General features: G+C 41.3%; 2 protein-coding genes across 3 annotated transcripts; both read left to right on the top strand.

The window, feature by feature from the left end:
* Window positions 1-10,991: 10,991 nt before the first annotated feature.
* Window positions 10,992-20,669, top strand: LOC134578121 (cysteine-rich motor neuron 1 protein-like). The gene is made up of 4 exons (XM_063437117.1): window positions 10,992-11,334; window positions 12,301-12,480; window positions 16,792-16,950; window positions 20,152-20,669. The coding sequence occupies exons 1-4, from the start codon at window positions 11,052-11,054 to the stop codon at window positions 20,391-20,393; spliced, it is 864 nt and encodes a 287-aa protein (XP_063293187.1). The 5' UTR covers window positions 10,992-11,051; the 3' UTR covers window positions 20,394-20,669.
* Window positions 20,670-48,109: 27,440 nt separating this feature from the next.
* LOC134578131 (cysteine-rich motor neuron 1 protein-like) lies at window positions 48,110-71,665 on the top strand. 2 transcript variants are annotated; one of them, XM_063437127.1, is made up of 4 exons: window positions 48,110-48,487; window positions 59,119-59,292; window positions 61,938-62,084; window positions 71,380-71,665. In XM_063437127.1, exons 1-4 carry the CDS (start codon window positions 48,205-48,207, stop codon window positions 71,619-71,621), a joined length of 846 nt encoding a protein of 281 aa, XP_063293197.1. In that variant the 5' UTR covers window positions 48,110-48,204; the 3' UTR covers window positions 71,622-71,665. The 2 variants fall into 2 exon arrangements, with proteins under 2 accessions (XP_063293197.1, XP_063293198.1); XM_063437128.1 differs by lacking the exon at window positions 48,110-48,487 and adding an exon at window positions 58,023-58,133.
* Window positions 71,666-72,089: the final 424 nt, after the last annotated feature.

Here is a 72,089-nt window from a genome sequence, read left to right as displayed (position 1 = left end):
CCCCCTCCCTCCCTGTTTCTTTATCCCCCCCCTCCTTGTTTCTTTCTTCCCCCCTCCCCTACCTGTGTTGTAGCGTGGCTGAGCTGTGTACTGTCCGCGGGTACAGGGAGCTTTTGTTTCCTGTATCCGGCGGACTAACAGGAAGTGCACACTCAGTGTTCACTTCCTGTTAGTCCGGCCGGGTACAGGAGACAGATTCTCCCTGTACCGGCGGACTATACAGGGCTCGGCCACGCTACATTGAGGGAGTGACAGGAGGGAGCGCTGAGCGCTTCCCTCCTGTCAGCCCCTCTCCTCTGGCTGCGCCCGGGCGGTGCGCCCTCATGGACGCACCAGCCCGGGCAGAGCTGCAGCCGCCTGAGGCTCTCTGCAGAGCGCTCGGGCGGCTGCAGCAAAAGGGAGGCCGGCGGAGCTGGGGGGGATTTCCCCATTACCTGTCCCCCCCGCATGATTTTCTGGGGGGGATGCGTCCCCCCCATCCCCCCCGGTTCCTACGCCCATGGTTAAACATACTCTGTTTACTTGAGTAAAGATAACATTAGCAATATGGTCATTGATATCTTGGGTTCAGAATGACAAAATAGCCTGAAAGGAGCCAGATTATTTATTATTTACAAAACAAAAAGGAAAGGAAAGAAAACTATGAGTATTTCTCAAGGAGTTAGATATATATAAAGTAGTACTTATTCCCAAATAGTTAAAACTTAACCTTTAATAAATACCAATAAAATCGACAATGAAATAAAACCAAATTAAGATATGAAAACTGTAACATGTATTACCCAAACTTAATTACAATAATTCAAGTATAAAGACTATATTAGTAGATAATATAGACTAAATTATAAATATCTAGAGGCTTAAATAGCTTAAATAGCATTGGAGTATGGAGAGGGCTAAGGATATTACATCTATCTAAATATTACACACAACATTATGAGCACACTACATTAAAGGTAGTAGTTTTATAAATAGATATACAATACGATAAATTGTTTACAAAAAACTGTAACAACTGTAAAATATCAATATTTCACACAACAATATGAGCACACGCCATTGAAGGTAGTAATTTTCCTAGGTTGATATACAGTGTGATAAATTGTTACCAAAGAACTGTTTGAACGGTTTGATGACAATACTACCACTTTTTTCCAATTTTTTTAATTGCTTCAAGTTCCAAATAACTAACCTGTAAAAAAAAAATTAAACTTACCATTTGACGTCTTCTTTTTTCTAAAATCTTCATTTTTCAGCCCCAAAAAAGGCCAAATAAAAAGCCATCATACCCGACGAACTTAAAATAAAATAAAAAACCCGAGCGCAAATAAAAAAAAAATGCAGAAAAAGAAAAAACCCGAGCGCAAAAAAATAATCTATCTTCACCCATGGAGGGCTCCGCGCAGACTGAGTTACGCAGGGTGGGGGAAGGCTTATAAAGCCTTGCCCTGCCCTGCAATTAGGCTAAGAACACTCTGATTGGTGGGTTTAAGCCAATCAGAGTGCTCTTTGTCATTTTACACAGCGTGGGAAAGTTCTTTTGAATTTTCCCACGCTGTGTAAAATGACAAAGAGCACTCTGATTGGTGGGCTTGAAATCCATCCAATCTCAGTGCTCTGTGTAATTTTACACAGCGTGGGAAAGTTCTTTGGAATTTTCCCACGCTGTGTAAAATGACAAAGAGCACTCTGATTGGCTTAAACCAGCCATTGTATAACAATTGTATAACAATGTTTGGTATTTAGTGAATATTCCCCTATATAACAATGTTTGGAATTTAGTGAATATTCCCCTATGTAACAATGTTTGGAATTTAGTGAATATTCCCCTATATAACAATGTTTGTCATTTAGTGAATATTCCCCTATATAACAATGTTTGTCATTTAGTGAATATTCCCCTTTATAACAATGTTTGTCATTTAGTGAATATTCCCCTTTATAACAATGTTTGTCATTTAGTGAATATTCCCCTATATAACAATGTTTGGTATTTAGTGAATATTCCCCTGTATAACAATGTTTGGCATTTAGTGAATATTCCCCTATATAAAAATGTTTGGTATTTAGTGAATATTCCCCTGTATAACAATGTTTGGCATTTAGTGAATATTCCCCTATATAACAATGTTTGGTATTCAGTGAATATTCCCCTGTATAACAATGTTTGGTATTTAGTGAATATTCCTCTATATAACAATGTTTGGCATTTAGTGAATATTCCCCTGTATAACAATGTTTGGTATTAAGTGAATATTCCCCTGTATAGCAATGTTTGGCATTTAGTGAATATTCCCCTATATAACAATGTTTGGCATTTAGTGAATATTCCCCTATATAACAATGTTTGGCATTTAGTGAATATTCCCCTGTATAACAATGTTTGGTATTTAGTGAATATTCCCCTGTATAACAATGTTTGGCATTTAGTGAATATTCCCCTGTATAACAATGTTTGGCATTTAGTTAATATTCCCCTGTAAAACAATGTTTGGCATTTAGTGAATATTCCCCTGTATAACAATGTTTGGCATTTAGTGAATATTCCCCTGTATAACAATGTTTGGCATTTAGTGAATATTCCCCTGTATAACAATGTTTGGCATTTAGTGAATATTCCCCTGTATAACAATGTTTGTCATTTAGTGAATATTCCCCTATATAACAATGTTTGGCATTTAGTGAATATTCCCCTATATAACAATGTTTGGCATTTAGTGAATATTCCCCTGTATAACAATGTTTGGTATTAAGTGAATATTCCCCTATATAACAATGTTTGGCATTTAGTGAATATTCCCCTATATAACAATGTTTGGCATTTAGTGAATATTCCCCTATATAACAATGTTTGGCATTTAGTGAATATTCCCCTGTATAACAATGTTTGGTATTTAGTGAATATTCCCCTATATAACAATGTTTGGTATTTAGTGAATATTCCCCTGTATAACAATGTTTGGTATTTAGTGAATATTCCCCTGTATAACAATGTTTAGCATTTAGTGAATATTACCCTGTATAACAATGTTTGGCATTTAGTTAATATTCCCCTGTAAAACAATGTTTGGCATTTAGTGAATATTCCCCTGTATAACAATGTTTGGCATTTAGTGAATATTCCCCTGTATAACAATGTTGGCATTTAGTGAATATTCCCCTGTATAACAATGTTTGGCATTTAGTGAATATTCCCCTGTATAACAATGTTTGGCATTTAGTGAATATTCCCCTGTATAACAATGTTTGGCATTTAGTGAATATTCCCCTATATAACAATGTTTGGCATTTAGTGAATATTCCCCTATATAACAATGTTTGGCATTTAGTGAATATTCCCCTATATAACAATGTTTGGCATTTAGTGAATATTCCCCTGTATAACAATGTTTGGTATTTAGTGAATATTCCCCTATATAACAATGATTGGCATTTAGTGAATATTCCCCTATATAACAATGTTTGGCATTTAGTGAATATTCCCCTATATAACAATGTTTGGCATTTAGTGAATATTCCCCTATATAACAATGTTTGGCATTTAGTGAATATTCCCCTGTATAACAAAGTTTGGTATTTAGTGAATATTCCCCTATATAACAATGTTTGGCATTTAGTGAATATTCCCCTGTATAACAATGTTTGGTATTTAGTGAATATTCCCCTATATAACAATGTTTGGCATTTAGTGAATATTCCCCTGTATAACAATGTTTGGTATTTAGTGAATATTCCCCTGTATAACAATGTTTGCCATTTAGTGAATATTCCCCTGTATAACAATGTTTGGCATTTAGTGAATATTCCCCTGTATAACAATGTTTGGTATTTAGTGAATATTCCCCTGTATAAAAATGTTTGGTATTTAGTGAATATTCCCCTATATAACAATGTTTGGTATTTAGTGGATATTCCCCTGTATAACAATGTTTGGTGTTTAGTGAATATTCCCCTATTTAACAATGTTTGCCATTTAGTGAATATTCCCCTGTATATCAATGTTTGGTATTTAGTGAATATTCCCCTGTATAACAAAGTTTGGCATTTAGTGAATATTCCTCTATATAACAATGTTTGGCATTTAGTGAATATTCCCCTGTATAACAATGTTTGGTATTTAGTGAATATTCCCCTATATAACAATGTTTGGTATTTAGTGAATATTCCCCTGTATAACAATGTTTGGTATTTAGTGAATATTCCCCTGTATAACAATGTTTGGTATTTAGTGAATATTCCCCTATATAACAATGTTTGGTATTTAGTGGATATTCCCCTGTATAACAATGTTTGGTGTTTAGTGAATATTCCCCTATTTAACAATGTTTGCCATTTAGTGAATATTCCCCTGTATATCAATGTTTGGTATTTAGTGAATATTCCCCTGTATAACAAAGTTTGGCATTTAGTGAATATTCCTCTATATAACAATGTTTGGCATTTAGTGAATATTCCCCTGTATAACAATGTTTGGCATTTAGTGAATATTCCCCTATATAACAATGTTTGGCATTTAGTGAATATTCCCCTATATAACAATGTTTGGCATTTAGTGAATATTCCCCTATATAACAATGTTTGGCATTTAGTGAATATTCCCCTGTATAACAATGTTTGGTATTTAGTGAATATTCCCCTATATAACAATGTTTGGCATTTAGTGAATATTCCCTTTTTTAACAATGTTTGGCATTTAGTGAATATTCCCCTATATAACAATGTTTGGCATTTAGTGAATATTCCCCTATATAACAATGTTTGGCATTTAGTGAATATTCCCCTATATATTCCCCTGTATAACAATGTTTGGCATTTAGTGAATATTCCCCTGTATAGCAATGTTTGGCATTTAGTGAATATTCCCCTGTATAGCAATGTTTGGCATTTAGTGAATATTCCCCTATATAACAATGTTTGGTATTTAGTGGATATTCCCCTGTATAACAATGTTTGGTGTTTAGTGAATATTCCCCTATATAACAATGTTTGCCATTTAGTGAATATTCCCCTGTATATCAATGTTTGGTATTTAGTGAATATTCCCCTGTATAACAATGTTTGGCATTTAGTGAATATTCCCCTGTATAACAATGTTTGGTATTTAGTGAATATTCCCCTGTATAACAATGTTTGGTATTTAGTGAATATTCCCCTGTATAACAAAGTTTGGCATTTAGTGAATATTCCTCTATATAACAATGTTTGGCATTTAGTGAATATTCCCCTATATAACAATGTTTGGTATTTAGTGAATATTCCCCTATATAACAATGTTTGGCATTTAGTGAATATTCCCCTGAATAACAATGTTTGGTATTTAGTGAATATTCCCCTGTATAACAATGTTTGGCATTTAGTGAATATTCCCCTGAATAACAATGTTTGGTATTTAGTGAATATTCCCCTGTATAACAATGTTTGGTATTTAGTGAATATTCCCCTATATAACAATGTTTGGTATTTAGTGAATATTCCTCTATATAACAATGTTTGGCATTTAGTGAATATTCCCCTGTATAACAATGTTTGGTACTTAGTGAATATTCCCCCCCTTTTTTTTTTTTATTGCGTCGGTTATTATGGATATTTATTTGGCCTTTTTTGGGGAATTTTAGAAGAAAGAAATCATTGAATGGTAAGTTATTTTTTTTTTTACAGGATCTTAGTTAAATGTCCCCCCCCCCATTATTTTTAGGGTGAGGGGGATAGGTAGGGGGGACATTTTTTTAGGGCCCCACCCGCTATTCAGGGGTGGGGGCCGGGGGGAGGACAATAGGTCCCCCCCATTGGTATTTAGGGTCCAGACCCGCCGCTCAGGGGTGGAGGCCGGGTGGGAGGACAATAGCTCCCCCCCTATTGGTATTTAGGGCCCCCACCCGCCGCTCAGGGGTGGTGGCCGGGGGGAGGACAATAGGTCTCCCCCTATTGGTATTTAGAGCCCCCACCCGCCGCTCAGGGGTGGGTCCGGGGGGAGGACAATAGGTCCTACCTATTGGTATTTAGGGCCCCCACCCGCCGCTCAGGGGTGGGGGCCGGGGGGGAGGACAATAGGTCCCCCCTATTGGTATTTAGGGCCCCCACTCGCCACTCAGGGGTGGGGCCCGGGGGAAGCACAATAGGTCCCCCTTATACTGGCGAAACGCGTTTGGATATTTTTACTGTTTTTATATACTGTTAATAAAATAGATTTTGGTCCTTTTTACGTCTAAACCATCATGTTTTATTACTGCCTGGCCTTTATATATATTTTATACCGTATACGTCTTTTATTTTTTATTTCCTGGAGATAATACTCCAAAGAATCCCAGGTGGGGATTATACCACCTACGCTGTTACATAGAGCAGTTAGTCTGCCCTATATATTGTGAGTATATTTTATTATTTTATTTTATCACCAAAGATTTTATTGAGAGCACTATCGCTGTTTTATCTTCTCTCCGAGCTATTGATATTCGCGTCAAGATCACTCATCCTATATCCTGCAAGCGGGGATTATACCGCTGCACGCCTAACAACCTAGAGCTAGCGGAAGCTCTACCGAATGTGAGTGTATCTATTATATTTTATATCTTTTATCGCATGTGTGGAACATACTGCACCATTATTGTTTCCATTTTTATTTCCAACTTGGTTACCTGCCACTACATAGAAGAGGACACTTGCCGTATATCCTGCAAGCGGGGATAATACCGCTATAAGCCATTCACACCAGAGCTGGATTAAGCTCTGCCAACTGTAAGTAAGAATTCTTCTATTTTTTATACAATTGGACTATCCTCCATGTCATTGACATCTTCTGGATATCGTATAAAGTAGAACTTTGGACACAACGATACAGATTCCATTGGACTTAATATTATTATCTGTTGTATACAGTGGCGCAGACCCATCCCCCATTCTCTTGTTTTAGCTGAAATCAGCCTATTCAATTCTCTGCGATTTAGTCTTGCAGTCAGAGCTTCCTCCAATGTTGCGCTCCCTGCTCACCTCCCTGTCAGCTCAATAACGTCCTTTGAAAAAAAATTAGTCTCCTTCCCCACACCCTTCCTCCTCTCGCTGGCTGAGGTAGCGTGAATGCGCTCTGAGCCAGCGAAAAGGTTGAATCACAGGCTTCTCTAAGAGAAGCCTGTGATTGGACCCCATGAGACACTTGGGTAATATTGGGTGGAGGAATGGAAGGAGGCATTGATGAATGCCTGGATTTCAGGAAGGTAAAAACCTTTTTTGGAGGTTTACTGCAAAATGTAGGATGGGGCCTCATTAGTCCAATACGGCATTTTACATTTAAAAAATGTGCCTCACCCAAAAAGGGTTGGAGTGACTCTTTAATGAAACTGCAAAGTTTCTTTGGTACAACAATTTTATTTTCTTCTTTGGGTTAGTAACAGAGTGTCTAACCCAATTTTTGATCATGCTACATATATCTGTACAGGGGCGGACTGAGAGCCTTTGGGGCCCCCGGGCAAAATTAGGTCCCAGGCCCTTTGAATGCACAAATATATGTGCATTAAATAAATGTTTAAGGATCACTATAGTGTTAGGAAAACAAAGCGGTTTTCCTGACACTATAGTGCCCTAAGGGTGCCCCCACCCTCAGGGTCCCCCTCCCGTTGCGCTGAAGGGGTTAAAACCCCTTCAGCTGCTTACCTTTATCCAGCACCGGGCTCCCTCGGCGCTGGTGACCTCTCCTCCCCGCCGACGTTAGCTCCCGAGTGGAGCGAAATGCGCATGCATTCAAACAAGCGCGCATTCAAACAGTCCATAGGAAAGCATTTCTCAATGCTTTCCTATAGACATTCTGTACGTCAGGATGACACTCACTAGAGGTTTGATTAACCCTGCTAAGTAAAAATAGCAGTTTCTCTGAAACTGCTATGTTTACATCTGAAGGGTTAAAACCTGAGGGACCTGGCACCCAGACCACTTCATTGAGTTGAAGTGGTCTGGGTGACTATAGTGCCCCTTTAAATATAACTCACATATAATACAGCATTCCTTTGGATGTGTATATTGTGAAGACCTGTGTATCAATGCATGTTTGTATTTGAGTCCGTGTGAATGCACTTGTGCATGTCTGGATGACTACATGTGCTTTTTTGTATATAGTGACAGTGTGAATGCATATGTGACAGGTGACAGAATGTGTGAGGGAGAGGGTGACAGGTGGAAGAGTGTGGGAGGTGGTTACAGGTGGCAGAGTCAGGGAGGGAGGGGGTGACTATTGACAGAGTGAGGGAGGGGGTGACTAGTGACAGAGTAAGGGAGGGAAGGGGTGACTAGAGTGAGGGGGTGACTAGTGACAGAGTGAGGGAGGGTGACCAGTGACAGAGGGAGGGTGACTAGTGACAGAGGGAGGGTGACCAGTGACAGAGGGGGGGTGACCAGTGACAGAGGGAGGGGGGTAAGTAGTGCCTACCTTTCTTTCTGCTCCCTCTGGTCTCTCCCAGGCTGCTGCTCCTTCCCCTGCTGATCGCTCTGTGTGAGAGGAGAGTACAGGAAGTGATGTCACTTCCTGGCTCCGCCTCTCCCATCACACAGAGCGCCGCGTGGGAAGGAGGAGACCTGGCAGAAAGGAGGTGAAGCTGCCAGGTCTCGGGTGAGGGTGAGAGGGGGGTGATTTACAAAGTGGTAGGTTGCTGGGGCCCTGCGCTGCATCATGGGGCCCCAGCAACCTAATAAAGGAAAATATATATTTTTTTCGTTACAGTTGGAGAGATCTCTGATCTCTCCAGCTGGAGCATGGCTGTGCAGCCGGGCCCCTGACTGTCTCGGGCCCTCGGTCCATGACCGATATGCCCGAGTGGTCAGTCCGCCCCTGTATCTGTATTACCATATGTTAAATGTAGAATTCTAGATAACTATGTGCTCTTATGGTCTATAGACCCTATACACCGTTTACTAATTTATTTCCATAATTTTTCAAGTTAAGAAGATTTGCATTAATGTTACCTGTCCAGAAGTAGAACAACTGAAATGCCCTGCTGACTCTGTGGCTAGCAAGCCCCATACACCCCCTGGAGAATGCTGTCCCAGCATACCTAGCTTCTGCACCTGTGATTTTGAGAAGTGCAACCATACGTGTCCAATGAGAAAAAGGAAAGTACTGACACAACCAACAAATGGAGTCCCAGGAAATTGTTGTGACAAGTTCTTGTGTTTACATTGAAAAGCCCTGATTTTCCAATATTTTTTTAAATGATTTTGTTGTTTTACAATAATAGATATCAAAAAACAGATAGTGATATTTGCCACTCATTGAATTATTCACCTCTTCGTTCGTTATTTTTGTTAAATCTTTTTAACTTTTATAAAGTATCACTGCATCTAATATAAAAACTGTAAACAAATTCTGTGTAATAACATTAAACTGAGGCAGAAGCGTATCAGTCAATCTGAAAAAGAATACAAACATAAGTGGGTGGTGAGAGCACATATAAGTATAAAAGTCCTCTGGACACAAAAAAAACTCAATGCGTTTCGGCCGATGGCCTTTCTCAAGAGTTCTGTTCTCATCTTCAAAATCGTTCTTTTAAATGCAGTCTTTTGGCGCTCTTTTTCCTAATTACTTCCTGATTCCGGTTGCCGTTTACAATTTCAGGTCGCATCCTTCCGTGTCTCATAATTATGACGTCACAACGTTCTCTTCGTGCTGACGTCGTGGCGTACGTATTGGGGGCGGGACCTACTAACTATATAGCAAAAATATATAGCACCATTTGTTGTATTGTTAGAAAACCGTAACATAAAGTCCTAAGTTACTGAACCTGTGTCTGAATTTGAAATGGGTAAAAACATAATTAAAAAAGGAATTGTCACATCTCTGTCATTTACTCAATTTAATAAACTATTGAACAAACACAAGATAACACACAATTATGATTCAACACTTAAGTCAAATGATGACAGTCCAAATGGCAACTCTAGCACCAAATATAGAGTCTTTCTCTTCCGATCAAAAGCTGGATGGAAAACCGGAGGAAGATGCACTGCCTAAATAGTCCTTGTTAGGGTATATGTAATGAAATAAAAAAACAAAGGGACACAATAGTGTAGTATTTAAAACTAGAAATAATATAAGTTTTATATAAAAATATAAAACGCATGATTAAGGCTCTGTTGAGCGAAAACATTGCACAATTTTTCTTGTGAGGTGGTGAACCCACAAATACACCTACCTTCATTATTCTGGAGTGTGGCCTGTGTTTCAACTTTTGAGGGTGTGTGCATTTGTCAGTGTGTATGTATGTGTGAATCTTTGTGTCAGAGTGTCATCTGTGTGTGCACTCCACTTACCACTTTAGTCCAATGTGAACAAAATTCCTTTTACAACTACTCTCTGCACTCTACCTTCAAGCCAGTGTTCTCTCCAACAACATGAATTTTCATCTAAACCAACTGATTTATTTATAATTGTAACATTTTGTGTAGAAATGTTTCAAATGCCTTAACAAAATCCAAGTATATCGCATCCACTGGAACAGCCCGGATCTATATTTCTACTATAGTCTTTATTAGCGAAGGTGTGTCTAACCTTGTAAAAAAAGGTCAATAACAATAAAAAAGTTTTACTTCATTTCCGAAATCCTAATCTTTAAATAAATACAACAGACAGGAAAATAAAACCTCTGACCCATTACTAGACTAATAAATATATTAAAAAACAAAACAAAAAACAACTATCTCAAAAGATAAAAATGACCCTTTGGAGTACATATTTTGTTCCGACAACGTTATCCTCTGACTCAGTCCTTTTACTTATATTTATTATCTTCCCCATTTAAATATTTCATTTCATGAAAGAAATAATATCTTGGAACTATTACCTAAAAATAGTTATGTCATTTGTTTCAGTCTAAAGGAAACATGGAATTTATTTAAAAAGTAAATCATTGTCAGAACAAATCCTTTTATCTGCCACAGGTTTATTGATCTTTTCATCCCACTTACCCCTTGTGTGTGTGACTTTTTCATCATAAACTTTTTGAAGCAAGTGGTTACCTGATTACCTCTCTGAAAGATCCAATACTGTTTATGTTTTATTTTTTCACACAATGAAAATGTTGTATATTTTGTTTATTACTTTTTCTTGGATGATACACGGACAGTATGCTACTAACGACACTACATGTGGAACAACTTGTCTCAGTGGACCACTTGGTTGTTCTGGAAGAGTAGCAATCAATCCTTCTTGTTCCTGTAGTCATTGTGCAAAGTCAATTTGGCAACCCTGCGGAGGAAAAAACTGGGAACTTGGGTACTGTGAGAAAGAGCAAAAATGTGCAAATATCACTGGAGAGGTTCTGGTTGAAATTCCAATGATTGGAATTTGCAAATGTAAGTACTTCTACATACGTATACATCAGGGCTTAAAATGACAGTTACTAGTAAGTGCTAAGGAAAATAAAGGCACCATAATTTTGCTATTTACGAACAGTGGTGCCAGTTTTAAGTTTGCATATAAAGCCACAAAGCCAGTTCAACTTACTAGTTGATTATTTAAGCTTGGTAGTGATATTTTGTATAGTATATCTTATGGACCTAGAGTGCCATCTACCATCACCATATTTTTATTCTACATGTTTCTCTAGTGAATATGTCCACCCAATAAGTAACTTTGCAGGATAAAGATTTTAGCAGTAATGGTCATAAAAAGAAAAACGGTGAGTCAAAATTTACAGGAATCTTAGGTTTAGCTGAACATCAGGGGATATTAATTAACAAAACTCAGTAATGCCAAGGTTAGCGATTATTGTTATAAACCAGGAGGTGCCCAAAAGGTAGATCTTCAGAGGTTGTAGAACTACACCCCCCATGATGCTTTTCTAGCCTTTAAAATCATCTGTATTCTTTTAAATCATTTAGAATGACAAAGCACCATGGGAGTTGTGGTTTTAGTATCTGGGGATCTATCTCAACCTTGTTCTAAATTGTATTACACACTGGTTCAAAGTACTCACCGCTTTGCACATATGAAATCGCACTCGTATTTATCCTTTTGTTTAAACAATTCACAGGGCACATGTGTGAAGAAGATGGAGATTAATAATCTAGAAGTTTAACCTAATAAATACATGAGACAGAAATAGAGGTGATACATGCACAAAAAATACAGGTATGAGAATTGTTAAAAAAGGAACACTGTACCTGAAAGAGTTAAAAGAAAGCAAATGTAAAAATCACATTGGAGATTGGGTATTATCATTACTTACATTTTGCAGAACTTTCATGATGTAATCCAACTAAGCAGAAAAGATGATAAAGTACAATTAGTGATGAGGATTTTACTCTTGCATTAAACAGATATGAGACATTATACCGCCTATAAAGAATTTTGGGAAGATGAAGATGAACAATGTCCGGAACAATCAGGATGTGAAATGCACACGGGTGTTTGTGACTGTATCACAATAAGGACATGCTTTCCAGAATTTAGCTACAGCTCTTATGAAACATGCAAACCATATCAGGCTCATTTGATAGGTATAGTAGAAAATATGCTATGTATGATATTAAATATCTATTTTTTCTGTGCTTTCTTGACTTCGTAGGGCAATCTTTTAGTAATGCCGTGCCAAAACAAAAAAAACTCTTTAAGTCCCTCGGCCAGGGCCGTCTATAATATGAATAGGACCCTGGGCAAAGCATTTTCTTGGCCCCCCTGGGCCCTGTCACTGCACACCCCCTCCCCATTACGCTCAACCCGCAATCACACTGACAGACATACTGACACATGAACAAACAGACAGACATATTAAAACATTCGCAGATACATACTGACACACACATACACTGACAAAAAATTTATACTGGCAAACATATTGACACACATTCAGACATACTGATACACACACAGACACATACATAATCACAGACACATACACTGACAGGCGTATTGACATACACAGACATACACACACACACACACTGATACACACTGAGACATACTGACATACACACACAGACATATACACACACAGTATGTCTGTGTGTGTTAGTATGTCTGTGTGTGTGTATGTCAGTATGTCTGTGTATGTCAGTATGTCTGTGTATGTCAGCATGTCTGTGTGTATGTCAGTATGTCTGTGTGTGTCTATGTCAGTGTGTGTGTGTGTCAGTATGTCTGTGTCTGTGTATGTATGTCAGTGTGTCTGTGTGTGACATACTAACACACACAAACATACATACTGACACACACACACATACTAACACACACATACTAACATAGACACACACAGACATACTGACATACATACACAGACATACTGACATACACAGACATACTGACATACACAGACATACTGACATACACACACAGACATACTAACACACACACACACACACAGACATACTAACACACACAGACATACTGACATACACACACACACACATACTAACACACACACACACAGACATACTAATACACACACACACACACACACACACAGACATACATTTAGCCACCCTCCAGGTTCTTACATTTTTATGGAGGGTGGTTTCCCTGGGGTCCAGTGGCAGGCTGAGGCAGTTGGGAGTTATCTTGAAGAACTCCCCTCCTCCCTGCCTTCCTCCTCCCACGCGGCTATTATCTCCGGTGGGAGGAAGTGACACGCGGTTCTCACTTCCTCCCAGCCGGTACAGGAAGGGGCCCGGTCGCGCTGTTTAAGCGTCACAGCGCGCGACCGGGCCCTTACTGCCACATGGACACCGGGTGGCCCTTAGTGCATGGGCCACCCGGGGGGCCTCCTTAGTTGGCGGGCCGTTGCGGCTGCACCGCCGGGTACATGGGGGCTGCTGAAATCGCGGGGCCCATGGGGCAGCTGCTCTGGGGCCCCCCAGGAGCAACTGGGCCCGGGGCAGCTGCCCCGTTTGCCCCGCGCTAAAGACGGCCCTGCCCTCGGCGTGCTGGTCCTCATTTTTTAAAATTGAGGTGTGTATGTTGCCTTTAATCTTCTTGTGTTATTTATGGGTGCTGCAGTTGCTTTGTAGTGTAGTGTGCATCTGTGGAATGTTATATTGTATATGTTCATGAGTAGATTATGGTATTGTGTTTGATACCTATGAATATAGGATGCTTGTGGAATTGTGTGTCACAGGCTGCTTGTTGGGGTTGTGTGCGTATATGTGGGTTGTCAGTGGTGTTGTGTTTATGGAGATTGTGCATGGGTGTGTTTGGGCTGCTTGTATTATTTGTATGAGGGGTAAGCTTATTCTGCAGCTCTGTGTATATATAGCAGTGTGGGTGACTTCACTGGGGTCCAGTGGGGACCAGGCTTGCCAGGTACTGGTGAAAGGCAGGAACTGTGATAGCTGCAAGCTGCTCTACTCCAGTGTAAATTCCCGTTCATAAGCGCTTGGAGGAAGTGATCTGAGGTCACTTTCTCTATGTCCTGCAATATGTAAATTTAAGATTGTCCCTCACCATCTGCAATAACAACTTGGTTTGCACTAGCAAATATCCAAAGTCCGACTGGGACTAATGATGGCTTGTTTGATTCTGGCACCCTGAGTGCCATGCATGGCAAACGTGTCACATGTTGCTGACCCCTGTCCTAGGGTTTATTGAAATCAGATAACCATTTAAAAAAAAAAAAACTGATTTTTAATTTGATGTACATTGTAGCCTGAATGTTTTTTAATTTATTTTTTGTTTAATTGACCATCAATCGTAAATGGTTACATACTTATGAACATGGACAGAGTATTTGGATATTTAATAGCATTTCTGTTAAATGTGCTCCAGAAATCCTATTGCATACTTGCTTAAAAAAAACAAAAAAAAAACTAGAGAGTGATCACATCCACTGCTAAGTGGATGTGATCACATTTAATGCAAAAGCTGTGGATGGTGGGGACAAAAACAGTAAAACGACAAATGTCACGTCACCAGTATTAAATCCCATGGTCATTCAAGTCTGAAAAGTAACATATAAATTGCACTGCAGAAATATTAATCTTCATTGCAACTTCCTATATACTAAGTGAACTTACTCCCATGACATTGGGCATTGTGATTTAGGAAAGTTCTTCCTATAGAGAGGAATATATACATGTCCCCCCAATGTAATATAAGGAAGCATGTTCGTGTTCTCTTCAGCCAAGAGGATGTGGAGGCCATTATGCAAAATATTTATTCTTCTTACACATTCAACTCATCTGTGATGCTTAAAAGCACATTATGAGTGTGAAGACAGGAAATGTTGACTTTACTCATGACTTCGATAGCCATATTATACTCAAATGTTTTAGATAAGTGCAAAAAATTAAACCAGTCAACAATTTTCATTTTTTACACCACTTTTCAAACCCAGACTACTATCAAATCAATTAGAAATAGACAGAATACTGAAAGGACCACTATAGTCACCCAGACCACTTCAGTTTAATGAAGTGGTCTAGGTGACAGGTCCCCCAGGTCTAACCCTGCAGCTGTAAACATAGCTGTACACATTGCAGGGTTAATCCAGCCTCTAGAGGCGCTTCTATGATGCTCAATGCGAAAATCGCATTGAGCATGCAGAATGTCCATAGGAAAGCATTGGGAAATGCTTTCCTATCGGCATTTTTAATGCACGCGCGGCTCTGGCATCTCATGCACATTCGGCTCTGGCCGCGCATGCACATTCGGCTCCACTCAGGAGCTGACGTCGGCGGGGGAGGAGAGGTCACCAGCATCGAGGGAGCCCGGCGCTGGATAAAGGTAAGTGGCTGAAGAGGTTTTAACCCCTTCAGCCAAGCAGGAGGGTGGCCATGAGGGTGGGGGGACCCTAAGGATTATATAGTGTCAGAAAAACAAGTTTGTTTTCCTTACACTATAGAGATCCTCGAACATCAAATTTAAAATTTAGTTGCAACGTTTTTTTGTTTATATCTAGTTTATCCTAAATAATCAAGTGATATAAAAGTATCACTTGAACTTTAAAGAATATAATATTGCCAATGTGGGAATCTTTAAAATGATTAGCAACTTAGAGTTTCTTCAGCACCTACAAATATATTAGCAGAAATCAGTTTAAAAAAAATAGTGTATGTAAATCGATATTGTTCTAATTTCACAATCTGTAGTAAAAGGTTTGACTGCAATTACATCTTGACAATCAGTCAGTGATTCAGCCAGGAGGCAATCATCTTTCAATTGTATCACAATTTTCAAACCCAATAGTGACAATTACTGATGAGAAATACTAAATACTAAAGAGAACATGTGATGTCAGTCGCATGCTCCCAACAGTCTCAGAACTGTCCTGAAATGAGGGTCCTGTCTTGCACTTCTGCATTGGTTCCTCATGTCCCATCTGGGTTTTTGTTACCTGCAAAGTGCAGTTTATAATCCATAGTGAGCAACCATGTCTAAATTGTTTGAGGGGTGGGGAGGTGAAAGGGAATTTGAGAGTTATGAGAGTTACATAAATATATATCTGTCCTGGCAAGTGCGTTGAGCATTTCCAATAATTATTGCTACTTTACTGGCTAAAAAGTGCATCATACAATGGAATTTAACAATGAAATATGTATCTGATTGAGGGTTCCAGTTTGTGACTGCTGAATGCAATTTGGAGTGGTCTTGCTCAAAACAGAGGCTTGTGCACTTTGCAAACTACATCTAATTTATTTTTCCTCTAAAATGCGATGAATTGTCATTGAAATGAATGAAACTGAAATTATAAACATTTTTCTGAATATATGCAGATTCAAAGTAAATCCTTAGCGATTAAAGTTGATTGAAGCTTGGACAACTTGCAACAGGGAAACCTAGTTATAAAATTAAACTAATTCCCATTATTTTTCCTAAAGATTATTATTATGCTGAAGGTTATACTTACGAACATCCCAAGCCTGTCTGCTATAGCCACGGATGTGACATTATAGATGACAAGTGTATATGTGAAACAAATGGACCATGCGGACGTAAATATGAATTTGAAAATCGAAACAAATGCAATACAGCACTAGGTAAGATTATATAACATGATTAGAATAATGTAGGCAATATTATTCCAGCTGGTGTAGTAATTTTTGCTGCTTTAGGCAAAAATCTAATTTGGTGTTTGTGGTCTTTCACATACCTCTTTCTATGAGCTTTCTATTGCCCTCTCTAAAGTCCTCTCTTTCAACCAACTTAATACTAAGTAAAAAAAAAAATACATAGTATTAGTAAATAAAGGAGGTTAAAATCTCCTCCTGTCCTTACTTGCTGAGTGAAGCTGCACGTCTTTTAAATAGTGAGCAGTCAGTTGCTCACTGTTGTAAAAAAGGTCATCCCCAAAATCCAGTAAAGGAGGACCTGGCACAGGTGGGGCGCCTATTAAAATATTTAACAGGGAAGACATAGTGTACCCCTCCAGCCCCCACCCATGCTCCACGAGTCGGGGGCAATTAAACTTAAGAGAGGACCTAGTGTCCACCCCCAGCCTCCACCCACTAGTGGTGTGTGGAGGCCCTAAATGATAATGGAGGTCCCCCGTAGTCCCCACTGATTAGTACCAGTGGGGGCCCTAGGTGATAAGGGGGAAGCCTGCTGTCTCCCCAGTCCCCGCCTATTAGTGGTGGGTGGGGGCTTAAATATGATCCTTAATACCTTATGCTTCAAATGAAACAATGGATGGCGCATCCAAGTGTCACTCCAGTCTCCACCCATGCAGTGAGTGATTTCTAGTGATAATAAATGCTTACAGGTGGGGGACACCTGTGCCAGACCCCCCATGTATTTAATAGCTTCTCAGTTTTTTTATTATAGGGAGCAGCCACTGGCTGCTCACTGTTAAGAAGAAATACCTCCAGCCATGGCATTGCAGGTTGAGGGGCATAAGGGAGGAATGAAACTTATCTTATACTAATGTGTGAGTCACATTTAACCCATATTTGCCCGTCGGATGTTAGTGCAGCCTGTATATAAATAGTAAAATGAGCATTTATCAACAACTATTATAGTGTTTTGTACTAAAGTGAGAATTCAAAGCTAATTTAAAATTTAAAATGAAAATAGCTGTTTGGCTACCGGTTTGGCTACTCTGGTCTTAAATCTGAAATCACTTTTAAATCTCCCTTTAGTAAATAATCCTGCCTGTTGTCAAACCGATGAGGCCACATAACTGTCAGTATGTGCCCAATAAATGGAATTAAATCACCTTATCTGATATTTTCAGTATAAAGCATAGGTATTGATTTTTGAAATTCAATCTGCTGGGGAGCCTCTAACAGTGGTAATTTAGAAGATAAGAAGCAGAAAATGGCTTATCTGAAACTGATATACTACTGATAAACATGATTGAATCTAATTAAATCAAGACCTATATTTAATGCAGTCTCTTTTCCATACACCTTCTCAGGTCAGTGAATATTGAGGTAAAGAACAAAGAGAGAAAGAGAGAAAGCTGTTATAGAATGTATGGAATCTATCTCTAATACACGCAGCTATATGGGTTTAATCATACTTCCTCAAAGAGTATCAGAGTTTACTCTGCTCTTCTCCCAACTGTTTTGAAACCTTACCACTAGGGGTGGCACATATATAAACCCTCTGCTTGCAACAATAGAGACACAAGACAAGCTAAAAGTGAATGAAGTGCTAACACGCTAATTGCGCCCAACAGCTCTTTCTCTTATTGAACTCTTCCTCATTCCATTTTCACTGATCTCTTCTTATTTTCTCTTTTTGCTTTAATATATCGCAAGCGGTCAAGTGTTAGCAATATACACGATATGACCATAGAGCGGAATTGAATTTCCATATTTGTTTGCTGAGATAGGTGAATTTAAGTAGCCTTATAACATTTACTGTAATTTTATGTGTATCCATAATCCGTATACTGTATACATTTTTGGTTGAATAACATCTAGTTTGAAGTTATAAGATAGATTCATTACATTTATGTGTATACTATCAACTTTAGGACCCTTAACAACTGAAATTTAATTCACTGTTTGTTAAACAGACACCATAGTCACCAAAACAACTTTAGCTTAATGAATCAGTTTTTTGTGTATAGTCACTGAAGTCTTCCTGTTCAATTATCTGCCATTTACGAGTTTAATCGCTTTTGTTTTTATGTAGCCCTAGACACACCTCCCCTGGCTGCGTCTCACACAGCCTTAAAAAAATGGTTTAGTTTTCAATCAGATGTTACTAACTTTAGAAGTTTTCATCTCCTACTCTTTAAATTGAACTTTAATCACACACAGGAGGCTCCTGCAGGGTCTAGCAAGCTATTCACAGTTAAACAGAATGTGCAATAAAAGAAATGTAAACATTAGATCTCACTTTCCATGGAATGTTTAGGAAGGAAATGCATTTTCCATGTATGTGTTTGTGACTAGAGCTGCATAAACAGTGATTTAGCAGTGAGACAAGTGAGCAGTGAGACAGGGGTGTGGTCTATACACCAAAACTGCTTCATTAAGCTACAGTTGTTTTGGTGACTATAGTGTCCCTTTAAGTAATTGTATTACATTTATTTATCTAAAGAGACAATACTGAATAAATCCTAGGAAAGGGTATCTCTGAGGCAAAAGTATAAACAGTGAACTTGAGACATTTTGGCCCAAGCTAATTATTGTATATGTAAAGTAAAAAGTAAATAAAGGAAACTCTATCCATAAATACAACAGTCATCGGCACGCACAGCACACTGACAATGGCAGATTCTTGAGGCTGAATCTGAGTGCTGTGCACCTTTTCCGCCTCACTTCCAACTCTCTCCCTCCTCTTGCTGAGATTGCGCACATGTGCTCTAAGCCTTAAAGTGCTTAAAGCGGTCCAATCTTCCTTGGGGGAAGCCTGTGATTGGACCCCATGAGGTACTTAGGTGATTGGTTGAAAGCATGGAAGGTAATGCCCCGGGGGCCTGGATTCCAGGTAGATAAAAACCTTTTCTTTTTTTTTTAGGTGTACTGCAAAGTGTAGGAGGGGGGGCAAATTAGTAGTGCCCAAATCAAGAGAATGTGTGAATGTGTGAAATCGTAAAGTTTATTTTGTAGTGCAGCTACACAGCTTCTTAACAGAAAGTCAGCTACTATTATTATTTTTTTTATTGTGCTACATGTATCTGTATGACAATGTAAAATGTTAGATGTAGGATTTCAGGTAAACCTGTGTTCTTATGGTCTATATACCCCTATACATCGTTTACTAACTTATTTCCATTATTTTACAAGTTGAGAAGATTTGTAGCAATGTTACCTGTCCGGAAGTAGAACAACTGACATGCCCTGCTGACTCTGTGGCTAGCAAGCCCCATACACCCCCTGGAGAATGCTGTCCCAGCATACCTAGCTTCTGCACCTGTAATTTTGAGAAGTGCAACAATACGTGTCCAAGGAGAAAAAGGAAAATAATGATACAACCAACAAATGGAGTCCCAGGAAACTGCTGTGACAAGTTCTTGTGTTTACATTGAAAATCAATAATCTTCCAATCATTTTTTAAAATATTTTTTTTGTTTTACAATAATTGTAAATCTAAAAACAGATAATTGCCTCTCATTTTAGTATGTCTCTTTATTCATTCTTTTCTCTAACTCTTTTTAAATATGAATCCATCTACTTATCAAAATTCTAAACAAATTCTGAGTAAAAACATTAAACTGATGCAGAAGTGTATCAGCCAATCTGAAAAAGCAATAACAAATTAAATTAAAGGTATTTGAGGTGTAAAAGAGATTTCGGATAATCCTGCATGTTTTTTTTTTTTTTATTCAAAATTCTATTTGATATTAGACTGGAACTTCATAAATATATAAATAATAAACCAACAACACATTATACATGTCATTCTTTCTAGGGATTAACCCCTTAACGCCGTTACGGTGTTCTATGCCGTCGCGGCTTTAAAGGGCTTTAAAGCCGTTGCGGCGGCATAGGATGCTGTAACGGTTTGCAGCCCCTGGAGGACCGCGGTACTCACCGCCGCCGCGGTACTCCGCCGCGATCCTCTTCTGGAGGGCTGCCTGACAGCCCAGGCAGCCCTCCTCTGGCAAGTGAGGCCCCCGGGGACCATGTGATCGCTCTCAAAGAGCAATCACATGGCCCTCTATAGCTGGCTGTGGATCTGCCAGCAGGGGGACTGTCTAAAATATCAGACATTCCCCTGCTGGTAGGTAGTGTAAAAGAAAAATATTAAACATGTTATAAATAAATTAAATGCATTTTTATATATATAATATATGTATATATATTATACATAAAATATATATACATATTATATATATGTAACGTCATACGTATGTATTTTAATATTAATATTAGTATATATATTAGTATTAAAATACACTTAATGACGTTACATATATATAATATGTATATATATATATATATATATATAATAGATATATACACATATATTATATATATATATATATACGTAAAATTGCAATAATAAATAAATTAAATAATTAAATAAATAAATAAAATATTGAAACAAAATTTTAAATAAATTATATATTCATATGTAATTTCATTCTAACTGTATTTTGTTATTAATATATATATATATTGGTAACAAAATACACTTAGAATGACATTCTATATATATCTATCTTTATATAAAATACAAATAACCGCAAATATATATATAGAGATAAATACATATAATTACATGAACGATTACATTAGTATACACGTAGAATTTAAATACCTATAAATGCATATATATTAAAATTCTACGTGTATATTTAAGTAATTTTTTAACATAATTATGTCATTTGATTAATTAAAATTTGATTGACATGCCTGACAACACAGGGAGAAAGTGCAGAGAATTTAATTTGCAAGCACTATATTTGACCCTGTAACTCTCCAAGACACCATAAAACCTGTACATAGGGGGTACTGTTTTACTCGGGAGACTTCGCTGAACTCAAATATTAGTTTTTAAAACTGGTAAATTGTATTACAACGATGATATTTTAAGTAAAAGTGAAGTTTTTTGCATTTTTTACAAACAAACGGCACTTTTATGGACTATATTATTGTTGTAATATGTTTTACTGTTTTAAAACACTAATATTTGTGTTTAGTGAAGTCTCCCGAGAATAACAGTACCCCCCATGTACATGTTTTATGGCGTTTTGGAAAGTTAGAGAGTCACATATAAGGCTTGCATTTAAAGGGAAACTCCAGTGCCAGGAAAACAATCTGTTTTCCTGGCACTGCAGGTTCACTCTCCCTCCCACCCCCCAATCCCCGGTTGCTGAAGAGGTGAAAACCCCTTCAGTGACTTACCTGAATCAGCGACATGTCCCTCGTCGCTGCTTCCTCCTCCGCGCCGCTCCTCCCTCTGACTCCGTCGGCCGGTGGGTGAGACTTATCCCGCCCACTGGCCGGGGAGACCTAATGCGCATGCGCGGCAATGCCACGCATGCGCATTAGCGCTCCCCATAGCTCCCCATAGGAAAGCATTGAAAATGCATTACAATGCTTTCCTATGGGGAAATGAGTGATGCTGGAGGTCCTCACACAGCGTGAGGACGTCCAGCGACGCTCTAGCACAGGTTTCCTGTGCTAGGAACCAGGAAGGGCCCTCTAGTGGCTGTCTAGTAGACCGTAGAGGTGGAGTTAACCCTGCAAGGTAATTATTGCAGTTTATAAAAAAACTGCAATAATTACACTTGCAGGGTTAAGAGTAGTGGGAGTTGGCACCCAGACCACTCCAATGGGCAGAAGTGGTCTGGGTGCCTGGAGTGTCCCTTTAATTTTTTTGACATTGAAATTTGCCAGATTAGTTATGTTGCCTTTGAGACCGTATGGTAGCCCAGAAATAAGAATTACCCCCATGATGGCATACCATTTGCAAAAGTAGACAACCCAAGGTATTGCAAATGGGGTATGTCCAGTCATTTTTAGTAGCCACTTAGTCACAAACACTGACCAAATATTAGTTTTTTGCTTTTTTCACACAAAAACAAACGCTAACTTTGGCCAGTGTTTGTGACTAAGTGGCTACTAAAAAAGACTAAACATACCCCACGTTCAATACCTTGGGTTGTCTACTTTTTCAAATGGTATGCCATTATAGGGGTAATTCTCATTCCTGGGCTACCACACTGTCTCAAAGGTAACATTACTAATCTGGCAAATTTCAATTTGAAAATTGAACGTTCTATATTTGACCCTGTAACTTTCCAAAACACCATAAAACCTGTTAATGGGGGTACTGTTGTACTCGTGAGACATCGCTGATTACAAATATGTGCATTTTTTTGCAGTAAAACCTAACAGTATTATGACATTTACAGCTAAAATGTGAGGCGGAACTACAAATTTTAAGTTTTTTTTTAATTTTCACGTTTTTTTCAATTTTATTCATAATGAATTATGTTTCATATATAAATATTTGATATGAAATGAAAGCCCTGTTTCTCCTGAACAAAATGATATATAATAAGTGTGGGTGCATTTAATATGAAAGAGGTGAATTACGGTTGAACAGACATATAGCGCAAATTCCAGTTTTTGTTTACGTTTTGTTTTGATCAGAACGTGTACTATTGACTCCATCACCCTTTGTAACGTATCAATGAAAGAAAATTGTCAGGGGAGAAAAATTTATAAAATCATTTGTAATATTTTAATGATAAATTTACATGAAATTCTAAGTTTCTGAATCTGTGTCTGAAATGGTTAAAAACAATAAAAAAGGGAATTTTCACATCTCTGTAATTTACTCAGTTTAATAAACAATTGAAAATCACTTAGAACTTGTGTTAACCTTTTTTCCATGAGATGCCCTATTTTCTTTAAAATGTATATTAATGGGACACTATGGTCACCAGAACTCCAGCTTAATGTAGTTGTGCTGGTGTCTATATTCAGTCCCTGCAGGAATTTTATATGTAAACACAGCCTTTTCAGAAAAAAAGGCAATGTTTACATTGCTGCCTAGGAACACATCCAGTGGCAGTTACTCAGATGGCTACTAGAGGTGCTTTTGGGGGGCACTGAACTTTCCCTATGAGGAGATGCTAAGTGGCCAGCGCTGCATTTGACTCCCCAACCGTAACTGCCTCCTTGGCTGAGATCATCGGATTTGACAATCTAAGCCAATCCAAAGCTTTCCTATGTTCAGACTGTAACATTACTGGAACCTAATGTCACTTAGACTTAAGCAGATGGGATGTTCAGATTCCGATCTAAGTTGGAATTGGTTTGGACAAAAGAGGTACGTATCTTCACCATTAGTGGAAGTGTCCATCGATTACACAATTATGGCTTACATTATCGCAATTGACCTCTAGACTTTTACAAACAGACTTATCTATGAACCTCTGGATCTGTTTGCTATCCAAACCACACAGAGATATCACTAGAGCCCAAAACAAACTAGCCCCAAAATTGCATTAGCCACAAAAAGAGCAATAGCAGAGCAATGGGGCAAAGCTAATATACCGTCGATGGAGGCTGTGGTACTCAGGTTTAAGGCTACAGTGAAGATGGACAAACTCTCAGCCCTGACACATGACACTACCAAACTTTTCTACAAAACCTGGAACCCTTGGCTTTTGGGATATCCAGCCCATATCTAGGGTGACGAAATATCAAGAGTACACCCCACTCCCCAACACTCATTGTCCTCCCCCTTTTTTAAAACTCCTTTTGTCTCTTCCTCTTATCTCTCTTCTCTTGCTCTCTCTTTATCTGTCATCTCATTTGAGAGACCACCACTGGTTTTAACTTCAAGTTAAATGTTAAGGTCCCTACTTACTGTCACGACTAGTAATGTGGTCCAGCACGCAGAAACTATGTAAACATATACATAGGTAAGAAAAGGAAAATAACAGGATAGAGCGTAAACCGGACCTTAGAATGGCCGGACTAATACGCTAGAGACAGAGAATGGTCAAAGGGAAAGCCGAGGTCAAGGAAGCCAGAAAATACTCAATACCGATAAAACAAGCCAAGTCAGGGAAACCAGAGATCAGAATAACCAGGGAAACGCCAAGGATCAGGATACCAGGAAATCAGAATCACGGAAATAGCACTCTCAGGAAATCAGGAAACTGAAACCACGACATGGCAAAGTAATGGGGAAAGCTAGGGGTTTAAATACCCCTCTCTAGGCTATGATTGGTCAGAGGGCGACCTCTGACCCCAAAACGTGCGTGTGCGTTGACGTCGTGACGTCACGCACACGTTGGTATAATTTTCGGGGGCGGAGCTACTCTTAGGCGCGACCACGTGGTCGGCGCCATGTTTGATTCGGGCGTGATGCCCGGAAGAACGGAAGGAGCGGTTCCCGGCTCGCCGACGAGCAGGTAAGCTCGTGTTGTCGGCGTGGCCGTGCCGGTCAGGCACGGCCGTGAGGCTCGGCGGGCCGGTGACCGCAACAGTACCCCCCACTCGAAGACCGCGCACCGGGCGGGAAGGACCCGGCTTAAGAGGAAAGCGGTTGGGAAATGACCGGATAAGACGGGGCGCATGGACCCGGTCAGCAGGAACCCAACAACGTTCCTCGGGACCATAACCCTTCCAGTCAACGAGATATGACAAGACACCTCTGGATAATTTGGAGTCCATGATAGAACGGACTTCGTATTCTTCTTGATCACCCACTACCAAGGGCGGAGGAGGAGTGGATAACCTGGTGTAGCGATTGCAAGTAAGGGGCTTGAGCAGAGACACATGGAAAGTATTTGCAATTCTCATATGAGCCGGAAGTGCCAAAGAATAGGTCACTGGATTAATACGTTGGGTAACTCGAAAGGGACCTATGTACCGAGGGGCAAATTTCATGGACGGGACCTTAAGCTGTTTTGTGGAGAGCCACACCCTGTCACCTGGAAGATATACAGGATTAGTGCCCCGTTTTTTGTCAGCTTGGGCCTTTGCTCGTAATGAAGCTTTCTGCAGAGCTGAATGGACGGAATCCCAGGTATCATGAATTGATTCCAAACGGGTGTTCAAGGCAGGAATTTCCGTGTCTGAGAATTCAGAAGGAAAAACAGCGGGGTGATAACCCTGATTTACAAAGAATGGGCTATGATTAGAAGATTCATGAGTGGCGTTGTTCCTGGCGAACTCAGCCATGGGTAAGAGCTCACACCAGTTAGACTGATTGGCATTTATAAAGCAACGTAAATAGGCTTCTAGAGACTGATTCGCCCTCTCTGCTGCTCCATTAGTTTGAGGGTGATATGCCAACGAAAAGGAGAGTTCAATGCCTAATTGCTTACAAAAGGAACGCCAAAACCTAGAAACAAACTGGGTACCTCTGTCAGATACTATGCTTTTAGGTACACCGTGCAACCGAAAGATCTCTCTCAAGAATATTTGAACAAGATCTTGAGCAGATGGTAATTTTTTAAGGGGGACAAAATGTGCCATCTTTGTGAACCTATCGATAACCATAAGGACTGTATTAAACCCGTTTGAACTGGGTAGATCCACAATGAAATCCATGGCTAAGTGGGTCCAAGGAGCACTGGGTATGGGCAGTGGTTGTAAGAGTCCAGGAGGCGATCTAGGAGGAACTTTAGAAACGGCACATATTTGACATGCCCCAACATATTCTTTGATATCGTTTCTAAGAGCAGGCCACCAAAACCTCCGGGAGATGGCAGAGAGGGTTTTGTGAACTCCAGGATGGCCTGCTGTGAGGTTGTCATGGAACAAATCTAGTACCTTCTTTCTAAACTGAGGTGACACATACAGTTTGTCCGGAGGTTTTCCCACAGGTGCCTGAGTTTGATCTGCTATTATGGCACAGAAGAGTGGAGAAGACACTTCGGTAACTGTAGTGGCAATGAGGCATTCAGGAGGTATAATAGGATATATCACCTGTTCCGGAGCTTCATCTGTCTCAAACTGCCTAGAAAGTGCATCTGCCTTGGTGTTTTTAGTACCAGGCCTGTACGTAATTATGAAATTGAATCGGGAGAGGAACAATGACCATCTAGCCTGACGAGAGGATAGTCTCTTAGCGTCCCCAATATAAGCCAAATTCTTATGATCAGTAAAGATCAAAAGTGGCTCTTTGGAACCTTCCAAGAGATGCCTCCATTCCTTAAGGGCAAGTACAATGGCCAAAAGTTCCCTATTCCCTATGTCATAATTCTTCTCTGCAGGTGTGAGTTTGCGAGAGTAAAATCCACAAGGATGTAAAGGTGTATCAGGACTTTCTCTTTGAGACAGAATGGCTCCAACTCCTGTCTCTGATGCATCCACCTCTAGGATAAATGGTTTGGTTGGATCAGGATGGGTCAGGACAGGTGCTGAGGAAAATAAAGATTTTAACAGTTCAAATGCCTCTCTTGCTTCTTTGGGCCAAGATGTACAATTTGCTCCTTTTTTGGTTAAATTGGTTATAGGGGAAATCACGGAGGAAAAACCCTTTATGAATTTGCGGTAGTAATTCGCAAAACCTATAAAGCGTTGAGTGGCTTTAAGGCCCTTGGGTAATGGCCACTGTAAGACTGCCTCCAGTTTACGGGGATCCATCTGGAAACCAGACGGAGATATAACGTATCCAAGGAATTGTATCTCCGTTTGGTCAAACTGGCATTTTTCCAGTTTACAGTAAAGGCCGTTCTGTAACAGGGTTTTTAGTACAATTCTCACATGTTCGTGATGTGTCTCTAGGTCTGGGGAATAGATGAGAATGTCGTCCAAGTACACTAGAACGAACATGTGAAGGTACTCTCTTAGGACATCGTTAATAAAATCCTGGAATACCGCTGGAGCGTTACATAATCCAAACGGCATAACCAGGTATTCGTAATGTCCCATTCTGGTGTTAAATGCAGTCATCCATTCGTGACCGTCCTTAATCCTGACTAGATTGTATGCGCTTCGGAGACCGAGCTTGGTAAAGACTCGAGCTCCCCTCAATCTGTCAAACAGCTCTGATATAAGGGGAATAGGGTAGGCATTTTTTATGGTAATCCTATTCAAACCCCTATAATCAATACAAGGGCGTAGGTCTCCTTTTTTTTTAGAGACAAAGAAGAATCCAGCCCTGGCTGGTGAGGAGGACCTACGGATATGACCCTTTCTGAGAGCATCTTTAATATATTCCTCCAAACAAAGATTTTCCTGGGGGGACAAGGCATAGACTCCTCCCTTGGGAGGCATAGTCCCTGGTAATAAGTTTATGGTACAGTCATAAGGTCTATGAGGAGGTAACCCTTCTGACTGGACCTTGTTAAATACCTCTTTCAAATCCATATACTGCGGTGGAATTTGTGTGGTCAAGGGAGGTGCAACAGGAACATTAATGGTACCAATAGGTTGTGGGATTTGCTTAAAGCAAACACCTTTGCATCTCTCACCCCAACTCACAATCTCTCCTTCAATCCAATCCAAACGTGGATTGTGTTTCAGGAGCCAAGGGAAACCGAGTATTATCGGAACTGTAGGTGAAGATATGATTTGAAAGGTCATTTCTTCAGAGTGGAGAATACCCACTGAAACAGTGATTGGCAGAGTTTCGTGTGTGATGAAAGGCTGGGTAAGAGGCCTTCCATCAATGGCCTCGACTGCTATCGGTTTCTCTTTATGTCTTAAGGGCAGGAGATGTTTTGCAGAGAACTCCTTGTCTAGGAAATTCTCCGCTGCCCCAGAGTCAATCATAGCCTCACACTGAACAGTAGTGTTCTTGAAAGATAAGGTTACTTTGACAAGGAAACGGTTCTTAGTCAATTTAGGGGACATATACATCACACCTAAGGTCGGTCCCCGTACGTGCCTTAGGTGTGCAAGTTTTCCGGCCGAACCGGGCATGACGATCTTAGATGTCCCTTCTTGCCACAATACATACATAACCCCTCGTTACGTCTGTGTTGTCTCTCTGCCTCAGTGAGTTTAGCGCTACCCAATTGCATGGGTTCAGGTTCTGGAAGAGGCGTTTGGCTACTCACCACTGGGTTAGAGAAACGAGGAGCAATGGACAAATTAGAACGTCTGTTACGTTGTTTGTTTTTCTCTCTCTCTCTGAGCCGGTTATCAATGTCTATCATGTAGGCAATAAACTCATTAAGATTAACCGGTAGGTCTCTAGCTGCAGTCTCATCTTGTATACTCTCAGCTAGACCTTCAGAGAAAGCAGCCACCAGACCACTATTGGTCCAATCAACCTCAGACGCTAATGTCCTGAACTCTATTGCATAATCGGCTACAGAACGACTGCCTTGCTTGATTCTCATAAGGGCTTTGGCAGCGTTCTTCTCCCTGCCTTTAGGTTCAAACGTAGCCTTAAAGGCCGTAAGAAAAGTATTGTAATCACGGGCTACTGCGTCACCACTTTCCCATAAGGGGTTAGCCCAGGTCAAGGCTTTTCCAGTTAATTGGTTCATCAGATAGCCTATTTTTGATCTATCTGTTGGGAATGAACCTGGGGAGGCCTCAAAGTGGTATTCAATTTGGTTTAAAAAACTCTGAATTCCTTAGAATCACCTCCATAGCGAGGGGGCGGTGACAAGGTTATGGACGGTGGTTTATGTGGTACGGGAACCACTACAGGTGGCGGAACCACAGGTGGTACCGGAGGGACCTCTAAATAGGCAGTCCTCTGGAGCAAGGTCTGAAATGCCTGGGCAAATTGGTCTAACCTGTGGTCCATATCCTCCACCCTACTCTCACATGCGATCATATGCTTGCATAGTTCTGCAGGATCCATGGCCATGTCGTAATGTCACGACTAGTAATGTGGTCCAGCACGCAGAAACTATGTAAACATATACATAGGTAAGAAAAGGAAAATAACAGGATAGAGCGTAAACCGGACCTTAGAATGGCCGGACTAATACGCTAGAGACAGAGAATGGTCAAAGGGAAAGCCGAGGTCAAGGAAGCCAGAAAATACTCAATACCGATAAAACAAGCCAAGTCATGGAAACCAGAGATCAGAATAACCAGGGAAACGCCAAGGATCAGGATACCAGGAAATCAGAATCACGGAAATAGCACTCTCAGGAAATCAGGAAACTGAAACCACGACATGGCAAAGTAATGGGGAAATACCCCTCTCTAGGCTATGATTGGTCAGAGGGCGACCTCTGACCCCAAAACGTGCGTGTGCGTTGACGTCGTGACGTCACGCACACGTTGGTATAATTTTCGGGGGCGGAGCTACTCTTAGGCGCGACCACGTGGTCGGCGCCATGTTTGATTCGGGCGTGATGCCCGGAAGAACGGAAGGAGCGGTTCCCGGCTCGCCGACGAGCAGGTAAGCTCGTGTTGTCGGCGTAGCCGTGCCGGTCAGGCACGGCCGTGAGGCTCGGCGGGCCGGTGACCGCATGTCAGGGATCTTACCTGGAGTGGGAGTCCGGCAGGCAGAGTTAAGGCACCCTTTGCAATTCGGCACAGACCGAGGGGACTCAGGACAGAAATCCCCAAGGGTGTGACACAGTGCACTGGGGCTGAAATAACCAGTGCTTCCTGGAACGCAGTACAGACAAGGGAAATCCAGAAGAATAGTCGGTAACAGAATCAGAAGTCAGGACGGGCAGCAATCAGGCGAAAACAGTAGACGAGCAGGAGATCAAAACCAGGAGTCAGATAAACAGCAGTGAAACCAAGCGGAACAGGAAACACAATCTGACAACGAGGACCAGACTTGCGGGGTTTAAATAGGAAGACAGACAATAATCATGGAACCAGGAACAGGTGTGCAAATCCCAGGCAAACAGGCTCAGACTACAGGATATCACGAACATGTAGAAACAGTCCAAGATGCGTGGAGCCCAATGTAAGGATCCTGACTGGGATGCAGGCAACTCAGGTTCGATCCCAGCCAGACCCAAATACACAATATTGTGTAAAACCAAATGCTGATCCTGACATTACCCCCCCCTCAAAGACGCCGTAGGCGAGAAGAGGAAGGCAAGTACGACCCAGGAGGTTACTTTTTAGTTTTCTTGGTTTTAGTAGTACCTGTAGGAGTGGAGGTCATAGCTCTTAGGGCTTTTTCAAAAACTTGCAAGTCCTCCTTCCGGACTAGAGTCCCATTAGAGGCATAGGTACAGCCAGCAGGAGGGACTTCCTTGATAGGACTTGCAGTGGTTGTGGTGCTTGCCTTCCTAGAAGCAGACTCCTTAGTGGAAATAGCGATCTCAGGTTCTTTCGTAACTGATTCCAGCACATCCTCAGGAGCAACAACTGTAGAAGACGGAGGATTGTTCAAAGTGGTCAAGCACGGACAGGCAGCATGTTGGCAGACAGGTCTCATAGGATATGCCGGAGTAGTACCCAGACGGAGAACCCGAGGCCTAGAAGGACGAATGGGACAAAAAGAGATTAAATGCCCTCTCTCCCCACAGTAAAAACACAGTCCATGCGCCACCCTTCTTGCCCTTTCTTGAGATGACTGACGACACCTAACCAGTCCAATCTCCATGGGTTCTTCCGCCTCGCTGTCAGATGTTTCAGGCATTTCAGGAGACTTGGGAGTGATAGGGTTAGTAGTAACATCAGTCCGAGTGTAAGGAGTAGTGTAAACCATTTCCAGTCCGGGTTGCAATATATGGGAAGCAACAGTAGGTGTTCTCTGTACATAGGATTTTTGTGTCTTGTTGCATTGTAGCCCCAAGGACCGAATAAAGGACTCCCAGGAATCCAGGACTGGGCTTTTGGTGAGTAACAATTGGTGGGCCCAAATCTTAAGGTGCCCCGACAATAAGGTAATTGCTGTCCTCACTTTAATGGCATCTGTGGCATAGGTAAGTGGTCTCAAGGAGAACAGGATCTCGCAGTCAACCTTGAAGGTGTCAAACTTAGACCGGATCCCAGAAAATTTCTCAGGTAGAGCAACCAGCGGTTCAGATAGTCCAGAGTCATAGGTTACTCTCCCTTTAAGGGAAGCCAGCTCCTGCTGTAAGCCCTGCAAAGCCTGGGTGAGCTGGGAAACTTGCTGGGTCAAGGCTGCAACGGTACTCCTCAACTCTGCAGACTCCATTTGGTCAGATCGTACTGTCAGGGATCTTACCTGGAGTGGGAGTCCGGCAGGCAGAGTTAAGGCACCCTTTGCAATTCGGCACAGACCGAGGGGACTCAGGACAGAAATCCCCAAGGGTGTGACACAGTGCACTGGGGCTGAAATAACCAGTGCTTCCTGGAACGCAGTACAGACAAGGGAAATCCAGAAGAATAGTCGGTAACAGAATCAGAAGTCAGGACGGGCAGCAATCAGGCGAAAACAGTAGACGAGCAGGAGATCAAAACCAGGAGTCAGATAAACAGCAGTGAAACCAAGCGGAACAGGAAACACGATCTGACAACGAGGACCAGACTTGCGGGGTTTAAATAGGAAGACAGACAATAATCATGGAACCAGGAACAGGTGTGCAAATCCCAGGCAAACAGGCTCAGACTACAGGATATCACGAACATGTAGAAACAGTCCAAGATGCGTGGAGCCCAATGTAAGGATCCTGACTGGGATGCAGGCAACTCAGGTTCGATCCCAGCCAGACCCAAATACACAATATTGTGTAAAACCAAATGCTGATCCTGACACCGCAACACTTACACAATCACAGACCACAGACCACGCCTGCACATCAAATTATTCTCTCTTAACCAAATTGTCACATTGCAACTGTCCAATCATGCTATCTTTTGTGTTCATTAGCTGCAAAATGCATAACAGTTTGTGATCTTGCAAGCATGCCTTATTTATCAATGTGCCCCAACGTAGAAGCGCATGACTGATCGCACCATCCAACAACGCAAGGTGCTATATTCGAAGGAATACCACCCCTATACAACAGTGCATTTGTCTGACCGGGTGATGTCCACCATAATTTTGATATGCACCGTACTTTTGTATTTATTTCTATATTATTGTTTTACTTTTTACTTTCTGATTACATTGATCTCATAAGTTATCTTTCAATATTTTGTATAGTACTACATCCTCGTAATGTATCTAATTTCATACACAATATACATTGTCCAATGTAAAATACTCTGAAAAAAATAAAAATCTCAACATTAAAGAATTAAAAAAAAAACAAATAGAAAAAGCAGGAAAATAAAACCTTCTAACCATCCAAAAACAATCTTAAAAACAAACAAACAAAAACTAAACAGATAATTTCTAATTTCCCTTTGGGGTACATTTTTTGTTCAGACAACTTTATGCCCTGACTCACTCCTTTTACTCATTATATACATTATGTTTCACATTTAAATGTTTAATTTTGTTCCAGAAATAATATCTTGGAACCATGACCTGCAAATATTTTTTGTGATTTTTTTCAGAGTTTAGAGGGCATGGCATTTATTTCAATGTGAATCATTGTCAGAACAAATGCTTATCTGCCACAGTTTTATTGATCTTTTTATCCAGGTTTACCCCCTGCTTGTGTGTCTTTCATCATAAGAGGTTACCCGACTAAGTCCCTAAAAGATTCAATATTGTTTTTGTGTTTTTTTTTTTTTTCACACAATGAAAATTTGGTATATTTTGTTTATTATTTTTTCTTGGATGATATAAGGACAGTATGCTACTAACAACATTACATGTTCAACAAGTTGACTCAGTGGACCTCTTGGTTGTTGTGGAAGCAATCAATCCTTATTGTTCCTGTAGACAATTTGCATTCCATGAAATGAAATAAATTGACATGAATTAAACTGAAACTATACTTTTTTTCCCCCGGAATATGTGGATCTTCAAATTAAACCCTTAGTGATTCCGTTTTATTGAGACTAGGACAACTCGCGACAGGAAAATCTAGTAAAGATTACGAACCTCCCAAGCCTGTCTGCTATAGCCCAGGATGTGACGTTATAGATGACAAGTGTATATGTGAAAACATATACACCGTGTGGACGTAAATATGATTTTGAAAATCTAAACAAGTGCAATAAAGCACTAGGTAAGATTATGTAATAGGAACTTAATAATGTAGGCAATATTTATCTCACTGGTGGTGGATTTTTTTGCTGCTTTGTTTTTAGCTCATGGTATTTCCCTTCCCTCTCTGTGAGCTCTCTATTGCCCTCTCTAAACTAGACTTTCTTTCCTCTCTTTACACCAGTATCTCATCCTAAACTTTCCTTCCTTCATATTCTCAATTATGGCCTTAGTTTCTTGACTTTGGCAGATTTTTACTCATATTTCATCTGGATTTAATGCCAACTGAACTCTATAAATAACTGTCTAATTCAAATAAAAAAAGGTAATTGTTTTATGACTTTTTAATGACTAACACTGTTAGTCAGTACATAAGTAAATAAATAAATAAATAAAAAGCCTATGGGGGTTCACATATTAGTATAAGAGAGGTTTAATAGCTTATGCTTAAAATTAAACAATGGAGGGTACATCCAAGTGTCATTCCAGCCCTCACCCATGGAGGGTGAGGGAGGTCTACCCGCAACAAATATCTACATACATGTATTTAATAACTTATCTAGTTTTTAATTAGTGCCAGTAGCTACTGGCTGCTTACTGTTAAGTAGACATTCCTCCAGCTGCGGTATTGCAGGTATATGGTAATAAGCAGGGCGGGCCCAAGACATTGTGCTGCCTGGGACCAAGTATGAAATGCTGCCTCTCCCCCCCCCCAAAAAAACAAAAACATACATGCTTTTGCAATGGTAGTGTCTCTAAGTGGGTGTGCTGGGGATGAAGTGTGTGTCTGTGTGTGTGCTGAGAGGGAAGTGTGTGTCTGTGTGTGTACTGGGGATGTAGTGTGCGTATGTGTGTGTTCTGGGGATGTAGTGTGTCTGTTTGTGTGCTGGGGATGTAGTATATGTATGCGTGTGCTGTGGATGTAGCGTGTGTCTGTGTGCATGCTGGGGATGTAGCTTGTGTCTGTGTGTGCACTGCAGCCAATACACTTACCTATAAATTGTGCATGTGTATCAGTGTGTCTGTTCAACTGTATGTGTGTCTGTGCATCTGCATGTGTGTCAGTATTTGTATCAAAAACTGACACACATGTAGATACTGACACACATACAGATGTACAGACACACTGATACACCTGCAGATACACAGACATACACACAGACACATACAGTCACTGACACATAGAGATACACACAGTGACACATACAGATGCACACACTGCCACACATGCAGATACATGGACATTCAGATACACACACTACACACACAGATACACATTACACACATACAGTATACATAAGATACACACACTACACCCACACACACAGATACTCACACACAATACACACACATTCACACACTACATATACACAGAGACACACATACAAACACACAGATACACACACACAGACATTACACACATACAAACACACAGATACCCACACACAGATACACATATTACACACATACAGATACACACACACTACACACAGATACACACACTACACATACAAACACACAGATACACACACATTACACACATACAAACAGATAAACACACTACATACAGATATACACACTACACAAACAAATACACGCAGCTACACACACATACAAACACACATTACAAAAATTAAGCCACCTAGCTTCTGCTGGCTGTGGCTGGTGGGAGTTGGGGGCCTGCTTTTCATATCCAGCCCCATCCTCTTGACTCCCTCCTCCTCAAAAATAGCAGTAAAAACAGTCCACAACGCGTTTCATCCAGAATGGGCTTTCTCAAGTGGTAATCAGTGGTAATTTTCTCTTTTTATTTATTTTTGCTGTGCATGCGATTACATACAGACTTGCGATGCCACAACAGTATTAGCAAGCAATTCAAGTAACGAACAAGGTATAACTATGACATGGTATATGAAGAAACTGCAAAAAATGTAAGTAAAATCAAGCTACAAGATAGCATCACTATTTTTATGGTGTAATAGATTCAGGCTAGGTGTAAATGTCTAAAACATTGGCTTAAACTAGGCGGGTAGACTATAGGATTAGGTAAATGTATCTACGAAGTTAGAAAATGCTTGGAAAACATGCTGTATATGTGTCAGAAATGCTAGTTAGACAATTAGGATGAACTAGACACATAGTTATGTAGATACAATAAAACATACTTATAGAGTAAACAAAAGTTAATGTATGTTGCTTGTTAACAACTAAGCTTGCTGTAGGCAATGAAAATTACCACCGTAACTGCACTCAGAAGCAATGTGGCTCACTAAACAATATATGAGAAAAGGTAGTGGAGTAACATAAACATAATATAATAAAACAAAAACAATACGATGTATGCAACGGTGGTAATTTTCTCTTTTATAAATGTTCTTGGATCCTGAACATCTTGGTGGTTTACAGACCTGTTACTATTAAGACTTTATTTCGGACTCCTGTTTTTACCATTAGGCACCCTACTATTTTAGATTTCTAAGTGGATGTCCCCTACCTCCTTCAATGTTGTGTCACTACACCACCTCCGTCAGTTCAATAATGCACGTTTTTGTGCGGGTTTTTTAATGTTTTTTCCCACCCACTTTCCTTCCCTCCCTCATTACCATATGTTAAATGTAGGTTTCCAAATTAATCTGTGCTCTTATGGTCTATAGACCTTTACATCATATTTCACAGATTTATTTCCTTTATTTTTCAAGTTGAGAAGATTTGTATCAATGTTACCTGTCCGGAAGTAGGACAACTGAAATGCCCTGCTGACTCTGTGGCTAGCAAGCCCCATACACCCCCTGGAGAATGCTGTCCCAGCATACCTAGCTTCTGCACCTGTGATTCTGAGAAGTGCAACAATACGTGTCCAAGGAGAAAAAGGAAAATAATGGATACAACCAACAAATGGAGTCCCAGGAAACTGCTGTGACAAGTTCTTGTGTTTACATTGAAAATCAATAATTTTCCAAATCATTTTATTCTATTTTATTCTTATTTTTTTTTACAATAATTGATATCTAAAAACAGATAATTGCCTCTCATTTTAGTATGTCTCTTCATTCATTCTTTTCTCCAACTCTTTTTTGTTTTAATTCTTTATTTTATTGAGGTATGTGATTATGGTGGTACAGAATAACAAGAGGGAGACTTGCAAGAATTATACAGGTAGGGGGTCATCATAACATATCACAACATCTCCTAGGATTATCAACCTCATTTTATAATATATAAACAAGCTTAAACCATTGAGTTGTGAAAACAGGTGTGCTGTAATGTGTTCCTTAGTTAACAAGCTTAAGTAGTGTAACTTTAATGTGTCAATTCAAGTGTGAGTGTATCCTGCAAGCCCTCCTGTCTCACCCGTCGACCAGGTCAGCAGAAACATAGCTAGTACCTGTAGTGCAGTGAAAACGCTAACGACACCATTTAGCTAGTGCATTTGTATCACATGTGAGGTTGAAATGTTTGAACACTTATGGAGAGCATATAGTAAAAAGATTCTGGTAATAGCCAGCAGCTATACATAGACTAACTATAGCACGCTTGTAATCGCTGACGAGGTGAGTTAACGAGCTACAACTTTAAATCAGCTATTCCATTAGAGCGAGGCACTGGTTATATATGCTCAAAATGGGGGCATTATGCCCATAAGTATTGGTATGCAATCCCAGACTATAGAGTGGAAGACACATATACCATATAGTGAGGCATCAGAATCCTGAGCTTAAAACAGTTCTGTGGCACGTGTGGTGAAACCTCTCTCCAGTGTCTGCTGCTTGTGAGTCTTTGTAATGCTTCCATGTCTGGGGCATGTGTGTAGACTCAGGTTCCCCGTTCAGCCGATACCTGTCAGGGGTACTCCGCTATTTTGAAGCGTGGCAGGGCCTTGTGGATCTCCGTATCCAGACGCTGTCAGAAGAGGCCGACCTCCATGCAGTGTCTGCAGCAGGAGTGGAGTGAGGCGTTGCGATCCCCTAGACTCCTGTGCTGCTAGGTAAACTTGTGCGGTCGTGCTTTCCATTTGTGCTTTATGCCCCTAACGGTGTTTCTCATGGATGTTTTGTTTCTTGTGCTGGTGTAGGGTGTACCGCTTGGTCCGCCGCCATTTTGAGGCTCGCTGTGCAGTCGGGACTTTCGGGTTCTTTCTCCCTCGTTGAGGCTGCGTTTTGGGTAGGTGGCTCAGCTGTTGTGAGGCAGGTGGGTGCATTCTGCTCTCTAGTTTGCGCCAAAAGTTGTCAAGTAGCTTGTCAAGTCTGAGCTGGAGGTCGGGCTGCCATCCTCCATTGTCAGGTGTGCTCAGCTGCGCCATTTTACATGAGCTATCCTTCTTTTCGTGTCACTGATCAGGCTTGCCTATGGACCTCGCAGCCCAGCTGATGGGTACCGGGATTTCCCTCACCGGCAGGGGGGGGGGGGGATTTAGCTGTGCTCTGATGGGTCCCGCGGAGGTATAGGAGCCCGAGGGCAGGGGGGTCGGCTGCCTCCCTCCCTCCCTCGTGTAGTAGGCCTCCATCCTCCCGCGATCCATAACCGTCAGACGCTGGTCAAACTCCATTAGGATGATAGGTGTGAGAGGTCATACAGGTGCTGTAGGTATTGCAGTTAGTAATTTCCGATTACTAACTTTTTTCCCCAGGAGCTCGACCAAGGTGCGTCCGGCTGGCTCGGCAGCCAGGCTCCGCCCCCTCTCCAACTCTTTTTCAATATGAATGCATCTAATATCAAAATTCTAAACAAATTCTGAGTTAAAACATTAAACTGATGCAGAAGCAGAAGTATCAGTCAATCTCAAAAAAGCAATAACAAATCAAATTAAAGGTGTGTGAGGTGTAAAAGAGTGTTTGAATAATCCTAAAATATACTGTAAATCCTGTGAGTTTTTCCCCCAAAATAATTCTATTTGATCTTAGACTGGAACTTCATAAAATATGGAATAATAAATGTTTTAGCTCCTAGTATGTTTACTAGAAATTAAAAAAGGAGCAGTATTTAAAAGATTTTCATACTTGTTTCAATCAGAGGATACCGACACCTTCCTGGGAAGACACTTTATTTCAAGAGCCATTGCACAGGGGAAGTTTTTTGAAATTAAGGACCATTTTATGTACCATTACCCATATGGTATACTTACGCATATGTGGTTGTGGTTTTCAATATATAGGTATAGGGAGAGCTCTAAAAGTTAGGTTTACGGAACGTTGTTATAACATTAAGAAAAAGGTTAGCACTCATTCTGTACCCCTAGATTGTAATCAGTGCCCCCTCTTCAATTTTGATCACTTTTCATTCATAGGAATTGAGAGTCACATTGGACGAAAGAGGAGGGGATGTGATGATGGATCCAAAAACTGAATACTATGCAGCCAGAAGGACTGAATGTGGATTTTGAGCGTTTGTTTTTTGTAAAGTTTTTTCTTCTTTTTTTTTCTGCATCCATCCTCACTAGTGACCTTCCCTCTTTTTTTTTTTTTAATACACCTGTATGGCTCTCTCTTTCCCGGAGCATATTCAGAACATTGTCTTTTTATTATATGTTACTGTGACTCTAATCTGTTTCTCTCTTTTGCGTGTTATTCATTTTTAACAAAAATAAAAAATTTAATTAAATTTATTTTTATATTTTCAATTTATTAAATGTCATCAGAGGTTTTATTTATTGATACCCTTCTTCCTTTTTTTGTATATGGTATATTGATTAAAGACTGGTGACATTTTGACTATGAACTACGAATAAAACAAGGATGGAGTGCAAGTGGAACACAAATTCTTTAGAGTTTGTAAAATTCCAGATATAGTAATTGCAACCACAAGCAAAAATACACCACAGACTCGAAAACGAGGTGTGGAGTCCAAAATGAAAGGAATTACATGCGGATAAAAGCGGGTCTGCCTGTGGAATGACTGCAGCTTGTTTGCAGACTTTTTTTTTTTTTATGTTTCTTTATTTCTTGTTTTAACCCCTTAAGGACAGAGCTTCGGAAGCTTGTCTTTCACTTTATGACAACGGCATTTTTTGCATTTTTTGCTGTTTGCGTTCAACTGCAATTTGCATTTGACTAATTTATTGCACTGACGCATATTATATACCGTTTTTTAAAGGACAGAAAGGGCTTTCATTTGATGTAACATATATATATATATATATATACATGCTTATTTATTATAAAAAAAATACAGAAAAAAGCAAAAAAAATGAAAAATTTTGATTTTTTTTACAGTTTTTGCAATAATAATGTGTGCCTAATTAGTGCAGGTTAAGGAAAGTAATTAAAAATAAATTCATTTAGTTGTTCTGATTTACAGAATATATAATGTGTCTGGGATTTTAAGTTTTTTTTGGTAGTTACAGGTCACAAAGCACAAGGAGTAAAATAAACTTTTAATTTGGAGCGATTTTAGAATTTGGTATGTTTGTCTTGTAAGCTTAATAGCCATAAAAGAAAACAAAATTGCCACACAAAAGTATATATTTATATAAAGTAGACACCACAGGCTATTTACCTAAGGTTGTTTTGACACTTTATACGTAGCCATTTTACCGCCAACCTCTGCTAAATATTGGAGTAAAATTGAGTTTTTGGGGGGTTTTCGCACACAAACTTATAACAAAGAACTTCTCATGTGTATTTTGTAAAGTTGGTGTGTGCTATTCCTGTACAAAGTTTTATTATGTGTTCAGTTACTTCTGCTGAGTACAACGGTACCCCCATTGTATGTCTTTGGCACTATTTCGTGAAGCTACAGTGCCATATAGGAGACCTGTCCTTTTCAGTATTCACAGTAGAATTTTGAGAGACGGATTTAATGAGCCTATGCTTCCATTTGGGGTATTATAACAGTTTGACTGTTCAAAAAAAACCCACAAAGGCCTACCATTTGTAAAAGTAGACACTCCAGGGTATCTCATAAGGTGCATATTGTGCCTTAACATGCCCCCATTTTTTACCATTACATGCCAAAGTATGTGGTAAAAAATAATTTTGTGCATTTTTTACATACGGATTGCATTTTTGCTGGGCATTTTGTATATTTCATATGTGCCACTAAGTTCAAACCCCCCAAATTATGCTCAGCTAAGTCTTCTGAGTAAAAGGACACCCCCATTGTATGTCTATGGCACTATTTCGTGAAGCTACAGTGCCATACAGGAGACCTGTCCTTTTCAGTATTCACAGTAGAATTTTGAGAGACGGATTTAATGAGCCTATGCTTCCATTTGGGGTATTATAACAGTTTGACTGTTCAAAAAAAACCCACAAAGGCCTACCATTTGTAAAAGTAGGCACTCCAGGGTATCTCATAAGGTGCATATTGTGCCTTAACATGCCCCCATTTTTTTACCATTACATGCCAAAGTATGTGGTAAAACATAATTTTGTGCATTTTTTACATACGGATTGCATTTTTGCTGGGCATTTTGTATATTTCATATGTGCCACTAAGTTCAAACCCCCCAAATTATGCTCAGCTAAGTCTTATGAGTAAAAGGACACCCCCATTGTATGTCTATGGCACTATTTTGTGAAGCTACAGTGCCATATAGGAGACCAAGCCATATCAGTTTTTACCGAACTTTGAATTTTGACGCCGGGCCTAAGTGCAATTTCCAAGCATCTTCGCAGGTTTTAAATTCAAACTACCCCACAAAGACCTACCATTTCTTAAAGTAGACACCCCAGGGTATTTCAAAAGGCATATTTTGAACCTTAGCGTGGGATAATTTTTCCGCTAGCGTGTACCAGGTGTAGTGGTAATAAGCGTTTTTTTCTACCTTTTTGACACACAAAGTGAGTTTGCACAGTATATTTTGCAAACCATATGTGTACTACCACTGTATAATACTTCATATGTTGCTCAGCTATGTCTGCTGAGTACAAAAATACCCCCGTATGTACCTTTGCCAGGTATATGTGGACATCGGAGGGGCACATTTGGGACACAGCCATTCCATTTTTTTTTCAAACTTTAAATTTTTACGCTGTGCCCATGTCCCATTTTAGAGTATTTTACCAGGCTATATAATCCAAATACCCCATAAAGCCATACCATTTCTTAAAGAAGACATCCCAGGGTATTTCAAAAGGCATATTTTGAACCTTGGCGTGGGATAATTTTTCCGCTAGCTTGTACCAGGTGTAGTGGTAATGAGCGTTATTAAATGTATTTTTTTACTTTTTAAACCTTTTTTTACTTTTTAAAACTATTTTTTAAACTTTTGTTTTGCTTATTAATTTTTTTAAAGTTTCCTAAACTTTCGTAAAACTTTTTTTTACAGATTTAACCTTTTTCTAAGCTTTTTTTTTTACGTTAACCCCTAACTAGCAGTAAGCAGCACTAACAGTAAATTCTCCATTTTCCCATAACTCCCACCCACCCCAGCTAGAAAAATATTTAATTATACAATATTTAAATTAGTTAATTAAATACATTTAACCCCTGAGGGTTAAAAAATAAATAAAAGTTAATCGTCATGGGGTTAAAAAAAATTAGATCACAGTATAATACTGTGATCTGTATTTTGATCACTGTAGGCAGTGATCGACTGGCAGGGAAGGGGTTAATTTTTATTTGGACTGGGTAAAGGGTTTATTTTTTTTTATTTTTTACTTAAACGTTATTAAAACTTTTTTTTAACTTAATTTTTTAACTTTTAACTTTTTTTAACGTTAACCCCTAGTTAGCCTAATACTAAATCCCCCAATTCCCCACTAACTTCCACCCTCCCCAGCTAGCTAAATGTATAATTTAAAAATATTTAAATTAATTAATAAAATAAATTTAACCCCTGAGGGTTAAAAAAAATAATAATTAACCCTCAGGGGTTAAAAAAAAAAAATCAGATCATAGTAAAATGTAATCCCTGCCAATTGATCACTGTAGTCAGTGATCAATTGGCAGGGAAGGGGTTAATTTTTTTTATTAAAATGGGTAAAGGGGGGGTAAAGGGGGGTGGGATTTGAAATAAACTTTATTTTTTTGTCACCAGGGGGCAGGATCAACACTGATCCGTCTCTCCCTGCACTTCACACTGAACCCGGAAGTGCAGGGAGGCGGAGGTGAGTATACAGAGCACATGTGCCCGCTCAGACATGTTGTCAGAGCGGGCACATGTACTGGGGCAGCCGGATCCGGTGCTCCCGGTCTGCCTCTAATGCAGAGGCAGACCGGAGCACCATTAACCCCACGATCGCCGCGATTGCGGCGATCTGGGGTTAATTTTAACGGGTGACGGACGAGGTCCGTCACTCGTCATTAACGCATTCCCCTGAGTGACGGACCTCGTCCGTCACTTGTCGTTAAGGGGTTAAGCATTTTCTAAAAGCTGTTTTTGTTTGGTTGGAGAGACTATTCTACAAAACGCTCCAGCATCACTTCCAGCTTATGTTCAGGTGCCTTTGTCCATTTGAATTTGTAAGTGCAATGTTTATTACAGTTGTTTTAATTATAATACAGTTTATATATGTTGTATTTTCTTACATGTGATAAAGTTATTGAGGTCCAGAAGAAAGAGGATTTCTTTGTGTTCCTGAACATTTGGCGTGTTTATCAATTTTATAACATGACAGGAGGCTTCATATTTGCTTAAGTCTCTCTTTACTAGAACTCCACAGCAGCACATTAACACAGAGAAAATCAACCAATCAGAAAAAAGTTAGATACAATAAAGCTCCCCTCCCCACACATAACTCCCTTGCTGCTCCACATCAGTACAGGTCAGAGTACCACTGCCTCCTGCTCTTAGTGGGTTGCTGTGGAATTTTATATTACTGATTTCTTGTACCTTTATTGATTAGTACTTATTGGTATAGTTTGTCTATAGTTCCCTTTAAATCTTGTGCACTTTCTGGTCACGATTTCTATCCTTGTTTCCCCCTTTCTCACCTTTCTATCCTACCTTTTACCTTGTACTTTTCGGTTAGTGTATTCCCGCCTGTGTCTCCCTTAACTGGCTTTCCCCTTGTGTTTCTGGGGTTGGGGACCTTGTGAGGTTTCTTCCTGCCTCCCCCGGCTTCCCTGAGCACGGGGACTGCAGAGACCTTCTCTGGAGGCCATTCGAGTATTTGGGGTGGCCATCTTGGATCTCGCGCACTTGCACTAGATCCCATCGGCCATCTTTACTTTCCCCATCTCTGCAATTGCAATGCCGCCGGGCCGTGATGGCCTCTAATTGCAGATGGCCTCTAATTGCAGCTAACCCCATCCCGATCTTGGCCCCCACTACAGAGCAGACCTAAGAGGGTTCGGGGGGGAGGTGGTATAGTTTTCTCCCTCCTACCCCTGGTGCTGCAGGGGACTTACTGTAGAGCAGTGCTGTGCTGTTCATTAGGTAGCTGTATGTGGATTCACTGCCTCAGCTAATCCTTGGTTTAATCCTCTCATCACTACCCCCGCAGGGTACACTGTACTAAATAAATATTTTACACTATATACACGGTGACATTTTACTCCTGTCATTTATATGCATATTCTATTTATTTTTGTTTGTCTTCATCTATATTTATGTATATTTAGTCATCAGTTTCTGTCTGCCTTACATTGATATTTATTTACTTATTTCTTGTCATTATACTTTTCTTCTTATGTCTGCATGCTTTCCTTTATTTCAGCAGTATTTAACTTTTCTTTATCATTTTGTTTCTCTTGTGCTTTGTTTTGGAACCTTGTTTTCCCCTGCTCAGGTCTTCGAGAGGCCTCTCCTCTGGCCTCCTCCAATTTCCCGGGATCTCTAGGGCCGCGGAGAACGTCTCCAGCGTTTTCCTCAGGTACCCAGCCGCCATCTTGGATCGCGCGCACTGGCGCAAGGCCCTGGCAGCCATTTCTTTTTCTGCTTCTTAGATTACGGGTTAATTCGACTCGTAATACTGCTTCCTTATTAGATGGTGACCCTCTCATAAACACAACCCTATGCTGTTTTCATACCGACGCCGGTCAGCTTTTTTACGGCTTAGGTCAGTACATGACACTGACTTCATTATAAGAGGGTGAGCCCTCATCAAAGCTCGGCCCAATGCTGATTGTTAGACTGCTTCATATCAGTTTTTCTGTTTAACCTACAGTTTACGTCAATACATGATTCAGATTTTTCATTAGTAGAGGGTGAGCCCCTCTAATTCTCTCAGCCCAACACTGATATGGATACTAATTACACTATTAGAGAGTGAGCAGTATTGATATTTATTCTGCCTCCTGTCAGTTCTCTGTTTTGACTACAATCTATTACAGTATGTATTACCGATTAATTTATTGGAGGGTGAGCCCCCCTCCCATTCACAGACCAATATGGATAGTTTTCTGCTTCCTGACAGGTTATTTGTTTTGTTACGGTTTATCACAGTACATAATAGGGGAGGGTGAGCCCCTCTCATGAAGACTGCCTCATATCAACTGGGAAGTTGGTGGCGAGCCCCTACATTACATATTACAGCACATCTCATTATATTTTATTATTTTTTATTATTATATATGGGCTTCTGGGGCGAGCCCCCTGATTTCTAAGAGTGCCCTAGCGTATGCTATCTACTACTATTACTGGAATGTATTCTGGATGAATATTACCGGGTGAGCCCCAGTTATTACAGATATGTATATAATTTACCCTAGTGGATGCTGTCTGCTACTATACGGGCCTATATTCTATACTATTTTACTGGGGGTGAGCACCCTATCATATTCTTACACATCCTGGTACCTTACCTCGCCTGAAATTGGCTATTTGATCTGGCTGCCACTGTTACAGCCCTATGAGTGGCCTGTTTTGTCTGTGCCACTGTACCTCCCTACTGAATATACTCCTCCTGAAGGTTTTATTATTACTTGGTGAGCCCCAGTTATAAAGGATAATATATATATATATATATTGTTTTATAATCTGCATGGCATTGAGCAGACTATCACGCAAGGCTTTTATTTACGCCAAAATGGCCAACCCCTCATAAAGCAGAAGATTCCGATGTCTCCAAAAACAGACCCACTACAGAAAGTGCATGGCACGCACCAGGCGCGTGAAAAGACCAGAGTCTCTGGTTAGCCCTACGGTTCCTACCTAGTATCAATTTGGGATAAATGGCAGGAGGAACGCTCAACCTCTAAGGATGAGGATAGCTAACAAGGTCCGTAGGTGGAGGACTCTCCCTTTGTACAAGAATCATTCACAAAAGCTTCCCTTGATTTATCTCCTGCGCAACCAAACACGTCAGGTCCAAACGGCAACATCTGCTTGGATTCGATGGGGAAAACCTCTCTTTGACCCGCATTCCATAAGTCACCTGAAAGCTGGCTCCCGGTCATTTGGCCCAGTATGTACATTACTAGACTCGTAGATCCCTAGACCGGGAAGTACATACAAGATTCGGGAGAATGCCGAGACCATCTCTTCCTGATAAGATTGCAATGACCCCAGAGTGTGACATCGGGACCTATACATACTTTGCAAGATCGAGACCTGACCCTCGCAGGGGTATTGATCTCAGCCTGAGACTGTCTCAAATCAAGTTGTTCGACGTTCTTAAAACCCTGGCAAATTTCCTGCTTCTAGCGGATGAAGCCCGTACGGAAAGCTGCCCTCTGGAACCGTCTTTATTAAGACTTAGCTTTCCCTCCTACTAGACAACGCTAGGTGTCAATATGCCCTGAACGAAGATAGGTGGCATTCCTTCATATAGATGCCGAGATTGCAGACCTTGAATTAAGAATAGGGTTCCTTGCCCTTGGACCTAGACTTTGGAGAAACATTATTAAAGAATTCACGAACACATGGACTTACACACCACACTCAATAGAGCCCACTCTTCAGTGTGACGAGTGTTTCATCAGACCCCATCTTGTTTTTTCCGGCAGGACTGAACGACAGTGGGGTCATTACTACAACCATTTTGAACTATTCCTTTCCATCACTATACAGAAACCATTCCCACCGAACCAGGTTTGGACGGCGGACTGCCAAGCGCTTGTAGATGTCAAACTCCAGACCCTGGTCGACTAAAGAGTATGTTAGCTTCCCATCTGACTCCAGGGGTTTCTACTGATCCAGCCTTCTTATTCGTAATAAGTCGGACGAGTTTACACACTATTTTTAACCTCCGGAATTGGAAGTTTTCTGTTCCATGTACCAATGTTTGCTGTGTTTCCTGGGGAACGACCGGTCCGGCCAGGTCAACATATCTACTCTCCAAAATAAGTGCAGGCTCTTGGTGATTCCTTATTACTCTCCCAAGAGGATGCCCTGGACTGATCTCAACCTCACTTTACGATCCCCTTGTTCATATACCTGGGCTTCGCAGTCTTCCAAGGAATGTCGACCCGCACCCTGTCCCAGTTGGTGAAGTTCAGGATAGACGTGCCCTTAGGAGTGCTTTGTCAGCCACAGTCATGGTTAATCGGAGAATTCTATGGGTGACTGCATGTTTTTTCAGAGTAAATTTCATTATCTAACCAGTCCTTTAAGCTATGTTTTTCTCGTTTCAGTTTATAATCTGTCTGTGGCACCACATTTGAAATTTCCTTTCGACTGGATGACATCGTTGACTTCACTGCCTACAAGGACTTATGTCACACTGCATGGTTTTATTCTGTTTCTTATTCTGTTTTGTCACAGCTTGAAAGAGGAAGTTATGTGTGGGGAGGGGAGCTTTATTGTATCTAACTTTTTTCTGATTGGTTGCTTTGCTCTATGTTAATGTGCTGCTATGGAGTTCTAATAAAGAGAGACTTAAGCAAATATTCGCCTCCTGTCATTAATAAAATTAATGATTATAGGTACACTAAAGCTAGCATAATCTACAATTGTCCTGTTTTCTCCTACTCTTGACCTCGACTTTCTTCCTGACTTTTCTGTACGGTAAATCCAGCCATTCTAAGGCCCGGTAAATACGGGCTATACCTCTCTCAGTAGATTAGGGTTTGTGAGTTTTGGGTTCCCTTACATAACCATGATAAAAGGGAACACTGTGAGACAGGGATAAAGGGGAGAGAGAAACCAATGGGAGAATTTCTGGGAATTCAAAGTAAATTCAAAGCAAATTCCAAAGCTTAGGATGAAATAGTAAAAATGGGGGGGGGGGGGGGGGAAATTCAGTAATACTTGCAGTTTTACTAATTTGGCCTTACATTAGAAATTGACAATTCTCAGTATGACAGTGCCACAAAGCAAATCACTGAGCTCTTCTAAATAGACAGTTCAATCACCAATATTTACGGACAGATATTGCCTTGAGATTCATGGAAATTTACAATATTTACCTCAGAATAAATAATTAACTGAGCGAGTGAATCTTTTTTGTTTGTATTACTTGTTTGTGTTATTTCCTGAGCTTCCCAATAAATACTCTGGGCAAGCACAGCTTCATTTAAAATAGATCAGGGAATCTACATGGCCTGCAGTCCCCTAAATAATTATTTTAGCTTGTATATTTCATTTTTTTCACATAACCATGAGATTTATATATGTATTGTTCATATTTTTTTCTTCCCTGATACCGGGTCTAGTGGCTTATAATTGCTCTTGTGCAAATATAACATGCCCCCCACGACCTGTAAATTGTTTTGGCAGTTATACACTTGATCCTTGTGGATGCTGTACACAATGTTCTAAGAAAGAATGGGAACCTTGCGGTGGAGAATCCTGGGTACTTGGCTACTGTGCAGCAAATCTGAAATGTGCAAATATCACTGGAGAGACACTTGTTGAACTTCCACATGTTGGAGTCTGTAAATGTAAGTATCGTTATACACACACATTTACATGCATATGCATATTTACATATATATAATACATACATATACCTATTACCTCCACAAGGTTAAGGTTAAGGTGAAATGCGTTGTGGTTTTTATTTGGATATTATTTTAGATTGTATGAATAAAGGTATTTTGGTTTCTTTCTGTGCCATTTTACTCTTTTTTAGTCTACATTTTATTCTTGCTACTTTTTTATTACTTTTATCCTATACTGCCTGGCATCTGATTTTTTATCTCCAGTGAGCATCACTCTCACGATATATCCTTGGTGGGGATTATTCCACCCACGCCCCATCCATAGAGCAGTTTGCCTGCTCTGGTATAAGTGAGTACAATATCTAGGGAGGTACATTCCAATCCACACTATTCAAAAAACCAACTGCTACAAACTCACTTCTCCACTGGGGTAGTTTCCATCCAAGACCACTGAAGGAAGGCATTCCCACGGGCCAATACCTCCGCCTTCGCAGAAACTGTAGCGACATCTCAGATTTTAAACTTAAAGCACAACAGCTTAGAGCCCACTTCAAAGATAAAGGTTATCCGAATCGCTGCCTGAAGAAGGCATACAAAAGGGCACTAGGGACCCAGAGAAGTGCACTCCTCAGCGATAACCCTGACAACAAAACCACTAGGGAAGCAGGTAAGATACGTATGATTGCGACATACGACGCAGGCTGGCCCGAAGTCAGAAGGTCCCTGGACAGATTTTGGCCTTTATTACTTAATGATGTCCACCTTAAACATGTCCTGGGTCCACATATTGATATTACGGCAAGACGGGGACGGAACATTCGCGACATGCTGGTACCAAGCCACTTCTCTACCCCAATACAACCGAGAGCCACCTGGCTAGGCACTCCACCCTGTGGCTCATACGGCTGTGGTAGGTGTGTAGCCTGTAGGTACATCTCAAAAGGTTCAAAAACTGTAAGTGACAGCACAGGCGAAGGTTCCATAAAGATAAAAGACTTCTTTAACTGTAACACCAAGGGACTAGTGTATCTTTTATCATGCTCCTGCGGACAAAAGTATGTGGGCAAGACCTTTAGGGCCTTCAAAGAGAGAATCTTGGAACATGTAAGGTCCCCAAGGAATCGCCTAGAAACACCTGTATCTAGACACTTAAAAGAACATCACCAGGGTGATCCTAATAACCTCAGGTTCTGTGGCCTTGAACTAGTAAGGAGGAACCAAAGACGTGGAGATTTTGACAGAACTCTTAGACAGAGAGAATCCAAATGGATATATAGATTAAAAACACTCCAACCAAGAGGGCTTTTCTTTTGCCCCATTTATCTGATGAGTGATGTTTCTATATATCCAGTTCTCCAAGGATATGGACCAAGTACTTAGGTCCTTCCTATTTTGAACCATGCCTCTTCTTCTTGTATATACCACTCTATCATTGTACATATAAATTTTGCTCATAATATTTGATCGAACCATTTTATTTTCTTCTTATTATTTTTTGATACATAATTTCCTGATGACCATTAATTTTGCCTCTTCTCTCCTATCCGTTTGCCAGCACTAGGTATGAACACATGATACTAGGATTAACAATCTATCATATCCATCATCCCCTCTCTGTCAAGAGTCTTTGGGATGACGGATGAGACTAGGATTTTATATGTAATTTATACTCTATTATGATGAAGACTGATCCTAGTTGTTTAATATGAGATAAGAATTGTCCTGATAGATCCCGATTTAGGGATTGTAGCTCTGCATCTAAGCTTTCAAGGGCTGTCTCAGTCAGCTTTCTCTAAGCTGCAGAGCTATTTCCACACCTAAAACAAGTGGATCAGTCTCTTCTAGTGGTTTAACTGCTCCGTCCGAATACTAAGTCTAGGCGCATGCGCCCACAAATGAAGACATACATTTACGAATGTAAAGTCCCCGCGCATGCGCTAGAAACTAGACACGGACATGCGCATACCTCTCGCATCGGCCAGCTGCAATCAAGAGTACTCGGCTGGCGGGCACTTTCCGAACTCCTCCCTTTACTTTACAGGTAGGGAGTTCTGGGTATTTAAGGCATGGAGGGAGAGGTTTAGTTTGCATTACTTGCCCTTGAGAAAGGCGGTTAGACCGCCGAAACGCGCGTTGGGCAGATTACTTTGACACATGTCACTAAGATTTAAATGATCCGGTAACTGGGCTATTGCTTTCACTGACTGTTCTGGGCAGCTTACTTTGACACATGTTATCAAGCTCCAAATGATCCGGTAACTGGACTACTGTTTTTACTGACTGTTCGGACAGCCTGTTGGATACCCTGCACTTAGAGATCTAGATGTGATTGATCCCGTTTTTTACTATAGGGACCACTGCCATTTGAGCTAGGATATAGGAGCTGGTATAGGGACAGAGCCCCCCGTTTTTAGCTCTGCTTAGATTCAGCTCTTTTCCACACTTTGTTTCCTCTACATCTGATCTCTCTATCCTTTCGATTTATTTCCTTTTGGTAAACACTAGACACATCAGGTCTTTAATTATTGAAAACGTTGAATTACATGTACCATAGGAACTTCTGAAGTCGTAACAGGGAAACCTTGAATTTGGTTTTCCCTAGGATTGCTTAGTATGGGTTAATTCCCCTTTTTTTGCTGTCTCCTGGCTTAAATGTACTACAGATAGGCTGAATCCCCTTGGGAGGTTGTTCTCAGTAACAGGGTTTTTTTCTACAGTTGCAACTTTGTTGCATATATGTGACCACTGTTGCCGTTTGTTCTCCCTATAAGGATCTTTGCTGTACTGTTTTGACAGTTTATAATTACAGTCTTTCTTTTTCATTTTTCTTTTTAATCCTCACGATTTGGGGTGAGATTATAGGGTGTATGTTTTTGACAATTCGTGTTCTATTAAAGTTTTTGTTATTTTGAGTTTTAACTGTTTGATATTCAAACGGGGGGTAGTGGTTGTGAGGTGAAGCACCCCGTATTCACGAGGAGCTTTCCTCACTACCTTTTCTTTTTGATTACTATGAGTACTGTAACGGGACGCGGTATATTAGTCCACGATATCCGTTGGTATCCTCAGGAAATCCACAGTCAAGACAGAAAGCACGGCAATATTCCCCATCCTCCCAATAACCGGACGAAACACAGTTTGGGAGTCAACTAACTCGCTTTATTCACAGACTTCCATATTTATGCAGTTCCCCTTGCAAGGGGTTTCCTTACAGCTGTTACAGGGGATTTCTCCCATCAGGCATTGTAATTATCCCAACAGGCATTGCTACACGAGAGGGATACTCCCACTAAAATGGACGATTAAGTGGATTATCCCCTCGTGGAGCAAAACCGACAATTTATATAGAAATCCATATTTTATACATTTTTGCTCGCTTTTAGACGAATGACCGTTCGGTAGATAGCTGGGGTCGGCGGGCACATTTAGTGAGAATACCGCTCTGATCCCAGCTAAACTAACCGAACGCCGCACAAAATACATTAAAACATTGAGTTCGGTTTAAAAGTACCGAACATCTATGGGGAACAGAATGTGCCGAACGCGGAACTCCCGAACGCTCTAGAAGTCCAGCGGTGTTCGGATCATTGAGTAGCCGTTTTCAGTTCCAGGCTCTCGACGACCGAACACCGCTGCAGAGACAAAGGATCCAAGATGGCCGACCGCCGCATGGTCGGTAGCAGGACGGCGGCCACCTAGGAGAGCCCTTAATTACCGATTGCAACATTGTTGCAATCGGTTAATTGGTGCCACACGACTTGTGAATGTGTGGTCTACCTGGGGAGCCCGCATTCGTCCGGCGAACGGCTGGAATAGCCGTGTTTCGTCGAACTAATGCTTTGTATGCTGGCAGCGTACGGCTGCCAGCATGCGAACGGCCATAACACAGCACTTATACAGGTAAGGACATACAGTATACATTCAGCCTATGGACAACCTGCAATACATATAGTCCAGAAGTGGCTAGGTTTGCCACAATGCTCCCCCAGAACCAAGCCGGCATACACAGTCTGATCCCAACGGATCGGCTTGGGGATGTCCGGGGGAGTACTCACAGATCACTTCTCTAGTTCAGTCTGTCTGGATAACCCGTCAGCGTTACCGTTTTGTTTTCCTGGCCGGTAGTGGATGGTAAAGTCAAAGGGCTGCAGCGCCAAACTCCAGCGCAGCAGCCTGGCATTGTCCCCAGATACACGGTTTAGCCACACCAACGGGTTGTGATCTGTGAGTAAGGAAAAAGGTTGTCCATACAAATACGGCTGTAACTTTTTAAGGGCCCACACCACGGCCAGGCATTCTTTCTCGATGGCGGCGTAGCTTACTTCGCGGGGTAACAACTTGCGGCTTAAGTAGGCTACGGGATGTTCTCCGCCATCGGCTCCCACTTGGCTCAGCACTGCCCCCAATCCAAACATTGAAGCGTCTGTGTGGACAAGAAATCTTTTAGTTGGATCAGGAGCCATTAACACAGGAGCATTAGTTAGTGCGGTCTTGAGCTGTTGGAATGCCTGCTCACACTCTGGGGCCCAGACAACCAGTCGGGGAAGGTTCTTTTTGGTCAGGTCCGTCAGGGGTTTGGCCAGGGTACTGTAGTCGGGTACAAATTTCCTATAATACCCTGCAGTCCCTAAAAACGCTAGCACCTGGGTTTTGGTCCTGGGGGTAGGCCACTTGGCCACGGCCTCAATTTTGGCTGGCTCGGGTCTCTGCTGCCCACACCCTACTCGGTGTCCTAGATACTGCACCTCGGCCATCCCTATGTGGCACTTACTCGGTTTCAGCGTTAACCCCGCTCCCCCAATACGATCTAGGATCGCCCCTATATGTTGGAGGTGGTCCTCCCAAGTCTGGCTGAAGATGGCTATGTCGTCCAGGTAGGCACAGGCATAGTCTTGGAAGCCGTCCAGTAGTCGATCTACCATCCGCTGAAAAGTAGCCGGAGCGTTTTTCATCCCGAAGGGCATGACCTTGAACTGGTACAGGCCAAACGGGGTGACAAACGCCGACTTGGGGATGGCATAGTCGGCTAAAGGAATCTGCCAGTATCCCTTACATAAGTCAATTGTAGTGAGATACTGGCCCCGTGCCATTTTATCTAGCAGTTCGTCTATACGGGGCATCGGGTAGGCGTCAGACACGGTCTTGTCATTCAGCCTCCGGTAGTCAACGCAGAATCGGGTGGTGCCGTCCTTTTTAGGCACCAGGACTACCGGTGATGCCCAGGGGCTATCTGAGGGTTCGATAACCCCTAACTGCAGCATTTCATCCAGCTCGGCCTTCATATGAGTCCGGACGGATTCCGGGACCCTATATGGGGCCTGCCGCATAGGTAGCTGTCCCGGGGTTTCAACTCGGTGGGTGGCCAGCGGAGTGTACCCAGGTAAATTAGAGAACGTAGCCCCTTTAGCTACGATCAGCTCCTGTATCTGGGCACGCTCGCGAGGGCTTAGCCGCTCCCCCAGTTGAACCCCCCGGGAGGGCTCTACCGGCTCTTCCTGTTCTAGCAGATCAGGTAGTGGTAAGTTCTCCTGATCTTCCATGGCTGAGGCACAGATTGCCGTCACATCCTCTATCCGCTCGTGGTAGGGTTTGAGCAGGTTGACGTGAAGCATGCGTCTCTTCCCTACCCCGGAGCAGGGGCCAATCACATAGGTAGTGTCGCATCGCTGCTCCACTACCTGGTATGGGCCTTGCCAGACGGCCTGCAGCTTATCTGTGCGGACAGGTTTTAAAATTAAAACCTTCTGCCCCACTTGAAAGCTGCGGTCCCTGGCTCCCCTATCGTACCATCGCCGCTGACGTTGTTGGGCCGCCTGGAGGTTGGTGTGTACGTCCTGGGTTAGCGCCTCCAGTCGGTCTCGGAACTCCAGCACGTATGATACTATCGGGGTTTCGCTAGCGATACTCTCCCCCTCCCAGTGCTCCCTAATTAAGTTTAAAGGTCCCCGTACTCTCCTCCCGAACAGTAGTTCGAATGGGGAGAACCCAGTCGATTCTTGGGGAACCTCTCTATACGCAAAGAGCAGGTGAGGTAGAAATCTCTCCCAGTCTTTGTGGGTTTCCCCGAACGTCCGAAGCATCTGCTTCAACGTCCCATTAAAGCGTTCACATAGTCCATTGGACTGGGGGTGGTAGGCTGAATTGACTATGGGCTTAATGCCACACACTTTCCACATTTGTTGGGTAACCTCAGCAGTAAATTGAGTGCCCCGGTCAGATATTATCTCCTGGGGGAACCCTACTCGGGAAAATACTTTTATCAGAGCTTCCGCCACGGTTTCCGCGTGAATGTTAGAGAGTGCTACTGCTTCGGGATATCGGGTGGCGTAGTCCACCACAGTTAAAATGTATTTCTTCCCAGAAGGACTGGGTTTTGGCAGGGGCCCTACTATATCTACGGCGACCCTGCTGAAGGGTTCGGCGATAATGGGAAGGGGGCATAACTTGGCCTTGTGGCGATCCCCTCGTTTTCCTACCCTCTGGCAGACGTCGCAGGACGTGCAATATTGTCGCACATCCTGTGAGATCCCGGGCCAGAAGAACGCGTGTGTTAGGCGGTACCGGGTACGGGTCATCCCTAGGTGTCCTGATAAGGGAATATCGTGAGCAATTCTGAGCAGCTCCTGCCTATACTTCCGGGGTACCACTAGTTGTTTGTTCGTCAAAGTGACGGACCCCCCCACATCCTTGGCCGTGATACGGTACAGTAACTCTTTTTCCCACGTGTAATGCTCCCCCTCTAGCCCGGTCTGGGCAGCTTGTGCCCGGTCCCTATAGACTTGTAATGTGGGATCGGTCTGTACTTCGGTGATAAAGGTAGTCGGGGTATCCCAGGATATGGAAGTCGAGGAAGGGTCGTGGTCTCTTACCTGAGCCTCAGAGTGTATCGGTGTAGCCGTGGTGCGTGCCTGTTGCCGTGTGGTTACTGGATGGGCTTCCTGGTAGGGTGCCTGTGGAATAAAGGCGGAGGTCATCTGACCCAAATCATTCCCTAACACCACATCTGCTGGTAAGTTCTGCATGAGTCCCACTTCTACTGTCCCCTCTCCCGCACCCCAGTTCAAATGTACTTTCGCCGTGGGTAGTCGGTATACAGCTCCCCCGGCTACCCGAACGGCCACAGATCCGCCGGTATGCATGCCCTCCGAAACCAAATGGGGGGCTACCAGGGTTAAGGTAGCTCCCGAATCTCGCAGACCCTGTACTTCGGTTCCCTCAAGAGTTACCAGCTGTCGATGATGTTGCCGGTTATCCGTGGCTCGGACCGACATGACTTCGTGCAATATGCCCAGAGGTTCCTCCGCCTGCACACTCCATAAATCCTGAGTGGCGGGGTCCCTCTGGTAATGGTGCGCAGCCGCCCTGGGTGCGGGGTTTGGACGGCCCTGATTCCAGGTGGGCCTGCTGCGATTCTGGGTGCATTCCCGGGCCATATGCCCCCATTGTTTGCAGGAATGGCATTGGATGTTGGCCCGCCCGTTGTATCTGGACGGTGGCGGTATCTGTCCTTGTGAGGGACGGAACGGGGCAGCGGTGGGCGCTAGGGGTGTTGTAGCGCTAGGTAGTCCTGGGGGTCGGGAGTAGCTTTTGGCTACGGGTCCCTGGGGTCTCCGGGCATCAAAATGTTGATCGGCCAACCTAGCCGCTTCCGTTAGGGTAAGGGGTTTCCTATCCCGTACCCATTCTTGTGTCTCCGGAGATAATCCATTAAAAAATTGTTCCAGCAACATCAGCTGGCGCAATTCCTCCATGGTGGTGGCGTTGCTGGCCTGGATCCACCCTTGGGAGGCTTGATCCAATTTGTGTGCCCATTCTGCGTGCGAATCTCGCTCTGGTTTGCGTAAGTGTCGGAACTTGCGCCGGTATGCCTCTGGGGTAATGGCATACCTCTCCAAGATTGCCCGCTTTACTTTGGCATAATCTTTGCTGTCCTCACTGGGTACAGCACGGTACGCTTCGGCTGCCCGACCTGCTAGTTTGCTTGCTAGCAGTTGCACCCATACGGACGGTTCTAGCTCATGCAGATCACACAGTCTTTCAAAGTCCTGCAAGTACCCGTCTATCTCGTCCTTTTCCTCGCAAAAAGCCCTGAAGGCCTGGTACGGGATCTTGGGCTTTACTGGGTTGTAGAGGGACCCTGGGTTTGACTCGGTTCGAGTCAGGGTGTGTTGCGGGCTGTGTGCCATAACATATTCCTGCACATTTGCCATTACCATATGTAACGTGGCATCTGATATCGGTTGCGGCAAAAACGCTAACCTGGTCCTCATTTCTCTTTCATAGAGCGTTTCCTCCATAACTACCGGGGGGGTAGCGCTGCGGGCTTGGTCTCCCTCCATCAGCTCGGCAATGATTGTCGCCTTGTTTTTGCTGCTGGCTACTTTCCCTCTGGCTTCCAGTAGTTCCTTTAACGTCTGTCGCTTCAGTATGGTATAGTCAATCTCCATACGAATTGCCTTTGCTTTCCTCGTTCGGTAGTTCCAGTTACACGAACTCCGTTTTTCGGCTGTAAGGTTCGGATCCCGTCGCTTGCCACCAATTGTAACGGGACGCGGTATATTAGTCCACGATATCCGTTGGTATCCTCAGGAAATCCACAGTCAAGACAGAAAGCACGGCAATATTCCCCATCCTCCCAATAACCGGACGAAACACAGTTTGGGAGTCAACTAACTCGCTTTATTCACAGACTTCCATATTTATGCAGTTCCCCTTGCAAGGGGTTTCCTTACAGCTGTTACAGGGGATTTCTCCCATCAGGCATTGTAATTATCCCAACAGGCATTGCTACACGAGAGGGATACTCCCACTAAAATGGACGATTAAGTGGATTATCCCCTCGTGGAGCAAAACCGACAATTTATATAGAAATCCATATTTTATACATTTTTGCTCGCTTTTAGACGAATGACCGTTCGGTAGATAGCTGGGGTCGGCGGGCACATTTAGTGAGAATACCGCTCTGATCCCAGCTAAACTAACCGAACGCCGCACAAAATACATTAAAACATTGAGTTCGGTTTAAAAGTACCGAACATCTATGGGGAACAGAATGTGCCGAACGCGGAACTCCCGAACGCTCTAGAAGTCCAGCGGTGTTCGGATCATTGAGTAGCCGTTTTCAGTTCCAGGCTCTCGACGACCGAACACCGCTGCAGAGACAAAGGATCCAAGATGGCCGACCGCCGCATGGTCGGTAGCAGGACGGCGGCCACCTAGGAGAGCCCTTAATTACCGATTGCAACATTGTTGCAATCGGTTAATTGGTGCCACACGACTTGTGAATGTGTGGTCTACCTGGGGAGCCCGCATTCGTCCGGCGAACGGCTGGAATAGCCGTGTTTCGTCGAACTAATGCTTTGTATGCTGGCAGCGTACGGCTGCCAGCATGCGAACGGCCATAACACAGCACTTATACAGGTAAGGACATACAGTATACATTCAGCCTATGGACAACCTGCAATACATATAGTCCAGAAGTGGCTAGGTTTGCCACAAGTACAATATCTGTTATCTATTTTCCTGGAGTTTCTTTTTATGTTTTATGGTCCACACACGACTGAGACGCTATATGTACGTATCATTTAAGTGGGGATTGTACCACTATACGCTATCCATACTGCAGCTAGTTCAAGCTCCATAAAACGTGAGTAGGATATCTTATCCTTTTTAAAATACTCCCTGCATGTACATACTGCACCATTATCTCCTTTCTTTTTATTATATACGGATTCACTGCTGACCCTCTTTGACATCCACATAGAGGAACCCTGCACATAACCTCCAGATATCACCTCTAGAAAATGTATATTTGCATCTACATTGGAATACTTTTTTGGACTTATTTGACCTCTTGACTTTATTATTTGGACATTTTGTGTATATATATATCTTTACTATTTTAAGTTGTTTTTACTGTACCCTAGTGGGCATTCTGTGGCGCTACCCCTTCTACTGTTTTTACTTTATATACATATTAAACATATTATGCTACAGGCACAAGATCATCCAATGGCTTTTTGATAACTATGTAAAGTTTAACTAGCAACAATAGTGAAATTTACCTTATATGAAATTATAGCTAGTGTTGAAGATGTCCATGATCTGCTTGATATATACTATGTATTGGAGCAAGGGTTTACTCTGCTTACTGACTATCGATTTTCCTGTACATTTATGGAGTAAACCATAATGTCCATGATTAATCCATGAATGATTATCCCTTCCTCCCATCGCTCTAATGATGATGTATAAGAGGGCAAGACACCCGTTGTTATATAATTTGTCTGCGTTTTTTAAACATAGGGGGTAAGTGTATGTGTGTGTGTGTGTGTATGTGTGTGTTTTGGATTGAATATATGTATCTCAAATTATATATATGTGGAGAAAGACATGCCTAGAGTAGGTACCTGTGTGCTTGTGTCAGTTAATATGTGTATATATGTGTAACTGTCTATTTAAGATTGTGTGCGAGTATTTGGGCATATGTATTTCTGCGAAAAGGCTCTTCTGATGGTTTTGTATTGGGCCCCAAGACGTCTAATTTTATTCCAAATTGCCAATTTTTTACAACACTATCTCTAGCCTCCAAAAGTCAAAGTATAATTTATTTTGCTTGCTTACATTAACAGCTATGAGAAAGCACTCCACAGGCGCACACTATTTTGAAGATGATGACGAATTATGTCCCGAATATGAAGCATGTTTTAAGGTCATGGGAACCTGTGACTGTGTAAAAAAAAGGACTTGCTTTATGAATTTTATGACTGAGGCTCGATGTCGCATGCAGGTGGAGTCTGATCAGGGTAAAGTACCATAAACATGCTTTGTATACTAATTAAAGTTTATATTGTTTTGTACATGTTTTTTTCTTTCAATCAAGTAATAACTATAATAGAAATTGATTTTGTTCTCCTCTTAAAGTATTAGAACCCTTCCTGTCTAAGATATTTTTTATATTATCTTTTCAATTAATAAAAGAATGCTCATAAATGACAGTATTTATGCTTGAAGCCATGAAAACTCTGTGCACATCAAGCACTGCATTGTTTAAAGCATATACAATTTATAATGCGATATATAATTTGTCTCTGCACTACCAAACATGAATTCATTAGATAATTGCAGCATATAAATGTAAAACTTCCTACCAGTCAAAAAATCTGTTCTGTAATCTGTTTTTTTTAAATTATTATTATTATTATTATTATCCTAGCAACCTACTTTTCTACCATACCCCTATCTTTTGTGTCTAATTACCCCACTCTCTCTAGCATGTAAGATCATTGAGCAGGGCCCTCAATCCCTCTGTTCCTGTGTGTTCAACTCGTCTGGTTACAAATACTTGACTGTTAGTCCACCCCAGTGTACAGCGCTACTGAACTTTAATTATTATTATTACTGAATGTAGAATACGTTATTAACATTCACATATTGCCAATATAATTGCATACAGGGCCAAATTACATGTCAGGTGCCTAAAGGCACAACATTTGTAGGCACGCCTTGTTCCCCAACCCCAAAGTAAGGCAGATAAAGCAAGTATAATTAATTTATTAACTGGGTTAAAGCAGGGACAGATATACATCATCTTCCATATTTAGGTCACTCATGGAACCTTTGCTTGATTTGGAGTTAGTTTGTGATTTTCACGAAATATTTCATTACTTTCTCTGTATATAACTGGTTATTTCTAGAATGTTAATTTTATAAATTGGTATATATTTTTTTTTTACATTCTTTATTTTTGTAGTGCGTAGCAAAACAGACATTAATAGTGAGACATTTCTGAAGAACATACATGTCAAGATAATAGATAGCCATATCAGTAAATGTCAAGGGAACCACACATTTTGTGAAAATAGGTAGCAGAAGCACAGCTCAATATAGGTTAAGCAAGGAAAGAGTGAAGCAAGCTGAATTAGTAACTGCAGCTGATTATAAGATATGGTAACCATTGGGACAGATGTATCTATGTAAGTTAAGTATAACAGCAAGAACCTTCCAGCATAGTGTGGCAGCCAAGCAGCAGGCCTGGTCATGAGCCTATCAGTCTATTCCCAGTGGTGGAAAGTCCAAGCACCTGTTCCCCTCAGCCACCACGCTGGTGCTTCTCCACCCAGGCCAGTCACCCAAGCAGCCAAATAGGATGACCAAAGCAGGATCTTAGTCTGTCGACAGCAGGACTTGTATAGCTGGGAACATGTGTGGTGGGCTCCTGGAACAGGTTGGATGTGTCGGGAGTGCGTATACTTGTTGGTTCTGTTCCAGGCTGGGCTGCATTGTGTGCGAGGGCCAGAGCGATGGGGCCCAATTTTCTGCTGTACCTGCTTCCTGCGCCATCTCTTCCTTGGCCTCTCTCCAGGGTGATACCCATTCAAGTGTAGTCGGCCTTACAGGAGCAAGTGCAGCTCGGCATACAGGAGAGGAGGGATGTCCCCGGGCACTCAGCCTTGCCCAAAAGGTCAAACAAATTTGGTCAAAGTGCCAGAGAAGCAAGTCGACAGGTGCGGGTGTCTGTAGAAGAGTGTTTCTGGTTTCAGGTCACAGCGGTGTTGCTTTTCATTCTTGGCCCTTAGGTAAGCTGTAGCTCCGTCGTGGCGGCCATCTTGGTCGCACCATGCGGTTCTCAAGTCTGCATTGAGGGAGTTCTGCCTTTGAATTTGTAGGTCCCAGCCAGAATTGGGATATCCCCAACTGGTCCAAAGAGGGGTTGGTTAAGCGGCAGCAAGTGGTGGCTCAGAGACGTGCGCTCAGCGTCGAAATCAGGCGCTTCTCCACTGCGCTGGTGCTGCAGACTCAGTAGGCCTCCAGGTCAGGCAAGTTAGCTGTTCCTTAAGATGTCCCAGGCCAGTACCAAAATGGCACACTTGGTGATATGCTTAGCCTTTCAGCAGTTTAGTACCCTCTTGTAGCCAGATTATTATTGTTAAATGCTGGAATTTAGCTTAATGAGGCAGGAGCTACAAAGGGACACATCCGGCCATCTTGGCTTTCAGGCCCTGCCCCCAAATTAGTATTTTTTTAATGTAATGTGTAGACTATATTTTTGTCTGGGTGAACACCCTAATGCAATGCGAAGTGAATACCTATGACATAATCATTCTTCTGTGATGAGGGAGTTGCTAGAATTATAGCTGCAGCAATTTTGGCACATATATTTTAGACACTGTATGCCTGAGCACAGTGATACAAGCTCAGTTAAGCAGGGTCCACAGCAGCTTTGCTTCCTATATGTCCAACTCATCTTGTTGTAACTACATGTTTGTTAGTCAATCTATTGTACAGTGATGCAGAATTTGATAGTGCTTTTTTAAATAATAAAAATAATAATAATAATAATAATAATCTTGGACCAAAGACAATACAAAAGGCAAATGTTATTAACGTTCTTTAATGCATGAAAAAATACTCATAATTTTTATCCATTTCTGATTGTTTATCTCTATAGATCATGAGGAGGTACTATACAGAAGATACAATATACAGTGCTATACAAGTGGATGTAATATCATTGATGATAAATGTGTATGTGGACCAGTGCCTTGTGGACAAAACTATAAATTTAAAGATCAAATGCAATGCAACACTGCATTGGGTAAGTGTATTTCAAATATATTGAAATTATGCAGATGGGATTAATAATGTAGTTCCTAACCCCAATAATGGAAAGTCCCAGGGTATGCCCAGTCCTTGTCCTATTAGCCTTAAGGTCTGCTATGAACTTTCCCTGTAACAGAAAAACATGCTCACTTTGATGGTTTGGTGAACATGACAATACCACACTCTTCTTCTCATCCCAGTAGCTCAGAGGCTCCTCAGTAGGATGTAAATTAGGTTCAGACAAGTAAGCTCTGACCATTTCAGAAGTAAACTCTCAAGTATACTCCCAACCTGACATGCTACTAAATGTCACCACCATGTTTAAACACTTTGGGCTGTCACCAGTGTGCGGTCAAGTAGAAGTCATGGTAGCCACTAAGAAGCACTCAATAAATATGTGGTGAAAAACACCCGCTGAACTACAGCCTTAGCCTCTAGTAGCGTACAGGCATGGTAAAATGATGAAAATATGTTCCTGCTGAAAGTGAATCACAAGGAATGTTCATATTGTTGCTGTATGAGCTACTTAAAGGGCTCTCCTTATATCCTTATATCAATCAGGAGGGTTTTTGACATGGATCGATAACAAAATATATGCAAATGTTCTATCTCCTACTCAGAGATGTCCAAGTGCTCCTATCAGCTGCTAACTAGAGTATAAAGCTAAACCCAGTGTCACACTTTAATCAATGACCCAGGCTATCTCCCACTTCTACACATGCACAGCAAGAGTAAACAAAAAGGTGGTCCATCACCCTCAATACTGAAGTCAAAGTAAAGTAAAGAAGGATATGCAGTGAATGTGATAGAAGTAGATAAGTGTGGTAGCAAGGGATGCTACAAACCACCTGAGTGGGAACCCCTTATACCACTCTAAGAAATACAAAAGTACAATACATACAATACGATAGGTGGATCACACGTCTTGATGTATCTAAAAAAGCCTGCCTGGTGATACCACTGGACCCCAGGGAATCCCCTCAGCTCTCCCAAAGGTAGGGAGGCTATGGGGATTAATTATTTTTTTTAAACGTGTGTGTGTGTGTGTTAGAGTGTGTGTGTGTATGTTAATGTTAGAGTGGGTGTTAGTGTTAGAGTGTGTGTGTTAGTGTTAGTGTGTGTGTGTGTTAGAGTGTGTGTGTTAGTGTTAGTGTGTGTGTGTGTTAGTGTTAGTGTGTGTGTGTTAGTGTTAGTGTGTGTGTGTGTGTTAGTGTTAGAGTGTGTCATTGAGTGTCTTACTGTGTGCGTCTGTTGTCATTAGCTTGGCTGATATAGCTTGGTTGCTTCATCTAAGTGTTGCTTCTAAGTGTGTGTGGTTGGAGATATTCTGGGGAGTGCTGCTTCTAAGTGTGTGTGGTTGGAGATATTCTGGGGAGTGCTGCTTCTAAGTATGTGGTTGGAGATATTCTGGAGATAAACTGGAGGTAATCTGAGGTATTCAGGAGGATAAATTAAAAGTTAAGATTTGTTTGATTTAAATTATTCGCATTATTGGAATGGCAGACTTAGTTCAGTGTAATAGTTGCTATGCATTTGTTTCACGTTCCACTTTTTGGAGGTTTGGTTGTTGTCTAATCTGTAGACAGTTCTCTATCTTGCGGCAGGAGATTGTATTTTTGAAGTCTGAGATTTGTAAATTATCTGGTAAACAAACTCAGGCTGGAACTGCTGCAAAGCCACTGCCACAGAGACATACTAGGAATGGCAGATGGATCACTGTAGGATCTGGTAGACTTAGAGTTGTGGATAAAAGGAATATTGCACAGTCTGTTGCTCTACATAATTCATTTTATGCACTTTCAGAGTGTAATGGTGTTATGGAGACAGGCACTGAGGCTAGTGTTGTTGTGGAGAGAGGAACTGAGGCTAGTGGTGTTGTGGAGAGAGGAACTGAGGCTAGTGGTGTTGTGGAGAGAGGCACTGAGGCTAGTGGTGTTCTGGAGAGAGGCACTGAGGCTAGTGATGTTGTGGAGAGAGGCTTGGAGACTATGGTGAGGCCTAATAGAAAGCAGTTGTTGTTGGGGGATTCCATCATAAGAGGTGTGGAGATGGACAATGGTGGTCTTGTGAGGTGTCTTCCCGGAGCTACTGCTCACAGAGACAGGAGACGTATCTGTAATATTGTTAAGCGAGCAAAGCAGGAAGGGGAATTGGATGTACTTGTCCATCTAGGGACAAATGACTTGGCTTGCAATGAGGTTTAAGAGGTTAAGGAAGTTTTTAGTGTTTTTGCCAATGATATACGGCAGATTGCTTCCACACTGTCATTCTATGAAGTTCTGCCTGGGCATAACACTCAGAACGACAGGCGGATGCGTATTAGGGACTTTAACTTGTGGCTTTGTGAATGGTGTCGGGAGCAAGGATTTGGCTTTATTTCTCATGGTAGCTCTGTTTGGAATGGAAATAAACTGTACAAAAAAGATGGTTTGCATCTTTCTCAAAAGGGAACAAATGTTCTCAATGAGCAGTTCAGAGGTTTTGCTAGGATGTATTTAAACTAGGAGGGGGGGGGGGGCAAAAGGGTGATAAAACATCAATCCAATTGTCCCCCAAAACAAGGACAGAAGGTGCCTGTAGCAAGTGGGTTAAAAAATGATAAGCTTAGGGTCATGTCTACAAATGCTCGCAGTTTAGGGAATAAGATCCATGAACTTGTTACAATAATGGCAACTGATAGTGTAGATTTAGTCGCTGTTACTGAGACATGGTATAATGAGAAAAATGACTGGGACATAGCAATACCAGGGTACTCTTTCTATAGAAAAGACAGGGAAAGCAGGAAAGGGGGAGGGGTGGCCCTGTATGTGAAGGATAGCATAAAATCTAGCCTAATAAAAGTTAGTGAGGTGAACATAGAGTCCGTTTGGGTTACGTTAGAATTTGGTAATCACACAGTAATTCGTATAGGTGTGATTTATAGGCCCCCAGGACAAATTGAAGAGTTAGATAATCTACTAGTTGAGGAAATAGCTAAAATGACAATTAAGGGGGAAGTTATCATCATGGGTGACTTTAATCTTCCTGATGTAAATTGGAAAACAAAAATAGCTGCTTGTGCCAGGAGCACACATATTCTAAACTCCCTACTGGCATTGTCTCTAAAACAAGTCGTTGAGGAGCCAACTCGTAAAGAGGCCATACTAGATTTAGTGTTAACAAATGGAGATTTGGTATCCGATATTACTGTAGGTGAAAGTTTAGGATCCAGTGATCATCAGTCAGTGTGGTTTAATATAAGAACAGTGACTGAGTCATACCACACAAAAACAAAAGTTTTAGACTTTAGAAAAACAGACTTTTCTAAAATTAGAATATGTGTAAAGGAGTCATTAACTGACTGGAGCAATTTAAATGGCGTCCAAGAGAAATGGGATTATTTAAAAGTTGCACTACTGAAAGCAACAGAAAATTGCATTAGGCTTGTCAGTAAAAGCAAAAAAATCAAGAAACCACTGTGGTACTCCGCAGATGTGGCCAAAATAGTAAAAAACTAAAAGTTAGCATTTATCAATTATAAAAAAAAAACCAGAGTGAGGAAGACAGAATGATCTATAAGATTAGGCAGAAAGAGGCTAAGCAAGTTATAAGAGCTTCCAAATCACACACAGAAGAGAAAATAGCACAGTCAGTAAAAAAGGGGGACAAAACTTTTTTTAGATACATAAATGAGAAAAGAAAAGTAAAACAAGGATTAGTTAGATTAAAAACAAAAGAAGGAAGGTATGTAGAAGAGGATAAAGGTCTAGCTGACTGCCTCAGTGAATATTTTTGTGCGGTATTTATAGATGAAAATGAAGGAGAGGGACCTCAGTTAAGAAAAAGGATAAATGAGTTATTTATTACACGTGAGTTTACAGAGGAAGAGGTTCTATTTCAACTGTCAAAAGTAAAGACAAATAAGTCAATGGGACCTGATGGAATACACCCAAAGCTATTAAAAGAGCTTAGTGGTGTACTAGCAAAACCATTAACAGATTTATTTAACCAATCAGTGATAACAGGAGTAGTCCCAGAAGATTGGAAGTTGGCGAATGTTGTGCCCATTCAAAAGAAAGGTAATAGGGAGGAGTCGGGCAACTATAGGCCAGTAAGCCTTACTTCAGTAGTGGGGAAAGTGATGGAAACCATGTTAAAGGATAGGATTGTTGAACATCTAAAACACATGGATTTCAAGATCAGAGACAACATGGGTTTACTTCAGGGAGATCATGCCAAACTAATCTTATTGATTTTTTTGATTGGCTAACTAAAATTATAGATCAGGGTGGTGCAGTAGACATTGCTTACCTAGATTTCAGTAAGGCTTTTGACACTGTTGCACATAGAAGGCTTATCAATAAACTGCAATCTTTAAGTTTGGATTCCAATATTGTTGAATGGGTGAGGCAGTGGCTGAGTGACAGGCAACAGAGGGTTGTAGTCAATGGAGTATATTCGAAGCTTGGGCTTGTCACCAGTGGGGTACCTCAGGGATCTGTATTTGGACCCATTCTCTTTAATATTTTTATTAGTGACATTGCAGAAGGTCTTGATGGTAAGGTATGTATTTTTGCTGATGATACTAAGATATGTAACAGGGTTGATGTTCCAGGAGGGATAAGCCAAATGGATAATGATTTAGGTAAACTAGAAAAATGGTCAGAGTTGTGGCAACTGACATTTAATGTGGATAAGTGCAAGATAATGCATATTGGACGTAAAAACCCAAGGGCAGAGTACAGAATATTTGATAGAGTCCTAACCTCAACATCTGAGGAAAGGGATTTAGGGGTGATTATTTCTGATGACTTAAAGGACCACTCTAGTGCCAGGAAAGCATACTCGTTAAAAGCATACCCCCTCCCGCCCGGCTCTGGAAAGGGGAAAGGGGTTAAATCTTACCTTTTTCCAGCGCTGGGCGGAGAGATCTCCTCCTGCTCTCCTCCTCCGATCCTCCTCTTCTCCTCCCCGTCGGCTGAATGCGCACGCACGGCAAGAGCTGCGCGCGCATTCAGCCGGTCACATAGGAAAGCATTCATAATGCTTTCCTATGGATGCTGGCGTGCTCTCACTGTGAAAATCACAGTGAGAAGCACGCAAGCGCCTCTAGCGGCTGTCAATGAGACAGCCACTAGAGGACATAGGGGGAAGGCTTAACCCATTCATAAACATAGCAGTTTCTCTGAAACTGCTATGTTTATGAAAAAATGGGTTAACCCTAGAAGGACCTGGCACCCAGACCACCTCATTAAGCTGAAGTGGTCTGGGTGCCTAGAGTGGTCCTTTAAAGGTAGTCAGACAATGTAACAGAGCAGCAGGAAATGCTAGCAGAATGCTTGGTTGTATAGGGAGAGGTATTAGCAGTAGAAAGAGGGAAGTGCTCATGCCATTGTACAGAACACTGGTGAGACCTCACTTGGAGTATTGTACGCAGTACTGGAGACCGTATCTTCAGAAGGATATTGATACCTTAGAGAGAGTTCAGAGAAGGGCTACTAAACTGGTTCCTGGATTGCAGGATAAAACTTACCAGGAAAGGTTAAAGGATCTTAACATGTATAGCTTGGAGGAAAGACGAGACAGGGGGGATATGATAGAAACATTTAAATTCATAAAGGGAATCAACACAGTAAAGGAGGAAACTATATTTAAAAGAAGAAACACTACAACAACAAGAGGACATAGTCTTAAATTAGAGTGACAAATGTTTAAAAATAATATCAGGAAGTATTACTTTACTGAGAGGGTAGTGGATGCATGGAATAGCCTTCCAGCTGAAGTGGTAGAGGTTAACACAGTAAAGGAGTTTAAGCATGCATGGGATAGGCATAAGGCTATCCTAACTATAAGATAAGGCCAGAGACTAATGAAAATATTTAGAAAATTGGGCAGACTAGATGGGCCGAATGGTTCTTATCTGCCGTCACATTCTATGTTTCTATGTTTCTATAATATGCTTCTATTTAATTCTAATCATATGAGGCTTGTTAGGGGATGCCATTATGCACATTACTGGGCTAGCCTTGAATGTGGGGACTAGAATTAGTTATTGGACCAGATGAATTGGGTGTGTCATTGTCCATCTACAGTTCGGCGATTGAATTATGATCCATGATATCTAGAGTGAGTCTCTGACACATCTATAGTAACCAGCACCGGGCAGCACTGTATCCCCTTCTCCCAAAGGTACATTGCCGAGAATGGCCTATATAATATATATTCTGTCATTGTGTGTCGTATATGAATGTCAATGTGCATGGGTCAGTGGACGTGTATCCGATTGCGTGTCTGTAAGGGTGAGCAGCTGTATATCAGTGTATATGTGTACATAAGTTAGTGTTTGTATATCAGTGTGTCAGTATGTGTGTCTGTATGGGTCAGCATCTGTCTATCAGTGTATATGTACGCATAGGTTAGTGTCTGTTTGTGGGTCAGTGCTTGTGTATTAGTGTGTGGGTTATTGTCTGTCTGTTTGTGAGTGTGTGCATGGTTGAGTATGTGTATTGGTCAGTGTCTGCACTGTGGCTGTGTGTGCATGGGTCAGTGTTTGTTTGTCTGTGTGTGTGCATGGATCTGTATATGTGTGTTTATGGGTCAGTGTCTGTGTCAGTGAGTGTGTATGTGTGTTAATGGGTCAGTGTCAGTGAGTGTGTATAGGTCAGTGTATGTGTCAGTGAGTGTGTGTATGAGTCAGTGGCTGTATTGTGAATGTTTTTGTATGGCTCAGTGTTTGTGTGGTAACCTGGCTAGGGCCCCAAAGGTTCTTAATGCCCTTACACCATCATAGTACCATATATTACCATTCATCCAAGCACCCAGGTATCACTCTAGCTGGCAGCTTTGATCTTTTTAAAAAATCTAATTTACACTAGTTTTATCCAAAAGAGAGTTATTTTTTGCAAAATAATAGTACTGTCAGTGGCAGCTGAAGCTGTGCCGTAGACTAAATTACAGACATTCTAATAAAGGGCACAATAAAAGAAAACGTATTAAGAGGATGATAAACTCACTATTTAAAAACTTGATTCCAAGTGTAAAACAAAGAATAAGGGAAATGACAGGGCTACCAGCAGCAGCAGAAGTGCAACAACATTAAATCAATGCAAACAATACGCACAGGAACACTTGTGAAGATGCGAACATATGGATGAAACTGGAGGGTATAATAGAGGCTTATTGTTTCTTATTAATTAATAAAAAAAAATTAAAATACAGAATTAAAGTGTAGCTATCTTCAAACTTAAATATTTTTCTAAAGCATATATTTGTGGCAAATAAATTTGCACAAGTAAATATTTCCTAATCCCTAATATTTACCGTGTATTAGCTATATAACTGGCCTCTGCAGCCCCTTTTTGGCCAGCACTTGCTTCCTTTTTTAGTGTCTGACACTGTACAATCCAATGTTTCTTGTTACTGTCAGGTCCCCTGCCCCCCGCGCCGCTCGCAGCGACCTTGCTTACCCCATCACAGCGAGCAGCATCATCTGGTCCCTGTCTCCACACTGGCAGTGTCTCTGACGCTGCACAATCCAGAGCAGATTCCTTATATGTGTGCTGCACCCGGTCATGTGAACCGGCACACAGTGATGACCTCAGAGACCACAAGGGAGGGAATAAACTCCTCCCACAGGTTGTGGTTAACATTAATTGGAGATTAGCCAATCAGACACACCCTTTGTGTATTTAAGCTAACCTCTCCCTTGCCTCAGTGCCCTGTTGTGGTCTTTGGTTTACCATTGAGTGTTGCACTTGTTATTTGGATTTCCTGGTTACTGATATTTGGCTTTGTCTCTCGTTATTCCGTCTCTGTTTCCCTTGACCTCGGCTTGTATTTTGACTATCCTTTTTGCATAATCCGACCATTCCAAGGATCAGTATTGCAATTCTCTCTACTCTGTCCCGTCTGGGTGTTAGGGTTCCCTAGTGAACGTTACAGTTACCAAGTGGTTCCCTCACTATCCCATTATACCAGATGTATATATTAACTCCCATCAGCTTCAGCTAGAATCTCTAGAGTTTTAGTTTAGCAGGGACATGCAAATTCTCGAACTCAGTTTGATGTTTTCACAGCCAGGTGTGGCTAGAGCTGCATAACAAAAAGACTCGTAAATAACAGAGAATAGAGCACTGAGGCTGCAGAGGCATGATCTTTACACCCAACGGCTTCATTAAGCTAAAGATGGTGCTTAGAGTGTCTTTCGTACATATGTATAATTATATAATATAATATATTAGTACATAACTAAACAGATTTAGTACACAATATGCTGATTAAATTGAAAAATCTTCACAGCCATTTGGTTTCTCAAAGTCTTAAAAAGTATTGTCACTGTTGCGCTGTGCAATTACTTGGGGTATCTTTATATATATATATATGTGTGTTTGTGTGTGTGTGTGTGTGTGTGTGTGTATATTAGAAAGCAAGAGATTGCAGGTAGAACCACAAAATTATTTCCTCACTGTTATTCACTAAAGTGAAAATTGCAGGGAATTTAATGTGAATTTAAACATTTAGGATAATATAGCTGAATCATAGACATTCTCCAAGTCAATCCTGCTTTCTCTATTGCTCTTTTGACCCTAAATTCACCTATAATATCACTGAGTTGCTTCTATATGCCTCTCCCCTACCGTGATTATCATACCTCCCAAAGTTGGGAGGTATGCGTTCACACACAATCACATACCTGCATACAGTGACACACAGTCACAAGCACACAATAACATACTAGGACACACAAATCTATTTAACAAACAGAGAATTTCAAACTGAATTTCAAATTCAACGTCAAAAGAGTCAAACTGCAAAAATTCTCTAAGTCAGCAACACTTTCACTTGAGCTATCCTGGGCTTACATTTAAAATTCACTTGACAGATAGATAAATATACACGCACATTCACACATAGGGTATATGCATTTATAAAGAAACAAATTCACACAGGGTGTTGAGAGAAAGATAAAAGGCCCAGGCATAATTGTTCTAGCCAAAATTAGGTTGCCGGTTATACGGTTAAAATATAACTACATTACTGTATATACATATATTCAATTGTTTATCTGTCTATTGGGTTTTCTTTGTAATCTTATAGCATTAATCATGCTGACATCTTAGTAGATATATATGATAACATTATTTAATATTTCACTCATTGCTAATTAAGGCAAAGTATTTTATAGTTCCTTGTACGTACATCACTCTGAACTTATTGGATGGTGAAATGCCATCATGGAAAAAATGTTTATACATGTATTCTTTTAGTTTTCTAAAAAAAATTCCTATGCTTTTTTTATTTTTTTTTTTAAGTCAAGCAGAAATGTGCCAACGTTACCTGTCCGGAAGTAAAAAACCTGAAATGCCCCAGTGACTCAATGGCTACTAAGCCGCATACACCTGCTGGAGAATGTTGTCCTACAGTGCCAAGCTTTTGTTCCTGTAATTTTAATTCATGCAAAAATGATTGTCCAAGGGGAAAGAGGAAGATAATGATCAAAGAAACAAATGGAATCCCAGGAAAATGCTGTGATAAGTTCTTGTGTTTATTGTGAAGATCTCTGTTTCGATTGACAATGTTCTTAGGAAAAAATCTTTCTCTCCCTTCCTCCCCCCTCTCCCCCCCCACCCAAAAAAAATGTTTGATAGTCATTAAAATGTCCACAGATTCAGTATATCAACATTTTTATTTGTTTCATTTAAACCCTCTTGACTAATTTATGTCAAAAAAAGTTTCTGAATGTGAACAAATGAACTAAATGAACTTTAAACTTTTAGTTTAAAAAATATTTAATAAATAAATATTAAACATGTTTATATATGTCATCTTCCTTTTGTGTCATTTCAAGGCTTTTTTTTCCCTTTCATTCCAGAAACTGTACTGATTGTTCGAAAACTATAAAAAATGGAAAGATTACATTTATTATCTCATTTTCTGTAAAATGGCAACTGCTTTAAATAAACATGTATATATTTATTGAGTAGTGGCCAGGTCCACATTTTAATTGTGCAAGGGTTTATAA

The sequence above is a fragment of the Pelobates fuscus genome, chromosome 11, assembly GCF_036172605.1.
Source record: "Pelobates fuscus isolate aPelFus1 chromosome 11, aPelFus1.pri, whole genome shotgun sequence".
In the NCBI taxonomy this organism is placed as follows: Eukaryota; Metazoa; Chordata; class Amphibia; order Anura; family Pelobatidae; genus Pelobates; species Pelobates fuscus.
This window is presented reverse-complemented; position numbering and strand designations above follow the sequence as displayed.

Excerpts from the sequence above, each read along its gene's own strand:
- LOC134578121 (XM_063437117.1), top strand. The coding sequence starts at position 11,052 with ATGAAAATGTTGTATATTTTGTTTATTACTTTTTCTTGGATGATACAC. Across the intron at positions 11,335-12,300 it reads AATGATTGGAATTTGCAAAT|ATATGAGACATTATACCGCC; the intron begins GTAAGTACTTCT and ends TGCATTAAACAG. Across the intron at positions 16,951-20,151 it reads CAAATGCAATACAGCACTAG|TTGAGAAGATTTGTAGCAAT; the intron begins GTAAGATTATAT and ends TTATTTTACAAG.
- LOC134578131 (XM_063437127.1), top strand. The coding sequence starts at position 48,205 with ATGAGATTTATATATGTATTGTTCATATTTTTTTCTTCCCTGATACCG. Across the intron at positions 59,293-61,937 it reads GCAGGTGGAGTCTGATCAGG|ATCATGAGGAGGTACTATAC; the intron begins GTAAAGTACCAT and ends TTATCTCTATAG. Across the intron at positions 62,085-71,379 it reads GCAATGCAACACTGCATTGG|TCAAGCAGAAATGTGCCAAC; the intron begins GTAAGTGTATTT and ends TTTTTTTTTAAG.